At 45.9% G+C, this 65,614-nt stretch overlaps 1 protein-coding gene, 1 long non-coding RNA gene and 2 pseudogenes across 4 annotated transcripts; all 4 read left to right on the top strand.

The window, feature by feature from the left end:
* The first annotated feature begins 5,029 nt into the window (after positions 1 to 5,029).
* Positions 5,030 to 32,510, top strand: LOC139250530 (uncharacterized). 3 transcript variants are annotated; one of them, XR_011591325.1, is made up of 4 exons: positions 5,030 to 5,099; positions 8,131 to 8,287; positions 18,061 to 18,184; positions 32,401 to 32,510. It is a non-coding gene; the product is annotated as an uncharacterized lncRNA (long non-coding RNA). The 3 variants fall into 3 exon arrangements; XR_011591323.1 differs by lacking the exon at positions 32,401 to 32,510 and having other exon boundaries at positions 18,061 to 18,268; XR_011591322.1 differs by lacking the exons at positions 18,061 to 18,184; positions 32,401 to 32,510 and adding an exon at positions 13,421 to 15,479.
* Positions 32,511 to 32,520: 10 nt separating this feature from the next.
* Positions 32,521 to 34,661, top strand: LOC139250536 (zinc finger protein 271-like). The gene is made up of 3 exons (XM_070872915.1): positions 32,521 to 32,562; positions 32,741 to 33,059; positions 33,501 to 34,661. The coding sequence occupies exons 1-3, from the start codon at positions 32,521 to 32,523 to the stop codon at positions 34,367 to 34,369; spliced, it is 1,230 nt and encodes a 409-aa protein (XP_070729016.1). The 3' UTR covers positions 34,370 to 34,661.
* A 13,245-nt stretch (positions 34,662 to 47,906) lies between these two features.
* Positions 47,907 to 52,316, top strand: LOC139250535 (zinc finger protein 774-like; annotated as a pseudogene).
* A 429-nt stretch (positions 52,317 to 52,745) lies between these two features.
* LOC139250534 (zinc finger protein 22-like) lies at positions 52,746 to 60,262 on the top strand (annotated as a pseudogene).
* Positions 60,263 to 65,614: the final 5,352 nt, after the last annotated feature.

Here is a 65,614-nt window from a genome sequence, read left to right as displayed (position 1 = left end):
GATTTTCTAAATGTCCTGCTACTACTTCCTTAATGATGACCTCCAGTATTTTCTGAACAGTAGATGGGAGGCTAACTGGTCTATAGTTTCCTGCTCTCTGTCTCCCTCCTTTCTTAAATAAGGGTGTGACATGTGCGATTTTCCAGTCCGCTGGGACCTCTCCATAATTCAGGGAATTTTGGTAGATTACAACCGATGCATCCACTATCTCTGCAGCCACTTTTAAGACGCGAGGATGCATGTCATCATGTCCAGGGGACTTGTCCACCATTAGCTTAGTACTTTATCTCTCGTGATCGTGACTGTTTTAAGTCCCCCCCCCCCCCACCCCCGGTGCAATAGCTCCTTGATTATCAACTATTGGGATGTTTTTAGTGTCCTCTATCATAAAGACCGATGCAAAATATTTGTTCAAAGTCTCTGCCATTTCCATGTTTCCTATTATTAATTCCCCAGTCTCATCTTCTAAGGGACCAACGTTTACTTTAGCTACTCGTTTCCTTTTTATATACCTGTAGAAACTCTTACTGTCTGTTTTTATATTTCTTGCTAGTTTGCTCTCATCTGCTATCTTCCCTGTCTTTATCATTTTTTAGTCATCCTTTGCTGGTTTCTAAAAATGTCCCAATCCTCTGGTCTTCCACTGTCCTTTGCAACATTGTATGCCTTTTTCAATTTGATACCATCCTTTACTTCCTTAGTTAGCCAGGGATGGTTCATCCTTCTCTTAGCATCTTTATTTCTCACTTGAATAAATCTTCGCTGAGAGTTATGGAATATCTCCTTAAATGTTTGCCACTGCGTTTCTACAGTCTTACTCTTTAACATATTTTCCCAGTGCACTTGGTGTCAGTGACAAGGGTTGGTTTATATCACATGGGAGGAGCTTGGTGTCAGTGACTGTGGGGTTGGTTTAACATTCATTGACCTGACCAAGGCCTTTGACAGTGTCAACCGTGAGGTATTATGGAGTGTACTCTACAAATTCGGCTGTCCATATGCCCGATACGAGACTCCCAAAGCAAGCACTCTGCTCGGAGCTTCGACACGGCAAGGACAAAGGGTGGGCGGGGCTTCAGGGTGTCTGTCAGTTTCATTGGACCACATGTTTGTGCCCAGGTCAGTGGCCCCTGAAAGGGAGCTTTGTGCTGATTGTTGTCTGATGATCCTGGACCAGCCCGGGCTCACCATATTGGGCCAGCCCGGGCTCGCCCTATTGGGCCAGCACAAAAGGCTCAGTATTCAGCAGAGAAAATCAGCAGCTCATTGATTTTATTCTCACTCTGCGCACAGCAGGTACAGAACTGAACCAAACCTTATAAGCTGGAAATACATCGTCGCAGTCACACTGGGGAGAGGCTGTTCACCCACTGTGAGTCTGGGAAGGGATTCACTCGATCATCTGACCTGCTGCGACACCAGCGAGTTCACAAGTGACTGCAGGGGTTGGATTCTACTGTTATTGTTGCTCTGAATCACATCCTGACTGAATTGTGTTAGTTCTGTCAGTTGGGGTTTGGTTCTGCTGATAATAACTGGGCTGGAGGTCAATATTTTGATATTTCAAAGAACAGAGAGTGTCAATATTTGATGTCTCAACTATAAGAGGAGACTAATTGATGTCCTGTTACTCACTATTCCATTTTGGGCTGTTTCTCCTTTCTAACTCTGGATTATTTCAGTTCTCATTTACCCATTCACCTAACCTGTCCAAGTCACCCTGCAGCCTCTTAGCGTCCTCCTCACAGCTTACACCGCCACTCAGTTTAGTGTCATCTGCAAACTTGGAGATATTACACTCTATTCCATCACCCAAATCGTTAATGTATATTGTAAAGAGCTGGGGTCCCAGCACTGAGCCCTGCGGCACTCCACTAGTCACTGCCTGCCATTCTGAAAAGGACCCGTTTATCCAGACTCTCTGCTTCCTGACTGCCAATCAGTTCCCTATCCACGTCAGTATATTATCCCCAATACCATGTGCTTTGATTTTGCATAACAATCTCTTGTGCGGGACCTTGTCAAAAGTCCAAATACACCACATCCACTGGTTCTCCCTTGTCCACTCTGCTAGTTACATCCTCAAAAAATTCCAGAAGATTCGTCAAGCATAATTTCCCTTTCATAAATCCATGCTGACTTGGTCCGATCCTGTCACTGCTTTCCAAATGCGCTGCTATTTCGTCCTTCATGATCGATTCCAACATTTTCCCCACTACTAATGTCAAGCTAACTGGTCTATATTTACCCGTTTTCTCTCTCCCTCCTTTTTTTAAAAAGTGGTGTTACATTAGCTACCCTCCAGTCCATGGGAACTGATCCAGAGTCGATAGACTGTTGGAAAATGATCACCAATGCATCCACTTTTTCTAGGGCCACTTCCTTGAGCACTCTGGGATGCAGACCATCAGGCCCCTGGGATTTATCGGCCTTCAATCCCATCAATTTCCCGAACACATTTCTTGCCTAATAAGGATATCCTTCAGTTCCTCCTTCTCACTCGACCCACTGTCCCCTAATACCTTCGGAAAGTTATTTGTATCTTCCTTCGTGAAGACAGAACTGAAGTATTGGTTCAATTGGTCTGCCATTTCTTTGTTCCCCATTATAATTTCACCTGAATCCGACTGCAAGAGACCTACGTTTGTCTTTACTAATCTTTTTCTCTTCACATATTTATAGAAGCTTTTGCAGTCAGTTTTTATATTCCCTGCAAGCTTCCTCTCGTACTCTATTTTCCCCCTCTTAATTAAACCCTTAGTCCTCCTCTGTTGAATTCTAAATTTCTCCCAGTGCTCAGGTTTGTTGCTTTTTCTAGCCAATTTATATGCCTCTTCCTTGGCTTTAACACTATCCTTAATTTCCTTTTTTAGCCATGGTTGAGCCACCTTCCCAGTTTTAGTTTTGCTGCGGACAGGGATGTACATTTGCTGAAGTTCATCCATGTGATCTTTAAATGTTTGCCATTGCTTATCCACCGTCAACCCTTTTAGTATCGTTTGTCAGTCTATTCTAGCCAATTCACACCTCATACCATCAAAGTCACCTTTCCTTAAGTTCAGGACCCTAGTTTCTGAATTAACTTTGTCACTCTCCATCTTACTAAGGAATTCTACCATATTATGGTCACTTTTCCCCAAGGGGTCTCGCACAAGATTGCTAATTAGTCCCTTCTCATTACACATCACCCAGTCAAGGATGGCCAGCTTCCTGATTGGTTCCTCGACATATTGGTCAAGAAAACCACCCCTAATACACTCCAGGAAATCCTCATCCACCGCATTGCTACCAGTTAGGTTAGCCCAATCAATGCACACATTCCTTATTTCTTGTTTGATGCTGTCCCCAATCTCACTACTACTATTTGGTGGTCTATACACAACAACCACTAGCGTTTTCTGCCCTTTGGAATTCCGCAGCTCCACCCATACTGATTCCACATCATCCAGGCTAATGTCCTTCCTTACAATTGCATTGATTTCATCTTTAACCAGCAACGCCACCCCGCCTCCTTTTCCTTTCTGTCTATCCTTCCTAAATGCTGAATACCCTTGGATGTTGAGTTCCCAGCCTTGGTCCCCCTGGACCCATGTCTCCGTGATGCCAATCACATCGTATCCGTTAACTGCTATCTGCGCAGTTAATTCATCCACCTTATTGCAAATACTTCTCACATTGAGGCACAGAGCCTTTAGGCCTGTTTTTTTTTTAAACAGACTTTGTCCCTTTAAAATTTTGCTGCAATGTGGCCCTTTTTGTTTTTTGCCTTGGGATTCTCTGCCCTCCACTTTTACTATTCTCCTTTCTATGTTTTGCTTCTGCCTGCTTTTTATTTCCCTCTGTCTCCCTGCATAGGTTCCCATCCCCCTGACATATTGGTTTAATTCCTTCCCAACTGCACCAGCAAACACTCCCCCTAGGACATTGGTTCCGGTCCTGCCCAGGTGCAGACCGTTTGGTTTGTACTGGTCCCACCTCTGCCAGAACCGGATCCAATGTCCCAGGAATTTGAATCCCTCCCTTCTGCACCACTCCTCAAGCCACATATTCATCTGAGCTATCCTGTGATTCCTACTCTGACTAGCACGTGTCACTGGTTGCAATCCTGAGATTATTACTTTTGAGGTCCTACTTTTTAATTTAGCTCCTAGCTCCCTAAATTCGCCTCGTAGGACCTCATCCCGTTTTTTTACCTATGTCATTGGTTCTTATATGCACCACGACAACTGGCTGTTCACCCTCCCTTTTCAGAATGTCCTGCACCCACTCCGAGACATCCTTGACTCTTGCACCAGGGAGGCAACATACCATCCTGGAATGTCGGTTGCGGCCGCAGAAACGCCTATCTATTCCCCTTACAATCGAATCCCCTATCACTATAGCTCACGTTGCCATGAACTTGGCTGCTGCCCTCCCCTGATGAATCGGTAACACGCCCGGGATCACTAAACACAAAACCCAGTCTGTTAATCACTTTCAGATACTGGAATTAGTGTGTGTCCCACAGCATCTCTCTCACCATCGATGTGTGAATGGAGCATCACGCCTGCATACCTGGTTTCAATTTAAATTTGAATCCACTCAGCAAACGTATTTTTACTTTCCCCACTTTCCCCACGCCCCCCCGGAGAGCTTCCAACGTATGGTGTTTTTACAAAGGCTGATGATCAGGGGATCCTGATCAATCCGGGAATCTGGCAAATCTTGACGCGATGTTTGGTTTGAGTTTCCCAGCTGCAGATCCTCCCCTTCTAATACCCTGCAATAAATGGTGCTTACAAACATTGTTACTGTAAATACAGGATAGAAACACAGAACAGACAATTCTAGATTCTACACAACATTCTGTCCCGCTCACACGGCCCGGGTGATTGACGGCGGCTCTGGGCGAATAGGAAAAGTGGGGGCGGGCTGGAGGATCCCAACGGGCGGTTGGTCCTCCAACCAATCGGAGTGTGTGAGGGGCGGGCTGAGCCCGGATCTCCCGCACTGAGCATGCGCGGGCTGCGGCGGCGACAGTTGGTGGAGCTCGGATGATGTGGGACACGAGACGGTGGGTTGTCGGCGCGGGGCAGGAATTGGAGCCGCGAGTGGGGCTGGTGAGCTTCATAAACCCCTGGTGTAGGGCCCAGGGCCCAATAACAGGCCAGAGGCTGAGCCCGGGTTTGTCCCGCCCGCGGGGACAGGGCCTCAGGCTCCCAGGGACACCCACACTCAATGTATTCTGGAAGGAAGAAAAATGGGAGGCTTTCTAAACCAAATGGTCCAATTTAAAGGTGACCACAAATCTGTGAGGGGCAGGGTCAGCTGATCAATCTGTTCCAGTATTAATAGCAGTATAGATACAACAACAAGCTCATTATGGTCAACCTTTATCAGTCACTAGTTACACCTCAGATATTGAGGGTTGGGCTCCATTCTGGGCTCCACACTTTGAAAAGTTCATCAATAATAACTTTCAAAATGATGAATGCTTCAAAGGGAAAATGTTCCAGTGCTTTGGGGTAGGTGCAGGGAGTGGCTCTTTCAGTGAGTCGGACAGGCTTGATGGACCGATTGGTCTTCTGTGCTGTATGGTTCCCTGAAATGGTGACAGTCTGGGAGCATCTGTCTCAGAAGATGAAATGGAGAGTGGTCAGGGAGAGCCCATCACCAAAACAGGGAGATATTACAGATAGATAGGGAGAATCAGAGTGTATAAAGAGGTGACGAGAGCATAGGCACCCAAACAGAGTCAACACCTTCAGAGGAGGAGAGGGAGGGGAACCAGTGAGTGGGGAACTGAACCCAGCCAGAATCAGTGTTTTCAGGGAAGGGAAAAAAACTGGAAGCAGAGGAAAAGAAGTTGGAGATGGTGCGATGGGTTTGGATTTCTGAACAGGGAGGAGGGAGAGTGTGTGGGATTGTTATTTACAGCTTTGGAGAACACGAGAGTCAGACCAAACATCGTTAAGATCTGACAGGGAAACTCGATTCATCAGGACCTCAATATACACTGTCTCATCAAACACTGTTTTGTGGATGAGAGGTTAAACCGAGGTCCCGTCTGCTCTCAGGTTGACGTAAAATATCCCATGGCACTATTTCGAAGAAGAGCAGGGGGGTTATCCCAGTGTCCTGGCCAATTTTCCACATGGCAGACTAGTCACGAAAGTAAAAGCCCATGGGATCCAGGGCAAAGTGGCAAGTTGGATCCAAAATTGGTTCAGAAGCTGGAAGCATATTGTAATGGTTGATGGGTGTTTTTGTGACTGGAAGGCTGGTACAGCATGGGTTAGATACAGAGTACAGTTCCCTCTACACTGTCCCATCACACACTCCCAGGGCAGGTACAGCATGGGTTAGATAGAGAGTAAAGCTCCCTCTACACTATCCCATCAAACACTCGCAGGGTCGGTGCGGCACTGATGCTGAATGAAGCTCCCCAGAAGCCCTGCCCCTCTGGCCCCCGGATAGGTTGGAGGACGCGCCGAACTCTTGGTCCTCCAGGCACCGCCCACTCACCCCCATTGGTCAGAACCTCCTGTCAAGCAGGCGCTGTGCGGATCACATGGCTGCAGTCAAACTGAGTCGGCTCGCGGTCGGTGTGGGCTGCTCAGGACTCTCGTAAAGATTTTCCAGCTCGGCCCTGATCACAATCGGATGTTGAGCAAACGTCACTTTCCCCACGCCCCCCCGGAGAGCTTCCAACGTATGGAGAAATTAGGGCAGGTGACCAAAAGCTTCATAAAAGAGGTAGGTTTTAAGTAGCATCTTAAAGAAGGAAAGAGAGGTAAGAGGCACAGAGGTTTTGGCAGTGAGTTCCAGAGCTTGGGGCCTCAGCAACAGAAGACATGGCCACCAATGGTTGAGTGATTATAATCAGGGATGCTCAAGAGGGCAGAATTAGAGGAGCGCAGACATCTCTGGGGGTTGTTGGGCTGGAGGTGATGACAGAGATAGGGAGGGGTGAGGCCATGGAGGGATTTGTAAATAAGGATGAGAATCTTGAAATCGATGCGTTGCTTAATCGGGAGCCAATGTAGGTCAGCGAGTACAGGGGTATTGGGTGAGCGAGACTTGGTGCGAGTTAGGACATGGGCTGCTGAGTTTTGGATGAACTCAAGATTACGTCGGATAGAATGTGGGAGGCCAGCCAGGAGTGTGTTGGAATAGTCAAGTCTAGAGGTAACCGAGGAATGGATGAGGGTTTCAGCAGAGGGTGAGCTGAGGCCAGGAAGGAGACTGCCGATGTTACGGAGGTGGAAATAGGCGATATTGGTTATGTGGTCAGGGCATTCTGGGTAAGGTCATCCGCTATTTTCATAGAATGAAACAGCGCAGAAGGGAGGCCATTCGGCCCATCGTGCCCGTGCTGGCTCTATGGTGGAGCTATCCAGTTAGTTCCGCTTCCCTGCTCTTTCCCCATAATGCTCAAATATTGTCCCTTTAGTATTTATCCAATTCACTTTTGAAAGTTACTATTGAATCTGCTTCCACCACCCGATCAGGCAGTGCATTCCAGATTGCAACAACTCGCTGCTTATAAAATGTTTCCTCATGTTGTCTCTGCTTCTTTTGCCAATCACCTGAACTCTGTGTCCTCTGGTTACCGACCCTTCTGCCACTGGAAAGTGTTTCTCCTTGTTTAGTCTATTAAAAATGTTCATGATTTTGAACACACTATCAAATCTCCTCTTAACCTTTTCTGCTCCAAGGAGAATAACTGCAGCTTCTCCAGTATCTCCACAAAACTGAAGTTCCTCATCCTTCGTACCATTCTCGTAAATCTCTTCTGCACCCTTCTGAAAGTGTGGTGCCCAGAATTGAACACAGTGTGCCAGCTTAGGCCTAATCAGTGTTTTATAAAGGTTTAGCATAACTAAACATCAAATGCTGATATTTGTGTGATGGGGTTTAGACGGGCGAGGTTTACCCAGTCAGTTGGATGTGAGCTGAAACATGTGCACTTGGAGCGGAGAGCCAGGGACACACTGTGTAACCGGGCACAGACACAGACACAGAAACAGACACTTGTTTCCCACTTGGCCCAAAAGGAATATATTAAATGCAATAATTAATTTGATTTACTTTCAATAGTTTAGTTTATAAATTTAATCATGCTTCTCTCATTTTATTTCTTCATCTGAGCCCCTCAACTTCATCTGGCAGCGTAATGTTGGCGAGTGGTGATTGATTGCCCTGGGAACCAACAGGAAGAGAGCTCAGAGGCCGGAGGGCCTAGGGAGCAGCGTGTTCTGCAACCAATCGCGGTGCTTGAGGGGTTGATCCTGAGTCGGCCTGTCAGGTGAGTCAATGTGAACTCCTGTTAAACAATTTATCTTTTAAGTTAAATTGAGATTTGTTTTGTTAACCAAACAGTTCAACATTGGTCAGTATTTTGTTTTCCCAGAGTTCCTATTATGAGTTTCAGACACTTCAGTGCCAAGTGGACCAGGTGTTGAAAAGATCATTCAATTCCCTCTTTCCATATTGCTGTTAGTTGAAGGTACAGAGATTGATTTCCCCTCATTATGCATCATTGGTAGTTAAACAAAAATCCTTCCTGTTAGTAATGAATCTCATTCTGCACTGGGTGAGACGGCTGGTGGTTTCAGCCTTTAAGTGAAGAAATTCCTCATCTCTGTCTATAATGGCCTACCCCTTATCTTGAGCCCCTTAGTTCTAGACATTCCATCCAGGGGCATCAACCTCTCAGCATCTACCCTGTCAATGCCCTTCAGAATCTGGTATGTTTCAATGAGATCACCTCTCATGCTTCTAAACTCCAGAGAGTATAGGCCCATTCTACACAATCTCACATCATCAGACAGCCCCCTCATCCCAGGAATCAATCCAGTGAACCTTTGTTGTACTGCCTCCAAGGCAAGTATATTCTTCCTTGGATAAGGAGACCCAAACTGTGCACAGTACTTCAGGTGTGGTCTCACCAAGGTCCTGTACAATTGTAGCAAGAGTACCTTACTCTGATACTACATCCCCTTATTACTTGCTGTACCTGCATGCTAGCTTTCTGTGTTTCTTGCACGAGGACAACCAAATCTCGCTCAACACCAACATTTAAAAGTTTCTCACCATTTAAAAGATAATCTTTTTCTATTCTTCCTACCAAAGTCAATAACCTCACATTTCCCTGCATTATACTCCATCTGCCACCTTACTGCCCACTCACATAGTCTATCTCTTTGCACTCTTGTGTTGTGCTCACTGTCTCACCGAGCTTTGTATCGTCAGCAAATATTGCACTCGGTCCCTTCATCTAGGTCATTATTATAGATTGTAAATACCTGAGGCCCCAGCACTGATCCTTGCGGCACCCCACTAGTTACAGCATGCCCCTCACACACTCTGATTGGTTGGAGGACCAACCGCCCACTCGGTCCTCCAGCCCCACCCCGCTCTTCCTATTGGTGGGGAGCTGCCGTCAATCACCCGGGCCATGTAAGTTGAGCATGCGCAGGCGGCGGTGGCAGATTCTGACGCAGGAGGTGAGCGAGCTCCAGGGAGCGGGTTAAAGAAACTCTGGGGGCAAAAACACCGAGTGCAGCCCCGGGCCCAGATATAAAGGGCGGGGGGGGGATATAAACCGGGGAACATTCTCCCCACACTGGGGGGGGGGGGGATATAAACCGGGGAACATTCTCCCCACACTGGGGGGGGGGGGGGGGGGGATATAAACCGGGGAACATTCTCCCCACACTGGGGGGGATATAAACCGGGGAACATTTTCTCCACACCAGCTCCACTTCCCTGCTCGCTCCCCATAATTCTTTACTCCCTTATTCCTCAAAAATCTGTCTATCCCCACCTTAAATATATTCAATGACCCAGCCTCCACAGCTCTCTGGAGCAGAGTATTCCATAGATTTACAACACTGAAAGAAGAAATTTCTCCTCATCACAGATCTAAATGGGCGGCCCCTTATTCTAAGACTACGTTCCCTAGTTTTAGTTTCCCCTATGAGTGGAAATATCCTCTCTGCATCCACCTTATCGAGCCCCCTCATTATCTTATATGTTTCAATAAGATCACTTCTCATTCTTCTGAACTCCAATGTGTATAGGCCCAACCTACTCAACCTGTCTTCATAAGACAACCCCCTCATATCTGGAATCAATCGAGTGAACCTTCTCTGACAGCCTCCAATGCAAGTATATCACTCCTTAAATAAGGAGACCAAAACTACACAGTACTCTAGGTGTGGCCTCACTAATACCCTGTATAGTTGTAGCAGGACTTCTCTGCTTTTATACTCTATCCCCTTTGCAATAAAGGCCAACATTCCATTTACCTTCCTGATTACCTGCTGTATCTGCATACTAACTTTTTGTGTTTCATGCACAAGGACCCCCAGGTGTCTCTGTACTGCAGCACTTTGCAATTTTTCTCCATTTAAATTATAATTTGCTTTTCTATTATTTCTGCCAAACTGAATAATCTCACATTTTCCCACATTATACTCCATCTGCCAAATTTTTGCCCACTCACTTAGCCTGTCTATATCCCTTTGCAGATTTTTTGTGTCCTCCTAAATTTGCTTTCCCACCACCTTTGTATCATCGGCAAACTTGGCGACATTACACTCAGTCCCTTCATCGAAGTCATTAATATAAATTGTAAATAGTTGAGGAGCCAGCACTAATCCCTGCAGCACTATTTTCTTACTAATAATCATTTCCTTTCATTCCTCTAGAACCCTTGGTTCCCTTGCATTTCTGGGATGTTATTTGTGCCCTCTTCCGTGAAGACAGACCCGAAGTATTTATTTAATTGTTCTGCCATTTCCTTGTTTCCCCATTACAAATTCTCCCATTTCTGTCCATAAAGGACCTACATTTATCTTCACTAATCTTTTTCTTTTTACGTACTTGTAGAAACTTTTGCAGTCGTTTTTTATGTTCCTTGCAACTTTACTCTCATACTCTCTTTTTCCTCTCTTAATCAATCTCTTGGTCCTTTTTTGCTGAATTCTAAACTGCTCCCAATCCTCAGGCTTGCTAATTTTTCTGGCAACTTTGTGTAACTCCTCTTTGGATCTAATACTATCCTTCATTTCTTTTTTTGCCATGGTTGGGCCACTTTTCCTTTTGTGTTTTTACGCCAGAATGGAATGTATCTAACTGTTGCAACTCATGCATTCGTTCCTTAAATATTAGCCATTGTATATCCACAGTCGTGCCTTTTAATGAATCTTCCCAAACTATCATAACCAATTCATTCCTCATACCTTCGTAGTTTCCTTTGTTTAGATTTAGGACCTTAGTTTTGCATTGGACTACTTCACTTTCCATCTTAAGAAAGAATTCAATCATGTTATGGTCACTCTTCCCGAAAGGACCCTGCACAACAAGACTGTTAATTAACCCCTTCTCGTTACACAATACCCAATCTAGGATAGCCTGGTCCCGAGAAGGCTCCTCAATATACTGCTCTAAAAAACCATCTCGTACACACTCCTGGAATTTATCTGCCACAGTATTATTACTAATTTGGTTTGGCCAGTCTATATGTAGATTAAAGTCACCTACGATTACTGTAGTACCCTTGCTACACGCATCTCGAATTTCCTGTTTGATGCCATCCCCTACACTACCACTACTGTTTGGAGGCCTATAGACAACTCCCACCAATGTTTTCTGCCCCTTGGTGCTCCTTAGCTCCACCCAGACTGATTCGACATCTTGATTTTTCTAAACAATATCCTTTCTCACTATTGCTCTGATTTCATCCTTTACGAACAATGCATACAGAATAAAGATTGCTCTGCATTTTCCCAAACACTCCCAGGAAAAGAACAGTTCTGGTTAGATATAGAGTAAAGCTCCCTCTACACTGTCCCATCAAACTCTCGCAGGTCAGGTACAGCACGGGTTAGGTACAGTATAAAGCTCGCTCTCCACTGCCCATCAAACTCTCCCAGGGCAGGTACAGCATGGGTTAGGTACAGAGTAAAGCTTCCTCTACTATTCCTTCAAAAACTTCCAGGGGCAGGTCTCTCTACTCTATCCCATTAAACAATCCAAGGGTAGGTACAGCAAGGCTTAGATACAGAATAACTCTCCCTCGAAACTGACCCATTAAAGACTCCTATGGCAGGGACAGCACATTATCACATTGCTGCTTGTGGAGGAGGGAGGAGCAGGAAGCAGCGCGAGCCATTCCAAGAGGGTGACTGGGTGATGTCACCAGAACCCAGGTCGCTGATTGGAGCATGGACAGGTTCATCGGCAGGATCCAGGTACAGCAGCAGAGGAGGGGCGAGAGATCATAGAGCGACATGATCAGGGCCCAGGAGAGGCGTGAGTTCGGGATCCAGAAGAGGCGAGGGTCCAGGGGCAGCACGGGCCAGCCCACACTGCGATCAATGGACAATATGAGTCTGTATGTAAACTAGGTCTGTGCAGCAGAGCTGGTCTCCAGTAGTCTTGGTTAACACTTGCCACTGGACCAAGACCTTGCTCTGTCAAGGCTGGTGTGCAACAGCCACCCCATGTTAAAAGAATCCACCCTTCAATATGTAGTTTGCGAACTGGAATATCAGGTCCCTCATTGAAGCACCTGTGAACTCATCCCTCTTTGGTGTGGAGGCGGGTCATCCTCGATATGAGGGACTGCTGAATACTATACTAATACTATACTACCGCTCTCACTCTGACTTCTCCGTCCTCAGCCTCCTACACTGTACCAATGAAACTCAATGCAAGCTCGAGGAACAGCAGCTCATCTTTTGTTTAGGCACTTTACAGCCTTCTGGACTCAACATCGAGCTCAACAATTTCAGACCATAATCTCTGCCCACATTTTTGTTTCATTTCCTCGCACAGTTTTTTTTCACAAAAACTCCCCCGCCCCATTTTTATTTTTATTTTGTTTCTCTCTGTGTTCCATGGCAGCTGGTAATTATTCTGCCAGTCATGCCCTCCCTAGACTCATTTTTTGTTTCCTAACTTGTGCTATTGCCATCTCAATTCGGTCCATCATCCCCTTTATCTCTCAAATCTCTCCGGCCTCCCACACTATCACAGACCTTCTCTTTTGTTCTTTCCACCCCGCCCCCTCCCCATTTCAGGGCCCCAGCACTTCCTTAAGAATCTGATACATTTCGAACCTGAAACATTAATTCTGTTTCTCTCTCCACAGAGGCTGCCAAACCCACTGAGATTTCCAGCATTTTCTATTTTTGATTTTGTATTAGTGTAGAATGCACGCAGCCAGAGTGGTGAAAACTGGGAGTGGAGGATGAATTGTCTTGAGGCGTGCGATGTGTTTGGATATCAGCACAAGGAGGAGGGAGAGTGTGTGGGGTGGGGATTTACGGCTTTGGAGGAACAAGAGAGTGGATGTTCCATAGAAACTAGAATTGTAGTTCTGAATTTATGTCCTGTACTTAGTGATAAGTTCTGTAATCTCCTTTTACAGGGCATTAGAAGGGGAAGATTTGGAGACAGGAAACTCAAAGAAAATATCACATCAATTCGATTCTTCAGGACCCGATTATCATCTGCCTTTGAATGTGGAAGGAAAAATATTTGTCTGTTCTGTCGCTGGGAACAGGTTTCAAACATTAGTGAGACTGGAAAAGTACCGAGACAGACACACACCTGAATGAGAGTGTTCCAGTGCACTGACTGTGGAAGAGCTTCAACCAGTTACAAGGTCTGAAAAAACATCACTCCATTCACAGCGGGGAGAAACTGTAAACGTGTTGTGTGTGTGGACCACGCTTCAACTGATCGTCCAACCTGGAGAGACACAAGGACACCCGCACCATGGAGAAATCATGGAAATGTGGAGACTGTGGAAAGGAATTCAATTCCCCATCTGAGCTGGGAATGCATCGATGCAGTCACACCAGGGAAAGGCCGTTCAGTTGCTCTCAGTGTGAGAAGGAATTAATTCGGTCATCCCACCTACTGACACACCAGCGAAGTCACAAGTGACTGCAGGGGTTAGATTCTGCTGTTTTTGCTGATAACCCCTACAACTGGGCTGGTGTTTAATATTTTGATGTTTCAAAATAACATAATATGTCGATATTTGATATCGGGTAGGAGGAGACTACTTGATGTCCTGTTACTGACTCTTCAACTTTGGGCCTTTTCTACTTTCTAACTCAAGATTAGGTCAGCTCTCAAACCTTCGGTTACTCTCAGGGATAAGTCCCAGCTCCTCCTACCTTCCAGAGTGCCTCTCCTAGCCTTGGGTGCCAGGGATGGTATTGGTAACATGCCCAGGATCACTAAACACAAAACCCAGTCTGTTAATCACTTTAAGGACATAAGAAATAGGCGCAGGAGTAGACCATTTGATCCCTGCTCCACCACTTAATAAGATCATGGCTAATCTGATCTTGGACTCCGCTCCACTTCCCTGCCTGCTCCCCATAACCCTTTACTCCCCTATCGCTCAAAAATCTGACTATCTCCGCCTTAAATATATTCAATGACCCAGCCTCCACAGCAGAGATTTCCACAGATTTATGACTCGGTGAGAGAAGAAATTCCTCCTCATCTCAGTTCTCAATTCTTAAACTATGCCCCCTAGTTCTCGATTCCCCCACCATTGGAAACATCCTCTCTGCATCTGCCTTGTCGAGCCCCCTCAGTACCTTATATGATTCAATAAGATCACCTCTCATTCTTCTAAACTGCAATGAGTACAGGCCCAACCTGCTCAACCTTTCTTCATAAGATATTCGCTTCATTTCATGAATCAATCGAGTGAATCTTCTCTGAACTGCCTCCAATGAAAGTATATCCTTTCTTACATACGGAGACCAAAACTGTACGTAGTACTCTAGGTGTGGCCTCACCAATACCCTGTACAGTTCTGGTAGAACATCTCTGCTTTTATACTCTATCCCCTTGCAATAAAGGCCAACATTCTATTTGCCTTCCTGATTACTTGCTATACCTGCATGCTAACCATTTGTTTCATTCACAAGGACCCCCAGGTCCCTCTGTGCTGCAGCATTTTGTAATGTCTCTGCAGTTAAATTATAATTTGCTTTTTTATTTGTCCTGCCAAAGTGGATAACCTCACATTTTCCCACATTATACTCCATCTGCCAAATGTTTGCCCACTCACTTAGCCTGTCTATATCCCTTTGCAGATTTTTTGTGTTCTCCTCACAACTTGCTTTCCCATCCATCTTTGTATTATCAGCAAACTTGGCTACATTACACTTGGTCCCTTCATCCAAGTCATTAATATAGATTGTAAATAGTTGAGGCCCCAGTACCGATCCCTGTTAACGTCTGCCAACCTGAAAATGACCCATTTATCCCCACTCTCTGTTTTCTGTTAGCTAGTCAATCCTCTATCCATGCTAATATATTATCCCCAACGCCATGAGATTTTATCTTGTGCAGTAACCTCTTATATGCATCTTATCGAATGCCTTCTGGAAATCCGAATACACCGCATCCACTTTTTCCCCCTTATCCATCTCAAAGATCCTCAAAGAATTCCAGCAAATTTGTCAAACAACCAACTTTGCTTGACTGTATTATGCTTTTCCAAATGTCATTTCAGTTACTGGACTTAGCGTATGCCCCACAGCATCTCTCTCACCTTCGATGTGTGAATGGATATTCACGCCTGCAAACCTGGTTTCAATTTAAATTTGATCCACTCAGCAAAATGTATTTTTAAAAAATATGTAGAAGTAAACCAATCACATCAAATAATTGGCAAAGGTTTAGAGTGAACAAGATGAACAAGTAAACACATCACGACCCAATAATCCATCTCTATATTTACAGGAGAAAGTCTGTTATCGATCTCCTCGAATGGACACAATACAGAAAGATCCCAACTCCTAAGGACATCTAGAATCTTTCAAATCCTGACTGGTACAATCTGTCGTTTTCCTTTCAACTGAAGATGAGGGGGCTGGAGAGTAGGGGTAAGAGAGGAGTTGTGGTGAGGGGTTGGAGTGTAGGGGTGAAGGAGGGGTTGGGGTGAAGGGGGTGAGGAGCTGCTTTTAAAGCTCTTTTGTGCAGTGAGATTGCATGACTGCATGAAACCCTTCCCACACACACAGCAGGTAAATGGTCTCTTCCCAGTGTGGATACGCTGATGAGCCAGAAGGTTGGATAAAATAGTGAATCCCTTCCCACACACGGAGCAGGTGAATGGCCTCTCCCCAGTGTGACTGCGTCGATGAGTTTCCAGCAGAGACGGGGAACGGAATCCCTTTCCACAGTCCCCACATTTCAAAGGTTTCTCCGTGATGCGGGTGTCCTTATGTCTCTCCAGGTTGGACGATCAGTTGAAGCCTCGTCCACACACACAACACGTTTACAGTTTCTCCCCGCTGTGAATGGTGTGATATTTTTTCAGGCTGTGTAACTGGTTAAAGCTCTTTCCATAGGTAGTGCACTGGAACACTCTCACTCGGGTGTGTGTGTCTTGGTGCTTTTCCAGTCACACTGATGTTTGAAATCTTTTCCCACAGGCAGAACAGAGAAACATTTCTCCTTCCACATTCAAAGGCCAGTCATATTCATCTTGCCGTGGATCGAGTGACTGTCAGATCATGGTGATATTTGGTTTGCGTTTCCCATCTGTAAATCCTCCCCTTTTAATCCCCTGTAAAAGGAGTTTACAAAAATAATCACTAAGGACAGGATAGAAATTCAGAACAGTCAATTCTAGTTTCTGTGGTACAGACATTCCTCTCTGGTTTCCCCACAGCTGTAAATCCCTGTTACACACACTATCCCTACTTCCCGTGCTGAAATCCAACCCCATTACATCATCTCCAAAAAAATTTCCTTGCTGAAGGTGCTGACTCTGGCTGGGTTCAGTTCTACACTTACTGATTTCCCCCTCCCTCTCCTCCCCTCCCCTGAAGGTGCTGACTCTGGCTGGGTTCAGTTCTACACTCACTGGTTCCCCTCCCCTGAAGGTGCTGACTCTGGCTGGGTTCAGTGCCATACTCACTGGTTCCTCCTCCCTGTTCTCCCCAGAAGGTGCTGACTCTGGCTGACTTCTAGTTAGGCCACAGCTAGAGTGCTGCGTGCAGTTCTGGTCACCACATTACAGGAAAGATATGATTGCAGCAGAGAGGGTACAAAGATTTACGAGGACGTTGCCTGGACTGGAGAATTTTACCTCTGAGGACAGATTGGATAGGCCGGGGTTGTTTTCTTTTGAACAGAGGAGGCAGAGGGGAGACCTCATTGAGGTGTATAAAATTATGAGGGGCCTAGATAGTGTGGACAGGAAGGACCTATTTCCCTTTCGTAGAGGGGTCAATAACTTGGGGGCATAGATTTCAATTAATTGGTCAAAGGTGTAGATGGGATTTGAGGAGAAGTTTTTTCATCCAGAGGATGGTGGGAGTCTGGAACTCACTGCCTGAAAGGGTGGTCGAGGCAGAAACCGTCATAGCATTTAAAAGTACCTGGATATGCACTTGAGAGGCCAAGATAAAGTGGATAGGAAGGACCTATTTGCCTTAGCAGAATGGTTAATAACTCATGGGGTATAGAATTAAAGTACTTGGAAGAAGGATTAGATGGGAGACCTAATTGAGGTGTATAAAATTATGAGGGCCTGGATTGAGTGGATAGCAAGGACCTGTGTCCCTTAGCAGAGGGGTGAGCTGTGGTTCAGTGGGTAGCACTCTCATCTTTGAGTCAGAAGGTTGTGGGTTCAAGTCCTACTCCAGGAACTTGAGCACAAAAACTGTAGACTGACACTGCAGTGCAGTGCTGAGGGAGTGCTGCACTGTCGGAGGAGCCGTCTTTCGGATGAGGCATTAAATCGAGGCCCTGTCAAAACTCTATTTGGTGGATGTAAAAGATCCTATTTCGAAGAAGACCAGGGGAGTTATCCCCAGCATCCTGGCCAATCAAAATAACAAAACGTTTATCTGGTCATCACGTTGCTGTATGCGGGAGCTTGCTTTGCTCAAATTAGCTGCTGCATTTCCCACATTACAACAGTGACTACGCTCCAACAGAACTTCATTCTCTGTGAAAAGCTTTGAGGCGTTTGGTGGTCGTGAAAGGCGCTATATAAATATATTTTTTTTGTGCCGTTACTTACAGGGTTAAGGACCAAGAGCTGTACAGTGGGATTAGGCTGGAGAGCTCTGTGCCGGCCGGCAGGGACACGATGGGCCGAATGGCCTCCTTCTGTGATGTCACTGTCTGGGATTCTATGATGTCACAGGTCTCACCAGCAGCCGCACTGCCTGATGGGTGATTCGCAGGCCAGAGCCCGCGCTTGCGCACCGGGAACCGCGCCCCGCACAGCGTCCCCTCTCGGTCAGCATCTATAACAGCAGCGCATGCCCAGCGGACACGAACAGCCCCCCCCCCACACTGGGAGCTGCGCCTGCGCACTCGGATCCTGTGGTGCAGATTCGGGTCGGCGCCTTCCGGTGAAAGGTGTTTGTGTCCGTTAAAGAGCCGCGATCGGTGACGTAAAGTGAGTTTTCTTCGCTCCGATTGGGTAGAGAATCGCGCGGGGGGGGGGAGGGGGAGAATAAAGGGAAATCCAAACCTGAGAGTCCGCACATCCGGGTTCCCGACACCACTTCACACAGTTTGGCGGAGCGCGCTCGAGGGACTCGTGACCTGGGCCTGATTGACGGGAGCTTCCGACCAATGGGGAGCGAGCGGGGCGGGGCTGGAGGAGCGAGCCGGTGGCGGGTCCTCCAACCAATCGGGGAGCCCGAGGGTCGGGACCTGTGCCGCTGATTGGCTGAGCCGCAACAACAACAACTTGTATTTATACAGCGCGCGGTGTGAGAGTTCCAGGACAAATACATTGGGCCCCGAGACACAACAATCAATGAAGGCCGGGGAGCGACAGGCCGCTCAAAGAGGCGGCTTTTAAGGACTGTCTTGAAGGAGGAAAGAGAGGGAGAGGTTTAGGGAGGGAGTTCCCGAGCTTGGGGCCCAGGCAGCTCAAGGCACGGCCACCGCTGGTGGAGCGATTATAATCCGGGATGGTCAAGGCCAGAATTAGAGGCTATCTCAGGGGGAGGGCCGGGGGTTGTGAGACTGAAGGTGATCACAGAGATAGGGAGGGGCGAGGCCGTGGAGGGATTTGTAAACAAGGAGGAGAACTCTGAAATCGAGGCGTTGCTTAACCGGGAGCCAATGTAGGTCAGTGAGCACAAGGTTGGTGGGTGATCCTTACCAACGGATCCATTACACACCCAATCCACGTCCAGACCGGGGTCAAACAGGGCTGCGTCATCGCCCCAACCCTCTTCTCAATCTTTCTCACTGTCCTGCTCCACCTCACACTCAACAAGCTCCCCGCTGGAGTGGAACTAGACTACAGAACCAATGGGAACCTGTTCAACCTGCGCCGTCTCCAGGCCAAGTCCAAGACCATCCCGACCCCTGTTGTCGAGCTACAGAACGTGAACGATGCCTGCGTCTGCGCACATCCAGAGGCTGAATTCCAAGTTATAGTCAAATTGTTCACTGAGGCATACGAAAGCATAGGCCTTACGCTAAGCATCCGTAAGGCAAAGGTCCACCACCAGCCTGTCCCCGCCACACAGCACTGCCCCCCAGTCATCTAGATCCACGGTGCAGCCCTGGACAACGTGGACCATTTCCCATACCTCGGGAGCCTCTTATCAACAAGAGCAGACATTGACGATGAGATTCAACACCGCCTCCAGTTCAGCCTTCGACCGCCTGAGGAAAAGAGTTTTTGAAGACCAGGCCTTCAAATCTGCCATCAACCTCATGGTCTACAGGGCTGTAGTAATACCCGCCCTCCTGTATGGCTCAGACATAGACCATGAACAATAGGCACCTCAAGTCGCTGGAGAAATACCACCAATGATGTCTCCGTAAGATTCTGCAAATTCCTTGGGAGGACTGACTCACCAACATTAGCGTTCTTGACCAGGCCAACATCCCCAGCATTGAAGCACTGACCAAACTTAATCAGCTCCGCTGGGCAGGCCACATTGTTCACATGCCAGACACAAGACTCCGAAAGCAAGCACTCTACTCGGAACCGCTTCATGGCAAACACGCCAAAGGTGGGCATAGGCAACATTACAAGGACACCCTCAAAGCCTTCCTGATAAAGTGCAACATCCCCACCGACAACTGGGAGTCCCTGGACAAAGACAGCCCTAAGTGGAGGAAGTGCATCCGGGAGAGCGCTAAGCACCTCGAGTCTCATTGCTGAGAGCCACACCCATCTGAGACCCTCATAATTTTATACACATCAATTAAGTCTACCCTCAGCCACCTCTATTCCAAAGAAAACACAATATCTCCAGAGTCTTAAATTTACTGCCTGAAAGAGTAGTAGAGGCAGAAACCCTCATTGCATTTACAAAAGTACTTGGATATGTACTTGAAGTGTCATAACCTACAGAGCTACGGACCAAGAGCTGAAAAATAGGATTAGAGTGGATAGCTCTTTTTCGGCCGCACAGACACGATGGGCCAAATGGTCACCTGTGTTGTAAACTGCTATGATTCCATGACAACAATCACCTCCTGTCTGATATAAACCAACCCTTGTCACTGACACTAACTGGACTGGAAAAATATATTAAAGGGTAAGACAGTAGAAATGCAGTGGCAAACATTTAAGGAGATATTTCATAACTCTCAGCAAAGATTTATTTAAGTGAGAAATAAAGATGCTAAGAGAAGGATGAACCATCCCTGACTAACTAAGGAAGTAAAGAATGGTATCAAATTGAAAAAAAGGCATTCAATGTTGCGAAGGACAGTGGAAGGCCAGAGGATTGTTAAATTGTTATAAACCAGCAAAGGACGACTAAAAAAAATGATAAAGACAAAGAAGGTAGCACATGCCAGCAAACTAGCAAGAAATATAACAGACAGTAAGAGCTTCTGGAGGTAAATAAAAAGGAAATGAGTAGCTAAAGTAAACATTGGTTCCTTAGAGCATGAGACTGGAGAATTAATAATAGAAACATGGAAATGGTAAAGGACACTGAAAACATCCCAATAGTTGATAATCAAGGAGCTATTGCGGGGGGGGGGGGTCTTAAAACTAGAGATAAAGTACTAAGCAAATTAATGGGACCAAAGGTAGACAAGTCCCCTGGACCTGATGACATGCATCCGATCGTCTTAAAAGAAGTGGCTGCAGAGATAGTGGATGCACTGGTTGTAATCTAGCAAAATTCCCTGAATTCTGGAGAGGTTCCAGCGGACTGGAAAACCGCAAACATTACACTCCTATTTAAGAAAGGAGGGAGACAGAGAGCAGGAAACTATAAACCAGTTAGCCTACCATCTGGAGTCCATCATTAAGGAAGTAGTAGCAGGACATTTAGAAAATCATATTGCAGTCAGAGTCAGCATGGTTTTATGAAAGGGAAATCATGTTTGACAAATTTGCTGGAGTTGTTTGAGGATATAACGAGCAGAGTGGATAAAGGAGAACCAGTTGATGTCATATATTTGGATTTCCAGAAAGCATTCGATAAGGTGCCACACAGAAGGTTACTGCACAAGGTTTGAGCTCAAGGGGTTGGGGGTAATATATTAGCATGGATAGAGGATTGGTTAACTAATGGAGAACAAACAGAGTCGGGATAAATGGGTCATTTTCCGATTGGCAAACTGTAAATAGTGGGTTGCCAAAGGGATCAGTGCTGGGGCCTCAACTATTTACAATTTATATTAATGACTTGGATGAAGGGACCGAGTGTAACGCAGCCAAATTTGCTGATGATACAAAGATAGGTGGGAAAGCAAGTTGTGAGGAGGACGCAAAGAATCGACAAAGGGATATAGATAGGCTCAGTGAGTGGGAAGAAATCTGGCAGATGGACTATAATATGAGAAAATGTGAGGTTATCTACTTTTGTAGGAAATATAAAATGCAAATTATTTAAATGGGAATGATTACAAAATGCTGTAGTACAGAGGGAGTCCTTGTACATGAAACGCAAAAAATTAGCATGCACGTACAGCAAGTAATCAGGAAGGCAAATGGAATGGTAGCCTTTATTGCAAGGGGGATGGAGTATAAAAGTAGGGAAGTCCTGCTACAACTGTACAGGGTGTTAGTAAGACCTCACCTGGAGTACTGCACACAGTTTTGGTCTGGACTTGTCTCCATTCCCGTACCGAGGGGATTGCTACACCAGACGGGAGGGGCAACATTTGGGGACACGGATTCCTCACCAATTCCCATTCCCCTTCATTCTGGTGGATAATGGAGGGGCCACTGTGTGTAATGTGCAAGTCAGTAAGAATTGTCAGCAAGCTTTCTAATTTGAGATTTTATTCAGTTGAAACTTTCACACACTATTGTAGATTTTGTATCAAAGATCAGTTTCGGATTCAAGTAAAAGTTCATAATTTTATTGCAAACTAAATTTCTGCTGAGAGTTCCTGAATTAAGGGGAAAGATAACACACAGCATTTCTTAAATGGACACTGCAGCCCCGAGAACACAATCAGCAATATATCCAGAATATTAAAGTCCAGCCCAGTTATAGGATTATTAACATCAGCAGAAACAAACCTCAACTGTCAGAATGAACATGGTTCAGTCGGGATGTGATTAACAGCAGCAATAACAGCAGGTTCCAACCCCTGCAGTCACTTGTGAACTCACGGTGTCTTAGCACGCAGGTTGACCATTTGAATCCCTTCCCACATTCAGAGAAGGTGAAAGGCCTCGCCCCAGTGTGAACTCGCTGGTGTGTCAGCAGGCTGGATGAACAAGTGAATCCCTTCCCAAACTCTGAGCAGGTGAACGGCCTCTCCCCAGTGTGAACTCGCTGGTGAGTTACAAGTTGGGATGACTGAGTGAATCCCTTCCCACACACCGGGCAGGTGAATGGCCTCTCGCCAGTGTGACTGCGTCGATGAATTTCCAGCGCAGACGGTGATCTGAATACCTTCCCACAGTCATCACATTTCCACGGTTTCTCCAGGGTGCGGGTGTCCTTGTGACTCTCCATGGTTGGACGATCAGTTGCCGTCTCGCCCACGCACACAACACGTGTGCGGTTTGTTCCCACTGTGAATGGTGCGATGCTTTTTCAGGCTGTGTAACTGGTTAAAGCACTTTCCACAGGCAGTGCACTGGAACAGTCACTGGGGTGTGTGTGTCTCGGTGCTTTTCCAGTCACACTGATATTTGAAATCATTTCCCACAGACAGAACAGACAAACATTTCTCCTTCCACTTTCAAAGGCTGATGATATTCAGATCCTGATGAAACGATTGACTCCGTCAGATCTTGACGTGATGTTTAGTTTGTGTTTCCTGTCTGAATATCTCCCCTTCTAATACGCTGTAAAAGGAGATAACAAAACTCATCACTGTCAGTACAAGACAGAAATTCAGGTTAGACACATCTAGTTTCCATGGAACATTCTTTCCTCTCTTTTTCTTCCAAAGCTGTAAATCCCTGTCCCACACATTGCCCCTCCTGCTGTGCTGAAATCCAAATCAACACGCATTTCTGGACTGTTTCTCCTCCATTCCCAGTTTTCACCACCAATTCTGATTGGGTTCAGCTCTGCACTCACTGGTTCCCCTCCCTCGGCTGAAGGTGCTGACTCTGGCTGGGTTCAGTTCTACACTCACTGGTTCCCCTGCCTCTGCTCTCCTGATGGTGCTGACTCTGGCTGAGTTCAGTTCTACACTCACTGGTTCCCCTCTCTCTCCTCTCCTGATGGTGCTGACTCTGGCTGGGTTCAGTTCTACACTCACTGGTTCCCCACTCCTCCCCTGAAGGTTTTTATTCTCTGCTAAGTTAGTACTTAGTCTTTAAATAAAGGTGAGTTAAATCAGTTGATTGCTGAGTAGTTGCTGGGTGTGTTTTTCTAACGTTTAGAGTTTAGTTCCATTTGATAGTTGCGAGTGTAACTAGAGGGATGGCAGGACAGCTCAGTCCCATGGATTGCGCATCCTGTGGCATGTGGGAAATCCTGGATGCTTCGTGCGGCCGGGACAACCAAGTATGCAGGAGGTGTCTCCAGCTGCACCAACTCGAGTTCCGTGTTTTGGAGCTGGAGCGGCAGCTGGGGACACTGCAGAGCATCCGTGAGACTGAGAACTACGTGGATAGCACGTTTCTAGAGGCAGTCACCCTGCAGCTTAAGAGTGTGCAGGCAGATAGGAATTGGGTATCCACTGGACAGAAGAGGAGGACTATGCAGGTAGTGCAGGACTGCCCTGAGTCCATCTCGCTCTCCAACCGGTACTCTGTTCTGAGTACTGGTGAGGGCGATGGTGGCTTTGGGAATAAGAAGAATGGAAGAGCTATCATGGTCGGGGATACAATAGTCAGGGGAGCAGACAGGTGTTTCTGCGGCTGCAGATGTGACTCCAGGATGGTATGTTGCCTCCCTGGTGCCAGGGTCAAGGATGTCACTGAGCGGCTGCAGGGCATTCTCGGGGGAGAGGATGAAGAGCCAGTGGTCATGGTCCATATCGCAACCAATGACATGGGTAGGAAGAGGGATGAGGTCCTGCAGGCAGAGTTTAGGGAGCTAGGAGAGAGATTAAAAAGCAGGACCTCAATGGTAGTAATCTCCGGATTACTCCCGGTGCCACGAGCTAGTGAGTAAAGAAATAGGAAGATAGAGCAGATGAACGTGTGGCTGCAGGCAGGAGGGCTTTAGTTTCCTGAGGCATTGGGACCACTTCTGGGGGAAGTGGGACCTGTACAAGCCAGAGGGGTTGCACCTCAACAGAGCCGGGACCAATATCCTCGAGGTTTGCTAATACTGTTGGGGAGAGTTTAAACTAGATTGGCAGGGGGATGGGAACCTGAAAATAGGTTCAGTAGGGAGGGGATAAAGCTTGAATTAGAAAGCAAAATTAAAGAAAGTGAGTTTGAAGGAGAAAGGAAACAAGCAGGAAAAAAGGGTAAAAAAACAAATTTAAAGACACTTTGTCTAAATGTGCGTAGATGACTTGACGGCACAAATAGATACAAATGGGTATGATCTGATAGCCATTACAGAGACGTGGTTGCAAGGTGACCAGGACTGGGAATTAAATATTCAGGGGTATTTGACAATCCGGAAGGACAGACAGAAAGGAAAAGGAGGTGGGGTAGCTCTATTGATAAAGGATGGATCACCAATAATGAGAAACTATATTGGCTCATATGATCAGTTTGGGTGGAAAAAAGGAATAATAAGGGGAAATAGTCACTGGTGGGCATAGTCTATAGGCCCCCTAACAGTAGCAACTCTGTTGGTCGGAGTATAAACTAGGAAATAGTGGGGGCTTGTAAAAATGGAACAGCAATAATCATGGGTAATTTTGACCTCCATATTGATTGGACATATCAATTGGTCAGTGTAGCCTTGAGGAGGAGTTCATAGAATGCGTAAGGGATGGGTTCCTTGAGCAGTATGTAACAGAACCAACCAGCGGGCAGGCTATATTGGATCTGGTCCTGTGTAATGAGACAGGATTAATAAACAATCTCCTCGTAAAGGATCCCCTTGGAATGAGTGATCATAGCATGGTTGAATTTCAAATTCAGATGGAGGATGAGAAAGTTGGATCTCAAACCAGCGTACTAAGCTTAAATAAAGGAGACTACAAAGGTATGAGGGCAGAGTTGGCTAAGTGTACTGGGAAAATAGATTAAAGTGTAGGACGGTTGATGAACAGTGGCGTACATTTAAGGAGATATTTCGTAACTCTCAGAAAAATATATTCCAGTGAGGAGAAAAGGGTGTAAAAGAAAAGATAGCCATCCATAACTAACTAAAGAAATAAAGGACGGTATCCAATTAAAAACAAAGGGCATACAAAGTGTCCAAAATTAGTGGGAGGACAGAAGATTGGGAAGCTTTTAAAAGCCAACAAAGAATGACTAAAAAAATGATTAAGAAAGAGAAGATAGACTATGAAAGTAAACTAGCACAAAATATAAAAACAGATAGCAAGAGTTTCTACAGGTGTATATATAAAGGAAAAGAGTGGCTAAAGTAAATGTTGGTCCCTTAGACAACGAGGCCAGGGAATTAGTAATGGGGAACATGGAGATGGTAGAAACTCTGAACAAATATTTTGTGTCAGCCTTTACGGTAGAGGACACAAGCAATATCCCAACAGTGGATAGTCAATGGGCTATTGAGGAGGGAGGAACTTAACACAATCACAATCACTAAGAGGTGGTACTCAGTAAGATAATTGGACTAAAGGCAGATAAATCCCCTGGACCCGATGGCTTGCATCCTGGGGTGTTAAGAGAAGTAGCAGCAGGGATTGTGGATGCATTGGTTGTAATTTACCAAAATTGTCTGGATTCTGGGGAGGTCCCAGCAGATTGGAAAACTGCAAATGTAACTCTCCTATTTAAAAAAGGAGGCAGTCAAAAAGCAGGAAACTATAGACCAGTTAGCCTAACATCTGTGGTTGGGAAGATGTTGGAATTAATTATTAAAGAAGCAGTAGCGGGACATTTGGAAAAGCATAATTTGGTCAGGCAGAGTCAGCATGGATTAATGAAGGGGAAGTCATGTTTGACAAATTTGCTGGAATTCTTTGAGGATGTAACGAACAGGGTGGTTAAAGGGGAACCAGTGGATGTGTATTTGGACTGCCAGAAAGCATTTGACAAGGTGCCACATAAAGATAAAATATGGGGTTGGGGGTAACATATTAGCATGGATAGAGGATTGACTAACCAACAGAAAACAGAGAGTCGGGATAAATGGTTCATTCTCGGGTTGGCAATCAGTAACTAGCGGGGTGCTGCAGGGATCAGTGCTGGGAACCCAACTATTTACAATCTATATTAACGATTTGGAAGAAAGGACCGAATGTAATATAGCCACGTTTGTTGACGATACAAAGATGGGAGGAAAAGCAAAGTGAGGAGAACACAAAAGATCTGCAAAAGAACATAGACAGGCTAAGTGAGTGGGCAAAAATTTGGCAGGCAGAGTAAAATGTTGGAAAGTGTGAGGTCATGCACTTTGGCAGAAAGAAAATCAAAGAGCAAGTCATTATTTAAATGGAGAAAAATTGCAAAGTGCTGCAGTACAAGGGATCTGGGGGTACTTGTGCATGAAACACAAAAGGTTAATTATTCAGGTACAGCTAGTGATCAGGAAGGCCAATGGTATCTTGGCCTTTATTGCAAAGGGGATGGAGTATAAAAGCAGGGATATCTCGCTGCAGTTATACAGGGTAATAGTGAGGCCACACCTGGAATACTGCGTGCAGTTTTGGTTTCCATATTTACAAAAGGATATACTTTCTTTGGAGGCTGTTCAGAGAAGGTTCACTAGGTTGATTCCGGAGATGAGGGGGTTGACTTATGAGGCAAGGTTGAGGAGGTTGGGCCTCTACTCATTGGAATTCAGAAGAATGAGAGGTGATCTTATCGAAACGTATAAGATTTTGAGGGGGCTTGACAAGGTGGAAGCAGAGAGGATGTTTCCACTGATGGGGGAGACTAGAACTAGGGGGCATAATCTTCGAATAAGGGGCCGCCCATTTAAAACTTAGATGAGGAATTACGTCTCTCGGAGCGTTGTAAATCTGTGGAATTCGCTGCCTCAGAGAGCTGTGGAAGCTGGGTCATTGAATAAGTTTGAGACAGAGATAGACAGTTTCTTAACCGATAAGGGATTAAGCGATTATCGGGGGTGGGCAGGGAAGTGGACCTGAGTCCATGATCAGATCAGCCAATAATGTATTAAATGGCGGAGCATGCTCGAGAGGCCATATGGCCTACTCCTGCTCCTATTTCTTATGTTCTTATGTTCCCCTCTCTCTCCTCCCCTGAAGTGCTGATTCGAGCTGGTTTCAGTTCCTCTCACGGGTTCCCCTCTCCCCCCACTGAAGATGCTAACTCTGTCTGGGTTCAGTTCTATACTCACTGGTTGCCCTCCCTCCCATCTGTCCCCTCCCCTTAAGGTGCTAACTCTGGCTGGGTTCAGTTCCACACACACACTGGTTCCCCTCCCTCTTCTCCCCTGGTGGTGCTCACTCTGGCTGGGTTCAGTTCCACACACACTTGTTTCTCCCTCCACCCCTGTAGACACTGACTCTGGCTGGGTTCAGCTCCCAGTCATTTGTTCCCCTCCCTCCCCCTCTCTTGAAGGTACTGACTCTGGCTCGGTTCAGTTCCACACTGACATCATTCACTTCGTCCCTGCACCAAGATGGCCACGCATGCGCTGTGCTACTCACTGAATCAAGATGGCGGAGCACTGAACCTGCCTTCCTGCACCAAGATGGCCACCATTAGCCCCCAAGCTGCAACCGCCGATATTCCGGTTATTATTCCAGGCTTGCGGCGGGCACTGGTTGTGAGTGATGTTAGTGTAGAAGAGAAACCAGCCAGAGTCAGCACATTCAGAGGAGGAGAACCAGTGAGTGTAGAACTGAACCCAGCCAGAGTCAGCACATTCAGGGGAGGAGAACCAGTGAGTATAGAACTGAACCCAGCCAGAGTCAGCACATTCAGGGGAGGAGAACCAGTGAGTGTAGAACTGAACCCAGCCAGAGTCAGCACATTCAGGGGAGGAGAACCAGTGAGTGTAGAACTGAACCCAGCCAGAGTCAGCACCTTCAGGGGAGGGGAACCAGATTCAGCAACTTCAAGGGAGGAGAGGGAGGGGAACCCAGCCAGAGTCAGCACCTTCATGGGAGGGAAATGGAGGGGAACCATTGAGTGTGGAACTGATCCAAGCCAGAGTCAGCACCTTCATGGGAGGAGGGGGAGTGGAACCGATGAGTGTGGAACTGAACCCAGCCAGAGTCAGCACATAGAAACATAGAAAATAGGAGCAGGAATAGTCCATTCAGCCCTTCGAGTCTGCAACACCATTCAATATGATCATGGCTGCTCCTCTATCTCAAAACCATAATCCCGCTTTTTCCCCATACCCCTTGATGCCTTTTATTTCTAGAAATCTATCTGTCTCCCTCTTAAATATTTTCAGTGTCTTGGCCTCCACAGCCTTCTGTGGTAGAGAATTCCACAGGTTCACCACCCTCTGATTGAAAAGATTTCTCCTCATCTCGGTCCTAAATTTCCTACCCTGTATCCTGAGACTCTGACCCCTTGTTCTAGACTTCCCATCCAGGGGAAACATCCTCCCCACATCCATTCTATCCAACCCATTCAGAATTTTATCCGTTTCAATGAGATCCCCTCTCATTCTTCTAAACTCTAGTGAATACAGGCCTAGTCGACCCAATCTCTCCTCATACGACAGTCCTGCCCTGCCATGCTCTCCCTCTATGGCAAGTGTATCCTTTCTTAGGTAAGGAGACCAAAACTGCACACAATACTCCAGGTGCAGTCTCACCAAGGCCTTGTATAACTGTAGTCAGACATCCTTGCTCTTGTACTGAAATCCTCTTGCAGTGAAGGCCAACATACCATTTGCCTTCCTAACTGCTTGCTACACCTGCATGTTTGCTTTCAATGACTGGTGTACAAGGACACCCAGGTCCCTCTGTACATCGACACTTCCCCAGCCATCACCATTTAAAGAATACTTTGTCCTTATGTTTTTCCTACCAAAGTGGATAACTTCACTTTTATCCACGTTATACTGCATCTGCCATGTGTTTGCCCACTCACTCAACCTATCTAAATCGCCTTGCAGCGTCTTTGCATCCTCCTCACAACTCACAATCCCACCTAGTTTTGTGTCGTCAACAAACTTCGAAATATTACATCTGGTTCCCTCATCCAAATCATTTATATATATTGTGAATAGCTGGGACTCGAGCACTGATCACTGTGGTACCCGACTAGTCACTGCCCGCCACCCTAAAAAAGACCCATTTATTCCTACTCTCTGTTTCCTGTCAGTTAACCAATTTTCAATCCATGCCAATACATTACCCCAATCCTATGTGCTGTAATTTTACACACTGACCTCTTATGTGGGACTGTAAATGTTGATTCTTTTCCTCAATCTGGTTCAGTAAAATTACTGAGTCGAATACCTATTGTGCTTTAAACAAAGCAGTCTTTATTTTACCGGCCGGCAAGACTTACCAGACAGAAGATATACTCTCTCGATAGAGCGTACACACTCCCTACGGATAAGTGAAGTTACATCGTAAAGCGACAACAGTTATACATTTTTGAAAATAGATAACAAAATACAATTAGATTGACATTCTAACTCAGCCACTCATTAGTCAATCTATATGAGATGTATTTACGAAAGCTCAAGCATTGCCTCTGAATGTTTCAATTTAGTGGTGTGACTACCAACTGAGACCTTGCAATTCTGCAGATTTATCCATATATTCATTTCATGTTACAATTTATGTTATTGGCAGGATTAGTAACTTGAAACCTTGGGAAAGACTGTTAACTGTGCTGATGTTGCACAATTTGCAATCTGACATTCTCCCAGCTATTCTTCCATGGCTTATACATTTTCATATATCCAGTTTACTTTACTGTCTTTAATTCCATATATTCCGTTCAGATATCCACAGGACTTCATCAAAGGCCTTCTGAAAATCCAAATATACTACATCCACTGGTTCTCTCTTATCTATTCTATCAGTTACATCCTCAAAAAACTCCAGTAGGTTGCCAAACATGATTTTCCTTTCATAAATCCATGTTGACTTTGTTTAATCCCGTTGATATTATCTAAGTGTGCCGTTATCACATCCTTTATAAAAGATTTCAGCATTTTCTCTACTACTAATGACAGGCTATCCGGTCTGTAGTTCCCTGTTTTCTCTCTCCCTCCTTTTTTAGATAGTGTGGTTACATTTGCCACCCTCCAATCTTCAGGAACTGTTCCATAATCTATAGAATTTTGTAAGATGACAACCAATGCATCTACTATTTCCATGGCTACCTCTTTTAGTACTCTGGGATGCAAATCATCAGGCCCTGGGGATTTATCTGCCTTCAGTTCCATTAGTTTCTCCAGCACTATTTTCTTACTAATAATCATTTCCTTTAATTCCTCTTGTTCACTAGACCCTTGGTTCCCTTGCATTTCTGGGATGGTATTTGTGTCCTCTTCCATGTCTGTAAAGGCTCTACATTTTTCTTCACGAATCTTTTTCTTTTTACGTACTTGTAGAAACTTTTGCAGTCAGTTTTTATGTTCCTTGCAAGTTTACTCTCATGCTCTATTTTTCCCCTCTTAATCAATCCCTTGGTCCTTTTTTGCTGAATTCTAAACTGCTCCCAATCCTCTGGCTTGCTACTTTTTCTGGTAACTTTGTATAACTCCTCTTTGGATCTAATACTATCCTTAATTTTTTTTTTTAGCGATGGTTGGCCACTTTTCCTTTTGTGTTTTTATGCCAGAAAGAAATGTATAACTGTTGCAATTCATTCATTCGTTCCTTAAATATTAGCCATTGCCTATCCACCATCATGCCTTTTAATGAATCTTCCCAATCTATCATAGCCAATGCATTCCTCATACCTTCATAATTTCCTTTGTTTAGATTTAGGACCCTAGTTTCGGATTGGACTACTTCACTTTCCATCTTAAGAAAGAATTCAATCATGTTATGGTCACTCTTCCCTAAAGGACCCCGCACAACAAGACTGTTAATTAACCCCTTCTCATTACACAATACCCAATCTAGGATAGCCTGTTGCCTGGTAGGCTCCTCAGTATACTGGTCTAAAAAAAACATCTCTCGGAGCACCTTCAGAGGAGGTGAGGGAAGGGAACCAGTGAGTGTCGCAGCCAGAGTCAGCACCTTCAGGTGAGGGGATGGAGGGGAACCAGTGAGTATAGAACTGAACCCAGCCAGAGTCAGTACTTTCAGAGGAGCAGAGGGAGGATAACCAGTGAGTGTGGAATTGAACCCAGCCAGAGTCAGCATCTTAAAGGGAGGAGAGAGATGGAAGGGATGGGTACCAGTGATTGTAGAACTGATTCCAGCCAGAGTCTACACTTTTTTAGGGGAGGAGTGGGAGGGGAACCAGTGAGTGTAGAACTGAACCCAGCCAGAGTCAACACCTTCAGGGGAGGAAAGGGAGGGGAACTAGTGAGTGTGAAATTGAATACAGCCAGAGTCAGCACCTTAAGAGGAGGGGCAGATGGTAAGGAGGGGAACCAGTGAGTGGAGAACTGAATCCAGCCAGAGTCAGCACCTTCAGGGGAGGAGAGGGAGGGGATCCAGTGAGTGTAGAACTGAACCCAGCCAGAATCAGCACCTTCAGGGAAGGAGAGGGAGGGGAACCAGTGAGTGCGGAGCTGAACCCAGCCAGAATTGGTGGTGAAAACTGGAAGTGGAGCAGAAACAGTCTAGAGATGTGCGATGATTTGGATTTCAGCACAGCAGGAGGGACAGTGTGTGGGACAGGGATTTACAGCTTTGGAAGAACAAGAGAGGAAAGAATGTTCCATGGAAACTAGATGTGTCTAACCTGAATTTCTGTCTTGTACTGACAGTGATGAGTTTTGTTATCTCCTTTTACAGCGTATTAGAAGGGGAGATATACAGACAGGAAACACAAACCAAACATCACGTCATGTTCTGACGGAGTCAATCATTTCATCAGGACCTGAATATCATCGGCCTTTGAAAGTGGAAGGAAAAATGTTTTTCTGTTCTGTCTGTGGGAAAAGATCTCAAATATCAGTGAGACTGGAAAGGCACTGAGACGCACACACCTGAGTGAGTGTTCCAGTGCACTGCCTGTGGAAAGAGCTTTAGCCAGTTACACAGCCTGAAAAAACATCGCACCATTCACAGCGGGGAGCAACTGTAAACGTGTTGTGTGCGTGGGCGAGGCTTCAACTGATCGTCCAACCTGGAGAGACACAAGGACACCCGCATCACGGAGAAACCGTGGAAATGTGGGGACTGTGGAAAGGGATTCCATTCCCCGTCCCTGCTGATAATTTATCGATGCAGTCACACTGAGGAGAGGCTGTTCACCTGCCCCGTGTGTGGGAAGGGATTCACTGAGTTATCCCAACTTGTAGCTCACCAGCGTGTTCACACTGGGGAGAGGCCATTCACATGTCCCGAGTGTGGGAAGAAATTCACTCAGTCATCCCACCTGCTGACACACCATCGAGTTCACACTGGAGAGGGGCCGTTCACCTGTCCCATGTGTGGGAAGGGATTCACTTGTTGAGTTTTGTTATCTCCTTTTACAGCGTATTAGAAGGGGAGATTTTCAGACAGGAAACACAAACCAAACATCACGTCAAGATCTGACGGAGTCAATCGATTCATCAGGACCTGAATATCATCGGCCTTTGAAAGTGGAAGGAGAAATGTTTCTGCTGTCTGTGGGAAATGATTTCAAATATCAGTGTGACTGGAAAAGCACCGAGATGCACACACACCTGAGTGAATGTTCCAGTGCACTGACTGCAGAAAGAGCTTTAACCAGTTACACAGCCTGAAAAACGTCGCACCATTCACAGCGCGGAGAAACTGTAAACGTGTTGTGTGTGTGGACGAGGCTTCAACTGCTAGTCCAACTTGGAGAATCACAAGGATACCCGCACACTGGTGAAACCGTGAAATGTGGTGACTGTGGGAAGCTATTCAGATCACCGTCTGAGCTGGAAATTCTCGACGCAGTTACACCGGGGAGAGGCCGTTCACCTGCCCTGTGTGTGGGAAGGAATACACTCAGTCATCCAAACTTGTAACTCACCAGCGAGTTCACACTGGGGAGAGACCGTTCACCTGCCCCGAGTGTGGGCAGCGATTCACTCAGTCATCCCACCTGCTGAAACACCAGCGAGTTCACACTGGGGAGAGGCCATTCACCTGCTCACAGTGTGGGAAGGGATTCGCTCAATTATCCACCCTGCAGTCACACCAGCGGGTTCACACTGGGGAGAAGCCGTTCACCTGCTCACAGTATGGGAAGGGATTCACTTGTTCATCCAAGCTGCTGAAACACCAGCGAGTTCACACTGGAGAGAGACCATTCACCTGCTCTGAGTGTGGGAAGCGATTCACTGGGTCATCCGACCTGCTGAGACACCAGCGAGTTCACACTGGGGAGAGGCTGTTCATCTGCTCCGAGTGTGGGAAGGGATTCACTCAGTCGTTCAGCTTGCTGAGACACCAGCGAGTTCACCCTGGGGAGAGGCTGTTCACCTGCTCTGAGTGTGGGAAGCGATTCACTGGGTCATCCGACCTGCTGAGACACCAGCGAGTTCACACTGGGGAGAGGCTGTTCATCTGCTCCGAGTGTGGGAAGGGATTCACTCAGTCATTCAGCTTGCTGAGACACCAGCGAGTTCACCCTGGGGAGAGGCTATTCACCTGCTCTGAGTGTGGGAAGCGATTCACTGGGTCATCCGACCTGCTGAGACACCAACGAGTTCATACTGGGGAGAGGCCGTTCACCTGCTCTGAGTGTAGAAAGGGATTCACTCAGTCATCACACCTGCTGAGGCAACAGCGAGTTCGCAAGTGACTGCAGGGTTTGGAATCTGCTGTTATTGCTGCTGTTAATCACATCCCGACTGAACCATGTTCATTCTGACAGTTGGGGTTTGTTTCTGCTGATGTTAATAACCCTATAACTGGGCTGATCTTCAATATTCTGGATATATTGCTGATTGTGTCCTCGGGGCTGCAGTGTCCATTTAAGAAACACTGTGTGTTATCTTTCCCCTTAATTCAGCAACTCTCAACAGAAATTTAGTTCTCAAAAAAATTATGAACTTTTACATTGATCCTAAATTGATCTTTGTTACAAATCTACAATAGTGTGTGAAAGTTTCCACTGAATAAAATCTCCAATTAGAAAGAGCTTGCTGACAATTCTTACTGACTTGCACATTACACACAGTGGCCCCTCCATTATCCAGCAGAAAGAAGGGGAATGGGAATTGGTGAGGAATCCGTGTCCCCAAATGTTGTCCCTCCCGTCTGGTGTTGCAATCCCCTCGGCACGGGAATGGAGAAAGGTCCACACCAAAAATGTGCACAGTACTCCAGGTGTGGTCTTACCAATGCCCTGTACAGGTGCAGCAGGACTTCCCTACTTTTATACTCCATCCCCCTTGCAATAAAGGCCAGCATTCCATTTGCCTTCCTGATTACTTGCTGCACCCGCATAAGGAGCGGTGTACGGCCCACGGTGCCGCATGGAGGCCCCGACTTGCGAGAAACCATCAGCGGCAGGTCGGGGCCATAAAGGAGCGGCGTGCGACCCAGGGAGCAGCGTGGAGGCATTCCACTACAAGGTCCAGCGCGAGCTGGTGCAGGAGGGTGACGGCAGCGAAGAGTGATGTCAGCAAGGTCCAAGTCGGTGATTGGAGCGTGGGCAGATGCAGCAGGAGCGGCGAGAGACTGTGGAGGTATGTGATCGGGCGCAGGGGAGGCGTGAGTTCAGGGCCTGTGACCCGAGGCAGCATGGGCTAGCCCACACTGCGATATGTGTGCACACTGGGTCCATGCAGCAGAGCAGGTTTCCAGTCGTCTTGGGTAATCCTTGCCACTGGACCAAGACCTAGCTCTGTCAAGCCCGTGTGGTGGCTGGTGTGCAACAGCCACCACACGTTAAAAAAATCCACGCACAAGCATCTTCCACCCTCCAGGATGTAGTTCGGGTTCTTTATTCGAAACACCTGTGAACTAGGCCTTTTCTTTGCCGTGGAAGCAAGTCATCCTCGTTTCGAGGGACTGCCATGATGATGATGATGATGATATTCACATCCCGACTGAACCATGTTCATTCTGACAGTTGGGGTTTGTTTCTGCTGATGTTAATATCCCTATAACTGGGCTGGACTTTAATATTCTGGATATATTGCTGATGGTGTTCTCGGGGCTGCAATGTCCATTTAAGAAATGCTGTGTGTTATCTTTCCTCTTAATTCAGTAACTTGCAACAGAAATTGGTTTGCAATGAAATTAAGAACTTTTACTTCAATCCTAATTGATTTTTGGTACAAAATCTACAATAGTGTGTGAACCTTTCCACTGAATAAAATCTCCAATTAGAAAGAACTTGCTGACAATTCTTACTGACTTGCACATTACAGACAATGGCCCCTCCATTAACCACCAGAAAGGGGAATGGGAATTGTTGAGGAATCACTGTCCCCAAATTTTGCCCCTCCCGTCTGGTGTAGCAATCCCCTTGGCATAGGAATGAAGACACGTCCAGACCAAAACTGTGTGCAGTACTCCAGGTGTGGTCTTACCAATGCCCTGTACAGTTGTAGCAGGACTTCCCTGCTTTTATACTCCATCCCCATTGCAATAAAGGCCAGAATTCCATTTGCCTTCCTGATTACTTGCTGAACCTGCATGCTAACTTTTTGAGTTTCATGTACAAAAAGCCCCAGATCCATCTGTACTACAGCATTTTGTAATTGTCCCCATTTAAATAATATATATTTTTTTTTCCCACCAAAGGAGATAACCTGACATTTTACCAGATTATAGTCATCTGCCAGATTTTTGCCCACTCACTGAGCCTATCTATATCCCTTTGTAAATTCTTTGCATCCTCTTCACAACTTGCTTTCCCACCTATCTTTGTATCATCAGAAAATTTGGCTACATTACACTTGGTTCCTTCATTTAAGTCATTAATATCAATTGTAAATAGTTGAGGCCCCAGCACTTATCACTGTGGCACCTCACTAGTTACAGTTTGCCAACCTAAAAATGATCCATTTATCCTGACACTCTGTTTTCTGTTAGTTTGTCAATCCTCTATCCATGCTGATATATTACCCGCAACCCAGTGAACTCTTAGCTTGTGAAGTAACCTTTTGTGTGGCACCATATGGAATGCTTTCTGTGAATCCAAATATACGACATCAACTGGTTCTCCTTTATGCACTCTGCTTGTTACATCCTCAAACAACTCCAGCAAATTTGTCAAACATGATTTCCCTTTCATAAAACCATGCTGACTCTGTGTGACTGCAATATGATTTTCTAAATGTCCTGCTTCGACTTCCTTAATGCTGGACTCCAGTATTTTCCCAATGATAGAAGGCAGGCTAACTGGTCTATAGTTTCCTGCTCTCTGTCTCCCTCCTTTCTTAAATCAGGGTGTGACATGTGCGGTTTTGCAATCCGCTGGGACCTCTCCAGAATTCAGGGAATTTTGGTAGATTACAACCGACGCATCCAATATTTCTGCAGCCACTCCTTTTAAGACCCTAGGATGCATGTCATCATGTCCAGTGGACTTATCCACCATGAGTCCCATTAGTTTGATTAGTACTTTATCTCTAGTATAGTGACTGTTTTAAGTTTCCCCCACCCCCACACCCTGCAAAAGCTCCTTGATTATCAACTATTGGGATGTTTTTAGTGTCCTCTACTGTAAAGACTGATACCAAATATTTGTTCAAAGTCTCTGCCAATTCTGTTTTTCCCCTTATTAATTCTCCAGTCTCATCTTCGAAGGGACCAATGTTTACTTTAGCTACTTGTTTCCTTTTTATATACCTATAGATGCTCTTACTGTCTGTTTTTATATTTCTTGCTAGTTTGCTCTCATCTGCTATCTTTTCTGTCTTTATCATTTTTTAGTCGTCCTTTGCTGGTTTCTAAAAATGTCCCAATCCTCTGGCCTTCCACTGTCCTTTGCAACATTGTGTGTCTTTTTCAATTTGATACCATCCTTTACTTCCTTAGTTAGCCAGGGATGGTTCATCCTTCTCTTAGCATCTTTATTTCTCACTTGAATAAATCTTTGCTGAGAGTTATGAACTATCTTCTTAAATGTTTGCCATTGCATTTCTACAGTCTAACCTTTAAACATATTTTCCCAGTCCACTTGGTGTCAGTGACAAGGTTTGGTTTATATCACATGGGAGGAGCTTGGTGTCAGTGACTGTGGGGTTGGCTCAACCTTCTTTGACCTGACCAAGGCTTTTGACACTGTCAACGGTGAGGGATTATGAAGTGTACTCTACAAATTCGGCTGTCCATATGCCCGACACGGAACTCCCAAAGCAAGCGCTCTGCTCGGAGCTTTGACACGGCAGGGACAAAGGGTGGGCGGGGCTTCCGGGTGTCTGTCAGTTTGATTGGACCACATGTTTGTGCCCAGGTCAGTGGCCCCTGAAAGGGAGCCTTGTTGTGCTTATTGTTGTCTGGTGACCCTGGGCTAGCCCGGGCTCACCCTATTGGGCCAGCCCTGTCTCACCCTATTGGGCCAGCCCTGTCTCACCCTATTGGGCCAGCCCTGGCTCACCCTATTGGGCCAGCCCTGGCTCACCTATTTTTGCCAGCTCTGGTTCACCCTATTGGGCCAGCCCTGGCTCACCCTATTGGGCCAGCCCTGGCTCACCCTATTGGGCCAGCCCTGGCTCACCCTATTGGGCCAGCCCTGTCTCACCCTATTTTTGCCAGCTCTGGTTCACCCTATTGGGCCTGCCCGGGCTCACCCTATTCGGCCAGCCCGGGCTCACCCTATTGCGCCAGCCCGGGTTCACCCTCTTGGGCCAGCACAGGCTCGCCCTATTGGGCCAGCCCGGCAGAGAAAATCAGTAGCTCATTCATTTTATTCTCACTCTGTGCACAGCAGGTGCAGAACTGAACCAAATCATGTAAGCTGAAAATGCATTGTCACGGTCACACTGGGGAGAGGCTGTTCATCTGCTCTGAGTGTGGGAAGGGATTCACTCAGTCATCGAACATGCTGAGGCAGCAGAGAGTTCACACTGGGGAGAGGCCATTCACCTACTCTGTATGTGGGAAGGGATTCATTCTGTCTTCCAACCTGCTGAGACTCCAGCGAATTGACAAGTGACTGCAGAGTTTGGATTCTACTGTAATTGCTGCTGTTAATTGCATCTGTGGAAATGTATTTTTATCTAAGCTGATACCATACGGTATTTGTGTGCCTTTTGATTAAAATGGAGTCCTGGCCCTTCCAGAACTTTCTGCATTTTAGCAGCCAGCTTGTATAAACAGCCAAACCTGCTGTTAGATGGCTGATGGCCATCAGACAGTTAGGAGACAAGTCATGCTGAGACAAGTAACCCCCCCATGGTGCTCTCCTATTGTCTACACTACAGGAGTTCCATGTCACCCCACCCTTATCTTCTAGCCATTATCTCTCTTTCCTTTACCTCATCCATTTGAAGCAAACAGGTAAACTGACCAGGAAATTGGATAATCCTGACACAATACAAGACAGGTGATAGCCCATTACCTATGACTCATGGAGTAATGGCCGTTTGGCTTTCTGATAACCCTGACAAAAGGAAATATCTTGACACCATTAACTCTTTATCTGTATTCACTGACTGTGAGACAGAGCAATACACAGGGAGAGGCCAGAACTTGGGTTTTACTGTATAAATATCTTGTGAAGCTGTACCATTGCGGAGGTGTTCATTTAGCCCTTGACTGAGTGAAACCTACCCCTTGCGAGCAAGTAAATTAAAAGAGAAACTTCCTTCGGAGCTGTAAGTGTCGGAGTCATTCTTTTCTGAGGTCGAGATTTCGACACATCCTGACTGAATCATGTTCATTCTGTCAGTTGGGGTTTGTTCTCCTGATGTGAATAACCCTAAACTGGGTTGGAGTTTAATGTTTTGATATTTTAAATAACAGAGTGTGTCGATATTTGATGTCTCCAAGATAAGAGGAGATTAATTTATGTCCTGTTACCGACTGTTCCATTTTGGGCCTTTTGTCCTTTCTAACTCTAGATTATTTCAGTTCTCATATCTTTGGTTACTCTCAGGAACAAGTCCCAGTACTCCTTACCTTCCAGAGTCCTTGCCTTGGTATCGAAGGAAGGTGTCGGTAACACGCCCGGGATCACTAAACACAAAACCCGGTCTGTTAATCACTTTCAGATACTAGACTTAGTGTATGCCCCACAGCATCTCTCTCACCTTCGATGTGTGAATGGAGCATCACGCCTGCAAACCTGGTTTCAATTTAAATTTAATCCACTCAGCAAATATATTTTTAAAATACATACATGTAAACTGATCGCATCAAATAATTGGCAAAGGTTTAGAGTCACCAAGATGAACAAGTAAACACATTACGGGCCAATAACCCAGCTCTATATTCACAGGAGAAAGTCTGTTATCTAACTTCTCGAATGTCAGTTGGTGAGATGAGACTGAATCACTTTATATACACAACAGCATCCATTCCCACTGACTCCACATTTACAGTGTTGAGTCAGGTGGGATCACCAGTCTCACAGGCTAAATGATTGGTTGAAGGTGCATCCACACACACAACATGTGTCCTGTTTCTCCCCGCTGTGATTGGTGTTTTTACAAAGGCTGATGATAAGGTGATCCTGATCAATCCGGGAATCTGTCAAATCTTGACACGATGATCAGTTTGAGTTTCCCAGCTGCAGATCCTCCCCTTCTAATACCCTGCAAATAAATGGTGGTTACAAACGTTGTTACTTTATGTACAAGATAGAAATTAAGAACAGACAATTCTAGGTTCTATCGAACATTCTGTCCCCTCCGAAGCTGTAAATTCCTTATTCTAGACACTCTCCCTCCATCCTCACTGTCTAAATTCAACATTCCTTTCAGTGTCTGAGATTTATTATCTCCAGAAAGTGCTGAATCTAGCTGGGTGCAATTCCACAGACATTAGTTAACATCTAGTGCCTCACAGTCAGTCGACTCAGTGAGTGCCAGCAGGATTTCCACTGTGGTAGGCATCAGAGCCTCAAATCCTGTCCTCAAATGACATCCACACACTTTCCAGTTGAGGCCCCTGGATCGGATGAAGAGCAGGGGCAGTGGCTGATTTTTACTCTTATTTAGCCCAGTGGTACTGAGGACAATTATAATCCCTGAACTGCTGCCTTGGCTGAGATCAGCTCACAGCCCAGATCAAGGATCAAACTTGGGACCTTCCCAGTCAGTACTGCAGTGTTCTAAAATTTGGGGGGTTGGGGGAGGGTTAGAACAGAATATTTTGAAAAAATTTTACTCCACCTTTAACCAAAACCTCTGTCACACTGCACAATTCGGAACTCTTTCCAAATTCTGCAAGCAAGTTAAGTGGATCATCAAAAACAGTGAGACATTTTAGAAAGGCTCAAGTCACTGAAATAGACAGCTTTACAATCACTGCACAGTATAGAAGGGAGCGACTGTTAATGGGAGCTCTGTTAGTGAAGTCCTCCGATGCCCCAAGATAAACTGGACTGTCCCTTTAACTATAAATATGCAGAGAAAGGGGAGTCCCTGTCCCTTTAAATATCTGCCCCATTCCCCCAGGCAGTGGGAGGAGGTGTTCCTAGCAAGCACCGCCAGATAGGCTAAAGAACATAAAATGTGGATCACATCAGGTTTAGCAGAACAACTGAAAAGAGAAAACAAAGTATTTGTTTTATATATATATATAGCAGTGTGTGTGTAAACAAAACACATAATGTTTGCTGGTCAATTCCACAGACAAATTATTACATTCACCAATTATTACCAGCATTTTATTTCCATTTTCCTTACAATGTAATTGCAGAATGTTTAATATCATTACCATTTATTGATAATCCATTGTCTTGTGTGCTCTTGTTTCGAAAGTGATGTCACACTGACCATTCCGTTACCAAGGTAACGCAGTATTCAGTGGGAAAGGGGATTAAATCACATCGAGAATAATGAGCAGCACCCCCCCCCCCACCAGTCTCTGTGCTTTATTGTCCAGTGATCACCTCACCCTCACACAGAAGCTCCTGATAGTTACCTCCAGTGTGGATCATTGGTGTAAGTGATGGTAAAAATGAAATTATTGGGTGAAAGAGGAGTTGAGGTGAGGAGTTGGAGAATAGGGGTGAAGGAGGTTTATGTAGAGAGGGAGTTGGAGAGTCGGGGTGAAGGAGGTATATGTGTGAGGGGGCTTTTGCTGCCCATTAATCACCTCTATTGAGCTCTGATGGGGTTTATTTTTCCTTTAAAATGTTTTGAATTGTGTGTTTCACTGAAGTTAGATGCGGGGCTGCAGTTACTTGCGGTCACTGGGCTGTTTCTGGTGAATTAATGTGGACAGTGTTAATTGGGAATAGATTTGAGTGGGATCATTCTGTGTTGAACGTGTTGCTGGGCTGCAGGTTTGTCCTCAGTCCCAGTGACTAGGTGCTTTTGAAAACAAATCCAGGGACAGGTCACGTTCTTCCAACCCCCTACAAGGGACATCGTTGGTGTGGCTGATATCCAGGAATCATGACACTGTCACTATTCACTTCATACCCAATAAACCTGTGAACAGTCCGTACACAATGCCCCATCTAGGGCGGGCGGGGGCTTGGAGGATGTACTTGGACTGGGGCAAGGCACTTTGGCTGGCCCTTGCTGTCTTCTGGGGAGCTCTGTCCTCTGTCGCTTCAGGAAGTCAAAGTGGATTGAGTTACAATTTGCAAAGTCGGTGAGACTTTGGGGTGGGCGGATCCAGTGACACATTCCTGTGAAACTTCAGGGTGTGGCTTATCCTCCAAGGGGACCAATCGGACGTAAGGGGTGGGGCCTGTTGGCTAATTTTTGCAGTACAAATAAGCACGTCCATTATTTAAAGAAATTTCAATATCTTGGCCTTTATTGCAAAGGGGATGGAGTATAAAAGCAGGGATGTCTTACTGCAGCTATACAGTGTATTGGTGAGGCCACACCTGGAATACTGCGTGCAGTTTTGGTTTCCATATTTACGAAAGGATATACTAGCTTTGGAGGCAGTTCAGAGAAGGTTCACTAGGATGATTCCGGGGATGAGGGGGTTGACTTATGAGGAAAGGTTGAGTAGGTTGGGCTTCTACTCATTGGAATTCAGAAGAATGAGAGGTAATCTTAACAAAATGTATAAGATTATGAGGGGGCTTGACAAGGTGGATGCAGAGAGAATGTTTCCACTGATGGGGGAGAGTAGAACTAGAGGACATGATCTTAGAATAAGGGGCCGCCCATTTAAACAAAGATGAGGAGAAATTTCTTCACTCAGAGGGTTGTAAATCTGTAGAATTCGTAGCCTCAGACAGCTGTGGAAGCTGGGACATTGAATAAATTTTAGACTGTTTCTTAAATGATAAGGGGTTATGGGGACCAGGCAGGGAAGTGGAGCTGAATCCATGATCAGATCAGCCATGATCTTATTGAATGGCGGAGCAGGCTCGAGGGGCTGTATGGCCTACTCCTGGTACCATTTCTTATGTTCTTATGTACTCGCATTGTGACACCAAATCCAGGGACCACTTACACTGAGACACCAAACCCAGGGACCACTTACATTGTGACACCAAATCCAGAGACCACTTACACTGAGACACCAAATTCAGGGATCACTAATCATCATCATAGGCAGTCCCTTGAAATCGAGGAAGACTTGCTTCCACTCTAAAAGTGAGCCCCCAGTTAATTGTACCATACAATATGGGAATTACAGTCACTGTCACAGACGGGCCAGACCATCACTGGAGGAATGGGTGGGTGGGGAGTCTGGTTTGCCGTGCACTCCTTCTGCTGCCTGCACTTGTTTTCTGCATGCCCTCGGCGATGAGACACGAGGTGCCCAGCACTCTCCCAGATGCTCCTCCTCCACTCAGGGTGGTCTTTGGCCAGGGACTCTTAGGTGTCAGTGGGGATGGTGTACTTTATCAAGGAGGCTTTGAGGGTGTCCTTGAAACGTTTCCTCTCAAAAACAGCAAAGAGAATTATGAAGTCAGAACATTTCGAAGGCAGAACATGCAGTAACCGCATTCAAAAAAGTGTTAAACAATATACAAAATAACGCATTTACAGTCTTTAGCAAGATAGTTCTTTCAAGGGTTGGTTGAAAGGAACGTCATATGAGTGTAATGTGAGACACTCCGGTTCAGTCTATGGCACCAACAAGCAATGTACTCAAATGGAACAACCTTGGGACTTGATGTCGTAAAAGATGAACTGGGTGAGAAGTGAAATAATCCAGAGTAAGAAAAGGCCCACAATGGAACCGTCGGTAAGGGAACATTAATTCGTGTCCTCTTATTATGGAGAAATCAAATATTCAACACACTATGTTTGAAAAAAGCTGATTTATTCAATAGGATATTAATCTCCAGCTCACGTATAGGGCTTCATTAACATCAGCACAAAGTCTAACCGTGGTTCAGTGGCCAATGCAATCAGAATAAATGCTGCTCTATTAACGAATGCAGCCCATCAATGGCGTGCAACGATACCCAGCAATCACCGCGGGAAGAATGTGCCGCACCCAGACGACAAGAGCTCAGTGCGGCGGCACGGGCCCTGATTGGGTTTGGAGCATGCGCGGTGCGTGTGATGGCGGACCAGACATGCAAAACATGTGCTTCGAAGAAACGATCCTTTTCAGCGGGAAGCAGGGGAGCAATGGACCAGCCCCTCGCGGGGAAGACTTCGTAAACAAGTGGTGCCCGCCGCAAGCCCGGAATCATAACGGGAATATCGGCGGTTGCAGCTTCGGGGCTTTCTCCCGGTCACAGGCTCAGGCTAACGGCGGCCATCTTTGTGCAGGACGTCAGGTTCAACGCTCCGACATCTTGATTCAGTGATTAGGTAAGCGCATGCGCGGCCATCTTGATGCAGGAACAAAGTGAGTGCTGTCAGTGTCTGTTCACAACCGGGTCTTGGTGGGTAAAGGAAATTTCAGATATTTTATTCTCACTCTCCACACCTCGGATTTCTTACCATCTCTCCTAAAGACGTTTCTTCGTGCCGAGCTAACATATGAAATATGAGCAGGAGTAGGCCATACGGCCTTTCGAGCCTGCTCTGCCATTTAATACGATCATGGCTGATCTGGTCATGGACTCAAGTCCACTTCCCCATAACCCCTTATACCCTTATCGGTTAAGCAACTGTCTATCTCTGTCTGAAATGTATTCAATGTCCCAGCTTCTACAGCTTTCTGAGGCAGCGAATTCCATAGATTTACAACCCTCTGAGAGAAGAAATTCCTCCTTCTCACAGTTTTAAATGGGCAGCCCTTTATTCGAAAATTATGCTCCCTCGTTCTAATCTCCCCTATCTGTGGAAACATCCTCTCTGCTTCCACCTTGTCAAGCCCTCTCGTAATCTTATATGTTTCGATAAGATCACCTCTTATTCTTCTGAATTCCAATGAGTAGAGGCCCAACCTTCTCAACCTTTCCTCGTGTCATCTCCGGAATCAATGAACATTCTCTGAACTGCCTCCAAAGCAAGTATATCTTTTCTTAAATGCGGAAACCAAAACTGTACACAGGCCTTCCATTCGCCTTCCTGATCACTTGCTGGACCTGTATACTAACTTTTTGAGTTTCATGCACCAGGACCCCTAGGTCCCACTGTACTGCAGCACTTTGAAATTTTTCTCCTTTTAAATAATAACATGCTCCTCGATTTCTTTCTGCCAAAGTGCATAACCTCATAGTTTCCAACATTATACTCCATCTGCCAAATTTTTGCCCACTCACTTAGCTTGTCTATGTCCTTTTCAGGTTTTTTGTGTTCTCTTCACATCTTGCTAATCCTTGTATCTTTGTATCGTCAGCAAACTTAGCTACATTACACTCGGTCCCTTCATCCAAGTTGTTAATATAGATTGTAAATAGTTGGGCTCCCAGCACTAATCGCTGCGGCACCCCACTAGTTACTGATTGCCAACCCAAGAATGAACCATTTATCCCGACTCTCTATTTTCTGTAAGTTAACCAATCCTCTATCCATGCTAATATATTACCCCCAACCCCATGAACATTTATCTTGTGCAGTAACCTTTTATGTGGCACCTTGGCAAATGTCTTCCGGAAGTCCAAATACACCACATCCACTGGTTCCCCTTTATCCATCATGTTCATTACATCCTCAAAGAATTCCAGCAAATTTGTCAAATATGGCTTCCCCTTCATTTATGGTTTATGTCCCACACAAGTAACAAAAAAGCCCCAGAGCTGTTCACTCACTGGGTTATAATCCCCATGTACAGTCCCAGGGTTAGAATCCCCATGTCCAATCCCAGGGTTAGAATCACCATATACAGTCCCAGGCCTGGAATCCCCATATACAGTCCCAACGTTAGAATCCCCATGTGGAGTCCCAGGGTTAGAATCCCCATGTACAGTCCCAGGGTTAGAATCCCCATGTACAGGCTCAGGGATCAGCGTGTTCTGCAACCAATCGTAGTGCTTGAGGGGTGGATCCTGAGTCGGCCTGTCAGGTGGGTCAGTATGAACCCGTTAAACAATTTATCCTTTAACATTTAAATCGAGATTTCTTTTGTCAACAAAGCAGTTTAACATTTGTCAGTATTTTGTTTCCCTGGAGGTCCTATTATGAGGCTCAGACACTTCAGTACCAAGTGGACTAGGTGTTTAAAGGTCAGTCAATTCCCTCTATCCATGTCGCTGTTAGTTAAAGGTACAGAGATTGATTTCCCCTCATTATGCATTTGTAGTAGTTAAAGTAACATCCTTTCTGTTGGTAGTGAATCACATGCTGGGTGGGCAAGATGGCTGGTAGCATCAGCATTTAAAATACTCATCCTCTTGTTCAAATCTCTCCCCTCCCTTTCTCTATAATCTCCTCCAGCCTACTAACTCTCTTAATAGGCTGGGTTTGTTTTCTTTGGAACAGAGGAATCTGAGGGGATAACTTAATGTGTATAAAATTATGAGAGGCCTAGTTAGAGTGGATAGGAAGGACCTATTTCCCTTCGCAGAGGGGTTAACAACCAGTGGGCATAGATTTAATGTAATTGGTAAGAGGTTAAGATGCAATTTGAGGAGAAATTTCTGCACCCAGAGGGTGGTGGGGGTCTGAAACTCACTGCCTGAAAGGGCGGTAGAGGCAGAAACCCTCACCACATTTATAAATATTTGGATGTGCACTTAAAGTGCCATAACCTACAAGGCTATGGACCAAGAGCTGGAAAGTGGGATTAGGCTGGACAGCTCTTTTCCGACTGGTGCGGACACGATGGGCCGAAATGTTCTCCTTCCGTGCTGTAAATTTCTATAATTATATAATAAGCAGAAACAATCTTCAGTGTCAGAAAGGTCGGGAACCAGAGGACACGGATTTAAGGTGATTGGCAAATGAACCTGATGCTGCATGAGGGCAAAAAATTAAGCTGAGAGTGGTTATGGCCTGGAACGCACTGCCTGTAAGGGTGGTGGAAGCAGATTCACACGTTACTTTCAAAAGGGATAAGTATTTGAGTTGGAAAGATTTGCAGAGTTTTGAGGCAAGAGCAGGGGAGTGGGACCAATGCCACAGCTGAGGAGAAGCAAGAGAGGAAAGAATATTCCAGAGAAACTAGAACTGTCTGTTCATAATTTCTATCATGGCATGGCGGGGTAGGTCAGTCCCATGGAATGTACATCCTGGGCAGAGTAGGTCAGTCCCATGGAATGTACACCCTGGGCAGGGTAGCTCAGTCCCATGGAATGTACACCCTGGGCAGGGTAGCTCAGTCCCATGGAATGTACACCCTGGGCAGGGTAGGTCAGTCCCATGGAATGTACATCCTGGGCAGGGTAGGTCAGTCCATGGAATGTACACCCTGGGCAGGGTAGGTCAGTCCCATGGAATGTACATCCTGGGCAGGGTAGGTCAGTCCATGGAATGTACACCCTGGGCATGGTAGGTCAGTCCCATGGAATGTACATCCTGGGCAGGGTAGGTCAGTCCCATGGAATGTACATACTGGGCAGGGTAGGTCAGTCCATGGAATGTACATCCTGGGCAGGGTAGGTCAGTCCCATGGAATGTACATCCTGGGCAGGGTAGGTCAGTCCATGGAATGTACACCCTGGGCAGGGTAGGTCAGTCCATGGAATGTACATCCTGGGCAGGGTAGGTCAGTCCCATGGATTGTACATCCTGGGCAGGGTAGGTCAGTCCATGGAATGTACATCCTGGGCAGGGTAGGTCAGTCCATGGAATGTACACCCTGGGCAGGGTAGGTCAGTCCATGGAATGTACATCCTGGGCAGGGTAGGTCAGTCCCATGGATTGTACATCCTGGGCAGGGTAGGTCAGTCCCATGGAATGTACATCCTGGGCCATGTGGGAAGTCCTCGACGACCACGTTGTGGGAAGTATCGCCAGCTGGAGCAGCTCGAGTTCCGGGTTCTGGAGCTTGAGCGGCTGCTAGCTTCACTGCAGTGCATCCGCAAGTCTGAGAACTTCGAGGATAGCACAGTTCAGGAGGTGGTCACCCCACAGCTTAAACGTGTGTAGGCATAGAGGGAATTGGAGACCGCCAGACAGAAAAGGAGGACTAGGCAGGTAGGGCAAGATTTCACTGACTCGCTAACCGCTTTTCAGTTCTGGATACTGGTGAGCGCGATGGTTGCTCTGGGGAGTGCAGTTAGCGCCAAGTCCACAGCACCATGGGTGGCTCAGCTGCACAGGAGGGAAGGAAGAAGAGTGGAAGAGCAATAGTGATAGGGGATTCATTAGTTAGGGGAACAGGCAGGCACTTCTGCAGCTGCAGACGTGACTCCAGGGTTGGTATGTTGCCTCCCTGGTGCAAGGGTCAAGGTTGTCACTGAACGGTTGTATCATCAGCAAACTTGGCTACATTACACTCGGTCCCTTCATCCAAATCGTTAATACAGATTGTAAATAGTTGAGGCCCCAGCACTGATCCCTGTGGCACTCCACTAGTTACTGTTTGCCAACTGGAAAATGACCGATTTATCCTTACTCTGTTTTCTGTTCATTAGCCAATCCTCTATCCAAGCTATTCATTAACCCTAACCCCGTGGACTTCTGGAAATCCAAATACACCACATCCACTGCTTCCCCCTTATCCACCCTGCTCGTTACATCCTCAAAGAACTCCACCAAATTTGTCAAACATGATTTCCCTTCCATGAAACCATGCTGCTTGACTGAATTATGCTTTTCCAAATGTCCTACTACTGCTTCCTTAATAATGGACTCCAGCATTTTCCCAATGACAGATGTTAGTCTATAGTTTCCTGCTTTCTATCTGCCTCTTTTCTTAAATAGGGGCGTTACATTTGCGATTTTCCAATCTGTTGGGACCTCCATAGAATCCAGGGAATTTTGGTAGATTACAACCAATGCATCCACTATCTCTGCAGCCAATTCTTTTTAGACCCTAGGATGGAAGCCATCAGGTCCAGAAGACTTGTCCACCTTTAGTCCCATTATTTTACAGAATACTTCTTCTTTAGTGACAGTGATTTTTTTTAAAGTTCCTCCCTCTCTATAGCCCCTTGATCTTCCATTATTGGGATGTTTTTAGTGTCTTCTACCATGAAGACCGACACAAAATATTTGTTCAAAGTCTCTGCCATTTCCATGTTCCCCATTATTAATTCCCCAGTCTCATCCTCTAAGGGACCAACATTTACTTTAGCCACTCTCTTCCTTTTTATATAACTGTAGAAACTCTTGCTATCTGTTTTTATATTTCTTGCTAGTTTACTTTCATAATCTACTCTCTCTTTATTATTTTTTTGTCGTTCTTTGCTGGTTTTTAAAAATTTCCCAATCCTCTGGCCTCCCACTAATCTTGGCCACTTTGTATGCCATTTCAATTTGATACCATCCTTCATTTCCTTAGTTAGCCACGGAAGGTTATCCCTTTTCTTCAAGTCTTTCCTTCTCATTAGAATATATTTGTGTTGAGAGATATGAAATATCTCCTTAAATGTCTGGCCACTGCTCATCAACCGTCTTACACTTTAAATCTATTTTCCCAGTCCACTTTAGCCAACTTTGCCTTCATATCTTTGCAGTCTCCTTTATTTAAGCTATGGACACTGGTTTGAAATCCAACTTCTTCACCCTCCAACTGAATTTGAAATTCTACCATGTTATGGTCACTCTTTCCAAGAGGATCCTTTACTCAGAGATCATTTATTAATCCTGTAAAAATTATGAGAACAGGTTGCACAGACTCGGCTTGCATTCCCTTGAATATAGAAGATTAAGGGATGCTCTAATTGAGGTGTTTAAGATGATTAAAGGAGTTGATAGGGTGGATGGAGAGAAACTATTTCCTCTGGTGAAGGAGTCCACAACAAGGGGGCACAACCTTAAAATCAGAGCCAGGCCGTTCAGGGCAAATGTCAGGAAGACTTCCTCACACTAATGCTGAGCGGCTGTTTGTCTTGGCTCGAGAGTCCAGAACTAGGGATCAGAGTCTCAGAATAAGGGGTCGGCCATTTAGGACTGAGATGAGGACAACTTTCTCTACTCAGAGGGTTGTGAATCTTTGGAATTCTCTACCTCAGAAGACTGTGGATGCTGAGTCGTCGAGTATATTCAGGGTTGAGATAGAGAGCTGTTTGGAACCAAAGGAATCATGGGATACGAGGATAGTGCGGGAAAATGGAGCTGAAGTACTAGATCAGCCTTGATCTTATTGAATGACGCAGCAGGCTCGAGGGGCCGTATGGCCTACTCCTGCTCACATTCTTATGTTCTTAAAGGGTAGTGGAAATTTGGAACTCTGTTCCCCATAAAACATAGACTGGGAGCCACTTAAAAATTCCAAAACTGAGATAGATAGATTTTCTTAGGCAGGTGTATTAAGAGTGATGGAACCAAGGCAGGTAGACAGAGTTAAGATACTGATCAGCTGAATGGTCTATTCCTGTTCATATGTTCCGACTTACAATGATAACTTGTGTAAACTCCTTTTAAAGGGGATTAGAAGGGGAGGATATCCAAACAGGATTAAACCTAAGTCCGTCCTGTTAATATGACTCAATCACACTGGGTGTTACCTTTACCCACTGAGCAATTGGGATGAGGGTCCAGTGACCCTGCTGGAAAATGCATGTGTGAGGCGTCAGGTGAGAACAGTGGAATAGCCTGTCAGCACTCATTGTCAAGGTTCGCACAGAGAGATTGGGCACATGGGACACATATTGGAGAGAAACTGGTGTGTGTACAACTGAACCCAGCCAGAGTCAGCACCTTCTGCAGAGGAGAGGGAGAGGAGCCAGTGAGTGTAGCACTGAACCCAGCCAGAGTCAGCACCTTCAGGGGAGGAAAGAGAAGGGAACCAGTGAGTGTAGAACTGAACCCAGTCAGAATTGGTGGTGAAAACTGGGAGTGGAGGAGAAACAGTCTAGAAATGTGTGTTGATTTGGATTTCAGCATAGCAGAGGGACAATGTGTGGGACAAGACAGGGATTTACAGCTTTGGAAGAACAAGAAAGGAACGAATGTTCCATGGAAACTAGATGTGTCTATTCTAAATTTCTGTCTTGTGCGGACAGTGATGAGTTTTGTTATCTCCTTTTACAGCGTATTAGAAGGGGAGATTTTTAGACAGGAAACACAAACCAAACATCACGTCAAGATCTGATGGAGTCAATCGATTCATCAGGACCTGAATATCATCGGCCTTTGAAAGTGGAAGGAGAAATGTTTGCCTGTTCTGCCAGTGGGAATAAATTTCAAATATCAGTGTGACTGGAAAAGCACCGAGACACACACACCTGAGTGAGTGTTCCAGTGCACTGATTGTGGAAAGAGCTTTAACCAGTTACACAGCCTTAAAAAACATCGCACCGTTCAAAGCGCGGAGAAACTGTAAACGTGTTGTGTGTGTGGGCGAGGCTTCACCTGATCGTCCAACCTGGAGAGACACAAGGACACCCGCACCACGGAGAAACCGTGGAAATGTGGTGACTGTGGGAAGATGTTCAGGTCACCGTCTGCACTGGAAATTCATCGACGCAATCACACTGGGGAGAGGCCGTTCACTTGCCCCGTGTGTGGGAAGGGATTCACTTGTTCATCCCACCTTGTAACTCATCAGTGAGTTCACACTGGGGAGAGACCGTTCACCTGCTCTCACTGTGTGAAGGGATTCACTCAGTCATCTGCCCTGCTGACACACTGGGGAGAGACCATTCACCTGCTCAGTGTGTGGGAAGGGATTCACTCGGTCATCCGACCTGCTGAAGCACCAGCGAGTTCACACTGGGGAGAGACCGTTCACCTGTTCTGAGTGTGGGAAGGGATTCACTCAATCATCTCACCTGCAGTCACACCAGCAAGTTCACACGTCAGAGAGACTGTTCACCTGCTCTGACTGTGGGAAGAGATTCAATCAGTCATCCAACCTGCTGAAACACCAGCGAGTTCACACTGAAAAGAGGCTGTTCACCTGCTCTGAGTGTGGGAAACGATTCACTCGGTCATACAACCTGCTGAAACACCAGCGACTTCACAAGTGACTGCAGGGATTGGATTCTGCTGTTATTGCTGCTGTTGGTCACATCCCGACTGAACCATGTTCATTATGACAGTTGGGGTTTGTTTCTGCCGATAATAACCCTATAACTGGGCTGGACTTTAATATTCTGGATATATTGCTGATTGTGTTCTCGGGGTTGCAGTGTCCATTTAAGAAACGCTGTGTGTTATTCTTCCCTTTAATGCAGTGACTCTCAACAGAAATTTAGTTTGCAATAAAATTATGAACTTTTACTACAATGCTGAATTGATCTTTGTTCAAAATTTACAATCGTGTAAAAGTTTCCACTGAATAAAATCTACAATTAGAAAGAGCTTGCTGACAAATCTTACTGATTTGTACATTACACACAGTGGCCCCTCCATTATCCACCAGAAAGAAGGGGAATGGGAATTGGTGGGGAATCCATGTCCCTAAATGTTGCCCCTCCCGTCTGGTGTAGCAATCCCCTCGGCACGGGAATGGAGACAAGTCCAGACCAAAACTGTGTGCAGTACTTCAGGTGTGGTCTTACTAACGCCCTGTACAGTTGTAGCAGGACTTCCCTACTTTTATACTCCATCCCCCTTGCAATAAAGGCCAGCATTCCATTTGCCTCCCTGATTAATTGTTGTACCTGATGGACCCACATAATCCATATGCCTGATACGAGACTCCCAGAGCAAGCGCTCTGCTCGAATCTTCAACACGGCAAGCGAGCCCCAGTGGGGCAGGGGAAATGCTTCAAGGTGAGCCTCAAGGCCTCCTTGAAGAAGTTCCACATCCCCACCGACACCTGCGATTCCCTGGTGCAAGATCGTTCAAAGTGGAAGAGAATAATCCGTGAAGGCATCGAACACTTCAAGTCTCTTCAGCTGAAGCAAGCAGAGACCAAGCGCATACGATGGAAGGAGCGCACGACAACCCAAGCACTTCAACAAACCGGCACTTTAACCAACGTACTTTCAACCAACGTCTGTCCATCCTGCAACAGAAACTGTAGATGGACTTAACAGACATCTGAGACCTCATTTTTAATGTGGAAGCAAGTCATCCTCGACTTCGAGGGACTGCCTATGATGATGATGGTTGGTTTATATCAGACAGGAGGAGATTGCTTTCATGGAGTGATAGCAGTTTGCAACACAGAAGGAGGTCATTTGGCCCATCGTGTCTGTGCAGCCGAAAAAGAGCTATCCAACCTAATCCCACTTTCCAGCTCTTGGTCCGTAGCCCTGCAGGTTACGGTACTTCCAGTGCATATCCAAGTACTTTGGTAAATGTGATGAGGGTTTCTGCCTCTACTACTCTTTCAGGCAGTAAGTTCCAGACTCTCACCTCCCTCTGGAGGTTATGCTAGAACTGTGTAAAACACTAGTTATGCCACAGCTACAGTAATCACACAGTTCTGGTTACCACATTAAAGGAAATATATGATTGCAGTGGAGAGGGTACAGAGGAGATTTATGAGGATGTTAGCTGGACTGAAGAATTTTAGCTATGAGGAAAGTTTGGATGGGCTGATGTTATTTTCTTTGGGATAGAGGAGGCTGAGGGTCAACTTAATTGAGGTGTATGAAATTATGAAGGTCCCAGATGGAGTGGATAGGAAGGACAAAAGAATATAAGAAAAATAAATAGGAGCTGGAGTAGGCCTTTAGCATCACACCTGCAAACCTGGTTTCAATTTAAATTTGAATCCACTCAACAAATGTATAAAAATATGTACAAGTAAACCGATCACATCAAATAATTAGCACAGATTTAGAGTCACCAAGATGAACAAGTAAACACATCACGGGCCAATAAACCATATATTCACAGGAGAAAGTCTGTTATCTAACTCCTCGAATGTCAGTTGGTGAGATGAGACTGAATCACTTTATATACACAACAGCATCCATTCCCACTGTCCCCACATTTCCAGTGTTGAGTCAGGTGGGATCACCAGTCTCCCAGGCTGAACGATTGGTTGAAGGTGTATCCACACACACAGCATGTTCCTGTTTCTCCCCGCTGTGATTGGTGTTTTTACAAAGGCTTATAATAAGGTGATCCTGATCAGTCTGGGAATCTGTCAAATCTTGACACGATGTTTGGTTTGAGTTTCCCAGCTGCAGATCCTCCCCTTCTAATACCCTGCAAATAAATGGTGGTTACTAACATTGTTACTCTAAGTACAGGATAGAAATTCAGAACAGGCAATTCTAGATTCTATACAACATTCCGTCCCTCCTAACCTGTAAATTCCTTATTCTAGACACTCTTCCTCCATCCTCACTGTCTAAAATCAACATTCATACGAACATATGAAATAGGAGCAAGAGTAGACCATTTGGCCCCTCGAGCCTACTGCACCATTCAATAAGATCATGGCTGATCTGATCATGGACTGAGCTCCACTTCTCTGTCCGCTCCCCATAGCCACTTATCCCCTTATCGTTCAAAAATCTGTCTATCTCCGCCTTAAATATATTCAATGAGTGAGCTTCCACAGCTCTCTGGGGCCAAGAACTCCATAGATTTACAACCCTCTGAGAGTTCTCCTCATTTCAGCTTTAAATGTGTGGCCCCTTATTCTAAGACTATGTCCTCTAGTTTTAGTTTTCCCTATGAGTAGAAATACCCTCTCTGCATCCACCTTGTTGAGTCCCCTCATTATCTTATAAGTTTCCTTAAGATCACCTCTCATTCTTCTGAACTCCAGTGTGTATAGTCCCAACCTACTCAACCTATCTTCATAAGTCAACCCCCTCATCTCCAGAATCAACCTCGTGAACCTTCTCTGAATAGCCTTCAATGCAAGTATATCCCTCCTTAAATACAGAGACCAAAACTCTATGCAGTACTCTAGGTGTGGCCTCACCAATACCCTGTACAGTTGTAGCAGGACTTCTCTGCTTTTATACTCTATCCCCCTTGCAATAAAGGCCAACATTCCATTTGCCTTCCTGATTATTGCTGAACCGGCATACTAACTTTTTGTGTTTCATGCACAAGGACCCCCAGGTCCCTCTGTACTGCAACAGTTTGCAATTTTTCTCCATTTAAATTATAATTTGCTTTTCTATTTTTTCTGTCAAAGTGGATAACCTTACATTTTCCCACATTATATTTCATCTGCCAAATCTTTGCCCACTTACTGAGCCTGTTTATATCAAGTTGCAGATTTGTCATGTCCTCCTCACAATTTGTTTTCTCACCTATCTTTGTATCATCAGCAAACTTGGCTACTTTATACTCGGTCGCTTCATCCAAATCATTAATATAGATTATAAATATTCAAGGGCCCAGCACTGATTCCTTCGGCACCCCACCAGCCACTGTTTGCCAACTGGAAAATTACCCATTTATCCCGAATCTCTGTTTTCTATTCGTTGGCCAATCCTCTATCCATATGAAAATATTACCCCCAACCCCTGAGCTTTTATCTTGTGCAGTAACCTCTTATGTGTCATCTTATCGAATGCCTTCTGAAAATCCAAATACACCTCATCCACTGGGTCCACCTTATCCACCCTTCTCGTTACATCCTCAAAGAATTTGTCAAAAATGATTTCATTTTCATAAAACCATGAATCATGCCTTTCCAAATGTCCCGTTACTGCTTCCTTAATAATGGACTCCAGCATTTTCCCAAAGGCAGCTGTTACGCTAACTGGTCCATAGCTTCCTGCTTTTTGTCTGTCTCCTTTTTTGATAAGGGTGTTACATTTATGGGTCTCCAATCTGCTGAGACCACCCCAGCACCCAGGGAATTTTGGCAGATTACAACCAATGTTCTTTGCTGACTTTTAAAAATGTCATTTCAGCATCTGAGATTTATTATCTCCAGAAAGTACAGAAAGTACTAGGTGCAATTCCACAGACATTACTTAAGCTCTAGTGCCTCAGTCGACTCAGTGAGTGCCAGCAAGATTTCCACTGTGGCAGGCAACACAGCATCAAATCCTGTCCTCCAATGACATCCGCACAGTGGAGGTCACTGTATCAGTATGAAGAGCAGGGGCACTGGCTGATTTTTTTTATCTCTTATTTAGCCCAATGGTACTGGTTCCAATTATAGCCGTAAACTGCTGCCTTGGCTGAGATCAACTAACAGCCCAGATCTAGGATCGAACTTGGGACCTTCCAAGTCAGTACTGCAGTTTGTTCTAAAATTTGGGGGTTGGGGGAGCGTGAGAATAGAATATTTTGAAACAAATTTTACTCCACCCTTAAATGAAATCTTCATCACACTGCTCAATTCTGAAGTCTTTCCAAATTATACAAAATTATACAATTATACAATAGATAATCAAAAACAGTGAGACATTTTAGAAAGGCTCAAGTCACTGAAATCAACACCTTTACAATCACTGCACAGTACAAAGGGAGTCACTGTTAATGGGAGCTCGGTTCGTGAAGTCGTCTGACACCCAAGATAAACTGGACTGTCCCTTTAACTCTAAATATTCAGAGAAAGGGGAATCCCTGTCCATTTAAATATCTGCTCTATTTCCCCAGACAGTGGGAGGAGGAATAGCGCGTGATAGGTTATTGGTTATTGTCAGAAGCACTTTTCAGACAGGCTAATAATTGGATGTATCCAGCATAACAAATGTATCTATCTGTTCTTGTTCCAAAATCCCAAAATCTAATGCCCCTAATGAAATGTTCGGTGAGATTTGTAGAGATGTGTTGGAAGGGAGGAAATGAGGCTTGCAGGAAATAAGGTACAGTTTATGAGGCTGTTTTGAGACTCGTCTGCATGAGGTTAAAAGCATAAAATGGAAAAGGGCTCATCCAATGACACTTATATTGTCAATAATGCTTTCCAAGTTAATCACTTTCTCCTAAGCCTCATCATCATCACCATAGACAATCTCTCAAAATCGAGGAAGACTTGCTTCCACTCTAAAAGTGAGTTCTCAGGTGACTGTACAGTCCAATACGGGAATTACAGTCGCTGGCACAGGTGGGACAGACAGTTGTGAAGGAAAGGGTGGGTGGGGAGTCTGGTTTGCCACACGCTCCTTCCACTGTCTGCACTTGTTTTGTGCATGTTCTCGGCGACGAGATTCAAGGTGTTCATTGCCCTCCGGGATGCTCTTTCTCCACTTATGGTGGTCTTTGGCCAGGGATTCCCAGATGCCTAATATCCTATTGACTACCCCAACCACTAATCCCATTCCTAACAAATAACCACAGCCACTAACCGTGAAACCTGCACCCAAACGCCAGCCCCTAAGCAAGGATTGTTGACAGGGATCAGTGGGGCAACTAAAGACCTGATGATGGAAGTATTTAAACAATTATCTTGTTGCAAGAAATACTGCAAGGTACGTTAGTAACAAGTACTTATATCAACAAAACTATCAAAATCAGCAAAGACAATTACAAAGAGCATACATTTCAAAGATTATTTCATGCAGTAACTGCATTCAAAAAGCATTAAACAATATACAAAATAATAGATTTACAGTCTTAAGCAAGATAGTTCTTTCTATGGTTGGTTGAAAGAAACATCAGATGTGTGTAAAGTGAGACACACCAGTTCAGTCTATGGCATCCACAAGCTGTATACTCAAACAGAACAACCTTGGGATTTGATGTCGTAAAAGATGAACCGGGTGAGAAGTGAAATAATCTGGAGTAAGAAAAGGCCCAAATGGAACAGTCAGTAACAGAACATTAATTAGAGTCCTCTTATTATGGTGAAATCAAATATTCAACACACTGTGTTTGAAACAAGCTGATTTATTCAATATTTATACAGGATATTAATCTCCAGCTCAGATATAGGGATTATTAAGATCACCAGAAACAAACAATCACTGCCAGAATGAACATGGTTCAGTGCCCAATACAATCCCAGCAAATCATATTTATTCACCAATGCAGCCGCTCAAGGGCGGGGCAATTACCCAGCATTCCCCGCGGGAGAACATTTGCTGCACCCAGACTACAGGAGCTCAGTGCGCAGGCGCGGGTCCTGGCTGGGTTTGGAGCATGCGCGGCGCGTGTAACGGCGGAGGCGGTGCAAAAAAACCTGTGTTCCGCAAAAGTGCTCATTTTGAGCGGGACGGAGGGGAGTAATGGACCAGCGGGAAGTGGGGCAAGCTTCATAAACAACTGGTGCCCGCCGCAAGCATGGAATAATAATCGGAGTATCAGCAGTTGTAGCTTCGGTGCTTTCTCCCGTTCACAGGCCCAGGCTAACGATGGCCATCTTTGTGCAGGAAGGCAAGTTCAACGCTCCGCCATTTTGATTAAGTGAGTCGCAACGCGCATGCGCGGCCATCTTGGTGCAGGAATAAAGTGAGTGAAATCAGTGTATTTCCAATTAGTCCTAGTGGGTAAAGAAATGTCTCAGATATTTTGAGAGAATAAAACACTTCGGATTTCTCACCATCTCTATTAAAGGCTCTGCTTAGCACCAACCTTACGGTTTACGTCCCACACAATTGTAACTAAGAAGCCCCAGAGCTGTTCACTCCTTGGGTTGGAATCCCCATGTACAGTCCCAGGGTTGGAATCCCCACGTACAGTCCCAGTGTTGGAATCCCCATGTACAGTCCGAGGGTTGGAATCCTCAGGTACAGTCCCAGGGTTGGAATCCCCACATACAGTCCCAGAGTTGGAATCCCCAGGTACAGTCCCAGGGTTGGAATCCCCAGGTACAGTCCCAGGGTTGGAATCCCCACGTACAGTCCCAGGGGTTGAATCCACATGTACAGTCCCAGGGTTGGAATCCCCATGTACAGTCCCAGGGTTAGAATCCCCATGTACAGTCCCAGGATTAGCATCCCCATTTACAGGTCCCGAGTCTCAGCCGCCGGGCCCCGGGCAACACCAAGTGTGGTTCTCAGGCCCGAGTCAGAGCCGCTGGGCCTGGCGCCAGCAAATCCCGGGGGCAGTGCCTCCTCCACAACAGGAAAACAACAACTTGCATTTCTACAGCAGGCCCAGCAATTCCCAGCCGTTCTGTGTCAGGGTGGGCGCTGGATGCGGAAGTCGGCTCCTGGCCTCCTGTCTGTTTGTTGCATCAGTTTGAGCTAGAGTGCAGAGGGGAGAAAAGCTGCTGAGTTTCATCCCCAGTACCTCTGAGCCCAGTGGGACCAACAATTTCCCATGTGGGACTGTCAAGGGAGGTGGATTCGCTACCCTGAAGGATATTAGTAGCCAGTTGGGTTTTTACGACAATCCGTCAGCTTTCATGCTTACTGTTTCTAGTGCCAGCCAGGTTCATTAAACTCAATTTCACACCATGCCTTTGTGTTAATGTCACCTCTCTCACCCTCCCTTTGTCCTGTTTCAAATTTATTTTACAGTGTGTTAAAAGGGGAGGATTTATAGAATGACAGCTCAAACCAAACATCACATCAGGTTCAGACGGAGTTACTCGATTCACTGGGACCGGAATATCATTGGCCTTTGATCATGGAAGCAAAAAGCACCATTCACAGTGGGGAGAAACGGTACACGTGCTGTGTGTGTGGACAAGGCTTCAGCCGATCATCCAACCTGGAGAGACACAAGCGCAGTCACACTGGGAGAAACCGTGTAAATGTGGGGATTTTGGGAAACGTTTCAACTACCCATCCCAACTGGAAACACACCAGCGAGTTCACACTGGGGAGAGGCCGTTCACCTGCTCTGAGTGTGGAAGGATTTCACTGATTTATCCACCCTGCTGAGACACAAGCGATTTCCCATTGGTGAGAGACCGTTCACCTGCTCTGAGTGTGGGAAGGAATTCACTCAGTCGTCCAGCCTGCTGATAGACCGGCGAATTCACACTGGGGAGAGACCGTTCACCTGCTCTGAGTGTGGGAAGAGATTCATTCAGTCATCTGAGTTGCTGGCACACCAGCGAGTTCACACCGGGGACAGGCCATTCACCTGCTCTGAGTGTGGGAAGAGATTCACTCAGTCATCCCACCTGCTGAGACACCAGCGATCTCACAAGTGACTGCAGGGTTGGATTCTGCTGTTATTGCTGCTTTTAATCGCATCAAGGACTGAATCGTGTTCATTCTGTCAGTTGCGGTTTATTACTGCTGATGTTCATAACTGGGCTGGCGTTTAACATCACGCGGTTGGTGGTAATATATTAATGTGGATAGAGGATTGGCCAACTAACAAAAAACAGTGAGTCGTAATAAATGGGTCATTTTCAGGCTGGAAAACTGTAACTAATGGGGTGCCACAGGGATCAGTGCTGGGGCCTCAACTATTTACAATTTATATAAATGACTTGGATGAAGGGACCAAGTATAACATAGCCAGATTTGCTGATGATACAAAGATAGGTGGGAAAGCATGTTGTGAGGAGGCCATAAAGAATCTACAAAGGGATGTAGATAGGCTCAGCCGGTGGGCAAAAATTTGGCAGATGGAGTATAATGTGAGAAAATGTCAAGTTATCCACTTTGGTTGGAAAAATAAAAAAGCAAATTACTATTTAAATGGGGAGAGATTACTAAATGCTGCAGTACAGAGGGATCTGGGGGTACTTGTACATGAAACACAAGAAGTTAGCATGCAGGTACAGCAACTAATTAGGAAGGCAAATGGAATGTTGGCCTTTATTGCAAGGGAGATAGAGTATAAAAGCAGAGAAGTCTTGCTCCAACTGTACAGGGTATTGGTAAGACCACACCTGGAGTACTGTGTACAGTTTTGGTCTCCTTATTTAAGGAAGGATATATTTGCATTGGAGGCAGTTCAAAGAAGGTTCATGAGGTTGATGCCTGAGATAAAGGGGTTGTCATATGAAGAGAGGTTGAGAAGGTTGGGCCTGTACTCATTGAAGTTTAGAAGAATGAGAGGTGATCTTATTGAAACATAAAATTCTGAGGGGGCTGGACAGGGTAGATGCAGAGAAGATGTTTTCCCTCATGGGGGAATCTAGATCTAGGGGGCATAGTTTCAGAATAACGGGTCGCACATTTAAGACAGAAATTAGGAGGAATTTCTTCTCTGAGTGTCTTGAAGCTTTGGAATTCTCTACCCTAGGAAGCTGTGGAGACTGGATCAGGTGGGGATAGACAGATTTTTGAATGATGAATGAGTCAATGGTTATGGGGAGCGGGCGGGGAAGCGGCATTGAGGTGGGATCAGATCAGCCATGATCTTACTGAATGGCGGAGCAATCTTGAGGGTCAAATGGCCTATTCATGCTGCTATTTCTTATGTTCTTATGTTCTATGTTTCAAATAACAGAGCATGTCAATATTTAATGTCTCCAAGATAAGAGGAGACTAATTGATATCCTGTTACCGACCTCTCCATTTTGGGCCTTTTCTCCTTTATAACTCTACATTATTTCAGTTCTCAAACTTGTTTGTTACTCTTATGGACAATTCCAGCCCCGCATAGCTTCCAGATTATCTTTCCTCGCCTAGGTATCCTGGGAAGGTCTAGGTAACATGACCGTGATTACTAAACACAAAACCCAATTTGTTGATCACTTTCAACGACTGGACTTAGTGTGTGCCCCACAGCATCCCTATCACCTTCGTGTGTGAATACAGCATCACGTCTGCAAACCTCGTCTTGAATTTAAGTCCGCTCAGCAAATGTATTTAACAAAATATGAACAAGTAAATACATCACGGACCAAAAATCCAACTCCTTATTCACAGCAGGAAGTCTGTTGTCTAACTCCTTGAGTGAACAAAATAAAGATCCCAAATGTAAGAGTCTCTTGTATTCTTTAATACCTTTCAAATCGTGACCAGTTCCTTCTTACTCTGGAATTCCCTGTCCCTGTGGGAGTCGATATTGGGCAAAAACTGCTGGTTGGAAATTTCTAAAAATTTTTTCTCTGCGTTTCAAGCTGACCAGTTCCTTCTCTCTGAGAATCTCCAAGGAGACTCTTTGATTTAAACACAGCTCTGCCCTCTCCGAGATTAGAGTTACGGGGAATTTGAACCTGGCCACTCAGATTTAAAAGGGCCTTTCAGTGATATACAGACTGAACCAGCCTGTAAATTAAACATATAACAATGAGGCTGAAATTCCACCTTCGTGTGCCGGGGGTGCAGGCAGTGCTGGGCAGAGGGAGCAGCAAACCGGCTTCAGAGTGGGCTCGCTGACTTTGCCCTTCCCCGGGGTTTTGCGATGAGCATGTACCTGTCTTGTGAGTGATTGATGGGACAGTGTAGTGGAGGCTTTACTCTGTATCTAACCCCTGCTGTACCTGTCCTGGGAGTATTAAATGGGACAGTACAGAGGGAGATTTATTCTGTATCTAACTCGTGCTATACCTGTCCTGGGAGTGTTTGATGGGACAGTGTAGAGGGAGCTTTACTCTGTATCTAACCCGTGCTGTACCTGCCCTGGGAATGTTTAATGGGGCTGTGTAAATCTAACCCTTGCTGTATATGTCAGCTTGGAAATGTTTGATGGGACAGTGTACAGGAAGCTTTACTCACTTACCCAGGCTGTTCCTGCCCTAATATTGTTTGATGGGATCTTATAGAGGGAGTTTTACTCTGTATCTAAGACATACTTTACCTGCTCTGGGAGTGTCTGGTGGGACAATGTAGAGGGAGCTTTACTCTGTATCTAATTCCTGCTGCACCTAATCTGGGGGTGTTTGATGGGACAGTCTGGAGGGAGCTTTTTCTGGAGGAAGCTTTACTCTGTATATTAACCTTACCATACCTGCCCAATGAGTGTTTGATTGGACAGTGCAGAGAGAGATCAATTCTGCATCTCTTTTCTCATTCATTCATGAGATGTGGGTGTCGCTGGGATGGCCAGCATTTATTGCCCATCCCTAACTGTCCTTGAGAAGATGATGGTGAGCCGCCGCCTTGAACCGCTGCAGTGCATGCGCTGAATGTACGCCCACAGTGCTGTTAGGGAGTTCAAGGATTTTGACCCAGTGACGACGAAGGAGTGGCGATATATTTCCAAGTCAGGATGGTGTTTAACTAGGAGGGGAGCTTGCAGGTAATGGTGTTCCCTTGCGCCTGTTGCCCTGGTCCTTGGTAGAGGTCACCTGTTTGGGAGGTGCTGCTGAAGAAGCTTTGGCGAGTTGCTGCAGTGCATCTTGTCAATCAGGGATTCTCAACCGGGTCCGCGAGAAGCTTTCAAGCGGTCCGCCAAAAATTGTCTTTCGCACTTTGTGTGTGACAAGCAGCCCTCACACCGTGCGCTGGGTCGAGCATTGTGGGAGCAGCTGCAGGGGAAGTGTGTGGGGCATGATGGGTCGAAGGCTGCACCTCGCTCACTGCCAACTCACTTGATCCAGATTCCCATCATCTTCATCCACCCTGCTGACTCTGTCTGCCCCTTCCCCCATACAGGTCCAGGGTGGGGTTTATTGGAGGATGGACCATTCCCAATGATCCAGAGTGGGGTTTATTGGAGGATGGACCATTCCCAATGATCCAGGGTGGGGTTTATTGGAGGATGGACCATTCCCAATGATCCAGGGTGGGGTTTATTGGAGGATGGACCATTCCCAGTGATCCAGGGTGGAGTTTATTGGAGGATGGACTATTCCCAATGATCCAGGGTGGGGTTTATTGGAGGTGGACCATTCCCAATGATCCAGGGTGGGGTTTATTGGAGGATGGACCATTCCCAATGATCCAGGGTGGGGTTTATTGGAGGATGGGGCTCCTCCCAATGATCCAGGGTGGAGTTTATTGGAGGATGGATCATTCCCAATGATCCAGGGTGGGGTTTATTGGAGGGTGGGGCCAGTCCAAATTCTGGGAACCCAGCCCGTTGAACAAGCATCTCCCACTGGGACAGGAGCAGTGCGCAGGCGCAATTTGCGGGAACCGCAGCTCCAGCCGCCACTCGCTCGCTCAGGGGGAGTCACTGAGCGGGAAAGCCCGAGGCCTCAGTGATTGGTTCTGTCAAATGTCAATCAAAGGCCAGCAGCCAATCCGCTTGGCCCAAGTCTCGCCCCCAACTGTGGCGGCAAAATTCAAAGCTGGAGATCAAACTGTCAATCAAAGATCAGCCCCGCCCACTGCACTCTACCGACTCTCTGATTGGTGGTTGCGAGAGGGCGGGGCAATCAGTGCAGCGCCCAACTCCGCCTGGGTGCTGCTGTTTGGTCAGGTGAGCAGATCACCTGAGCTGGAAGGAAAGTGGCCACAAGGCACCTTATGCGGGGCCTGGGCCTCTTGTACTGGGGAATGAAGCAGGGAGACTTTACACAATACTGTTACCGCACTTCATCGACAAATAACTATTGGTTTCAAAGCATAAAGGGCAGTGGTTTGCAATGAAAACACTTGCCTTTATATCGCGGCTTCTGTGTCCTCAGGATGTCCCAAAGCACTTTACAGACAATGAATGCTTGTGTTTTGTTACAGGGGGTCCAGGGAATTGTTATAACATGGGAGGGAGCATCAGAGCAAAAAGTTTGAGAACCCCTGACCTACTCACTCTTCAACAGTCTCTTGTATCGAAGATGACTTGCTTCCACGCCAAAAAGGGATGAGTTTACAGGAGTTTCAGTGAAGGATCTAATATTCCAGGTCCCTAACTGCATGTTGAAGGGTGGAAGATGCCTGTGCGTGGATTTTTTTAACGTGCGGTGGTCGTTGCACACCAGCCACCACACGGGCTTGATAGAGCAAGGTCTTAGTCCAGTGGCAAGGATTAACAAAGATGACTGGAGACCAGCTCTGCTGCACAGACCTAGTGCGCATATATATCACAGTGAGGGCTGGCCCGTGCTGCACCTGGGCCCTCGGCTCTTTTGGGCCCCAAACCCATGGCTCTCCTGGGCTCCGATCACATCGCTCTGCTTTCACCACTCCTTTGCCCCGACCTCGCCACTCCTGCTGTACCTGCCCATGCTCAATCACCTATTTAGATTATCGTGACGTCCAATCCAGTCACCCTCATCACTGCCATTGTCCTCCTGCACCAGCTCACGCTGTATGATTATAATCAGGTTATAATCAGGGATGCTCAAGAGGGCAGAATTAGAGGAGCACAGACATCTCGGGCGGCCGGGGAGCGGGGGAGGGAGGGCGGTGGTTGTGGGGCTGGAAGAGATTACAGAGATAGGGAGAGGTGAGGTCATGGAGGGATTTGAAAATAAGGATGAGAATTTTGAAATCGAGACTTTGTTTAACCGGAAGCCAATGTAGGTCAGCGAGCACAGAGGAACAGTCTGAACAGTTCCGCAGCAACATGAATGCCCAAATGGGAAGTGATGTGCATTTTAACCTCACGCACTAATATAAGAACATAAGAATTAGGAACAGGAGTAGGCCATCTAGCCTCTCGAGCCTGCTCCACCATTCAACAAGATCATGGCTGATCTGGCCGTTGACTCAGCTCCACTTATCCGCCCGTTCCCCATAACCCTTAATTCCCTTATTGGTTAAAAATCTATCTATCTGTGATTTGAATACATTCAATGAGCTAGCCTCAACTGCTTCCTTGGGCAGAGAATTTCAGATTCACAACCCTTTGGGAGAAGAAATTCCTTCTCAACTCGGTTTTAAATTGGCTCCCCCGTATTTTGAGGCTGTGTCCCCGAGTTCTAGTCTCCCCGACCAGT

This window comes from Pristiophorus japonicus, unplaced genomic scaffold (assembly GCF_044704955.1).
Source record: "Pristiophorus japonicus isolate sPriJap1 unplaced genomic scaffold, sPriJap1.hap1 HAP1_SCAFFOLD_387, whole genome shotgun sequence".
NCBI lineage: Eukaryota > Metazoa > Chordata > Chondrichthyes > Pristiophoridae > Pristiophorus > Pristiophorus japonicus.
This window is presented reverse-complemented; position numbering and strand designations above follow the sequence as displayed.

Coding starts and splice junctions, on each gene's coding strand:
- LOC139250536 (XM_070872915.1), top strand. CDS start 32,521: ATGTTTTTCTGTTCTGTCTGTGGGAAAAGATCTCAAATATCA. Junction 32,563..32,740: donor GGAAAAGATCTCAAATATCA/GTGAGACTGGAA, acceptor TCCAACCTGGAG/AGACACAAGGACACCCGCAT. Junction 33,060..33,500: donor GTGTGGGAAGGGATTCACTT/GTTGAGTTTTGT, acceptor TCACCGTCTGAG/CTGGAAATTCTCGACGCAGT.